Below are 72,089 nucleotides of genomic sequence, written 5' to 3' on the forward strand. Positions count from 1 at the left end.
AAGAAGAATTCAACGCATATTTGCGTAACGCTGATCTCGTGAGCTTCGAAAAAGAGAAGTGCAGTCAGTATCATGATCTCACTATCTCCTTTGTGAGGAGGTTTGAATTTTCAACTTCATGTAATTTTCCAACTGTCCTGTTTGATCTTTATGATAAATCTTATACCATGGACTTAGAGTATTTTACCACTGCATGCAAACTTCCACAATGGGGTAGTATAAGGGATCCTCGCAAATCTGAATTTAGAGATTTTCTTGCTAATATAACTGTGGGAGAATCTAGAGATATTACACAAGCTACCATAGGGAGCATTCACTTTCCTGCTATACATTATTTTGCTCTCTTCATAGGTAGATGCATAAATGGTAAAGATGAGTCATGTCACATGTGTGTCCCCGATCTTAGTATTCTTAGGAGTGCTGTGTTAGGAGACAAATCATATAATTTGGGAGCCATTGTTGCACGTAGGTTGCATCTTAATAGACGTAATGGAGATTTCTTTGGTGGAATTTATGCAACCCGCATAGCTAATTTTCTTGGTATAGATGTGCGCAAAGATGATATTGAATTACCTCCTACCTATCTAGATTTTCATGCTATGGTTCACCACCAGTTTCTCGAGAGGAACGAATCACCTCTCCAGTATCGACTAATCTTTGACAGACGCCGTGCTGTCCATATTACTCTCCCTGCTCCTGCTTTCTTTGATTATCAGGCAAGAGGAGGATATACTATTACCAGAGAGGAGGCAGATGAGTACGAGAGGAGAGAGGGGGCTGCTCGTCGCCATGCTGCAGCTCAACACGCGATAGCTGCTGCATCACAGTACGACCCCAACAACTATTATTACGGATATCAGCCAGGCCAGCCGTGGCCATAGACCGACTTAGGCCAAAAGCCTAAGCTTGGGGGAGTACGTATTTCCCACCGACATTACATTCATGTTCACACACTCATTGCTAGATGTCGGTGCTCATACTTTTTCATTGTATCATCCATGCTAGTTTATTTTCCCTTTTATGCTTTCTTCTTGTGTGTTTAATAAACCTTAAGGAAAACAAAAAAATTAGTTGTAGCTTTTAATTAATTTATCTTCCATGCTTGTAGTAGTAATTAAAAAGAAAATCCAAAAATATTTCATGTTCTTCTTTTGCTTGTTGGGAGCTTTCCCGTGTAAATAGTTTTATTTATTTTCTTTTCTTTGGGGGTCGATAGGAGAAGACCATTATTAAATTGTTGAAGTGGCTCTTATATACATTATTGTTGATCTGGCAAAAGAGCCCATATTGCCTTGTCTTCCCCTGTTTATTGAATGCTTGCAGATTTCAGCTTAGTCCAATGCACGTGCACTAACATTATTATTCACACTATTTGGTCGTGCAAGTGAAAGACAATTATGATGATATATGATGGACTGGCTGAGATGAGAAAAGCTGGTATGAACTTGACCTCTTTTGTTTTTGTAAATATGATTAGTTCATCATTCTTGATTCGGCCTATTATGAATAAACATATTTGCAATGACAATTAGAGATCATAGTTTCTTGTGCCATGCTTGATTAGCTATGAGTTATAATGGTTTACCTTGCATGCCAACATGCTATTGAGATGATTATGATGTGGTATGATAGGGTGGTATCCTCCTCTGAATGATTTAAGTGACTTGACTTGGCACATGTTCACGCATGTAGTTGAAACAAAATCAACATAGCCTTCACGGTATTTATGTTCATGGTGGATTATATCCTACTCATGCTTGCATTCAGTGTTGATTAATTTTAATGCATGTTCATGACTGTTGTCGCTCTCTAGCTGGTCGCTTCCCAGTCTTTTGCTAGCCTTCACCTTTACTAAGCGGGAATACTGCTTGTGCATCCAAATCCCTTAAACCCCAAAGTTATTCCACATGAGTCCACTATACCTACCTATATACAGTATATACCTATCGTTCCAAGTGTATTTGTATGTGCCATACTCTAAACCTTCAAATAAATATCCTGTTTTGTATGCTCGAATAGCTCATGTATCAACTAGGGCTGTCTGTATCTTCCATGTTAGGCGGGTTATTCTCAAGAGGAGTGGACTCCGCTCCTCACTCACAAGATAAATGGCTGGTCACCGGGATGCCCAGTCCCATGCTTTATGCAAACTAAATCAAAATAATTACAAACAAAACTCCCCCTGGGACTCTTGTTAGTTGGAGGCACTCGTTGTTTCTAGCAAGCCATGGATTGATGCTTGTGGTGGAAGGGGGAGCATAAACTTTACCATTCTGTTTGGGAACCGCCTATAATGTGTGTAGCATGGAAGATATCGCCATCTCTTGGTTGTTATGTTGACAATGAAAGTATACCACTCAAAATATTATTCACCTCTGTTTCAAAACCGAGCTCTGGCACCTCTACAAATCCCTGCTTCCCTCTGCGAAGGGCCTATCTATTTACTTTTATGCTGAGTCATCATCCTCTTATTAAAAAGCACTAGTTGGAGAGCACTGCTGTCATTTGCATTCATTATTGTTAGTTTACATTGAGTATGACTTGACTGGATCTCTTTTACCAGGAATTACAATGTCTAGTCAGTCCTTGGTCTTTAAAGGTGCTCTGCATTTATGTTTTGCGGTCTCAGAAAGGGCTAGCGAGATACCACCTTGTTATATCATATTATGATTGTTTTGAGAAAGTGTTGTCATCCAAGTTTTATTATTATGGCTCGCTAGTTGATTATGCCATTGATATGAGTAACTTGAGAGCTATGCGTTATTGCGAACGTGGTTAGTTATAATCTTTGCTGAAAACTTGAATGTTGGCTTTACATATTTACAACAACAAGATCAAACAGAGTTTGTAAAAGTTTTTCTTTATCACTTTCAGTTTGTCAACTGAATTGCTTGAGGACAAGCAAAGGTTTAAGATTGGGGAAGTTGATACGTCTCCAACGTATCTACTTTTCCAAACACTTTTGCCCTTGTTTTGGACTCTAACTTGCATGATTTGAATGGAACTAACCCGGACTAACGTTGTTTTCAGCAGAATTGCTATGGTGTTATTTATGGGCAGAAACAAACGTTCTCGGAATGACCTGAAACTTCATGGAGCAACTTTTCAGAAATAATAAAAAATCCTCAGAAAAGATGAAGGCCAGGGGCCCACCACCTGTCCACGAGGGTAGGACAAAATATGTCATGCAAGTTCTTTTCCATAAGCATGTATGACTATATTTGGAATATATGCCTACATTACATTGATGAACTGGAGCTAGTTCTGTGTCACCCTAGGTTATGACTGTTACATGATGAACCGCATCCGGCATAATTCTCCATCACCGATCCATTGCCTACGAGCTTTCCATATATTGTTCTTCACTTATTTACTTTTCCGTTGTTATTGCTATCATCACTACAAAATACCAAAAACACAACTTTTACTACTGTTACCTTTTGCTACCGTTACCACTACTATCATATTACCTTGCTACTAAATACTTTGCTGCAGATATTAAGTTTCCAGGTGTGGTTGAATTGACAACTCAGCTGCTAATACTTGAGAATATTCTTTGGCTCCCCTTGTGTCGAATCAATAAGTTTGGGTTGAATACTCTACCCTCGAAAACTGTTGCGATCCCCTATACTTGTGGGTTATAATTGGGCCAGATCCTTTTTCCCACCTGGATCAAAGTGTGAATCAGTGGATAACAATCTTTGTGAGTCTTTCAACAATGCTATCATTGAGTCCCGGTTTTACCCCATAATATCACAACAAGAAATGATTAGGAAGAAAGTCTTTGCTAGAATTCAGGACCAGAGAAGTAAAAGTGTGAAGTGGCATGACATAGTTTGCCTAACATTATGAAGAAAATGCATGCCAACATTAAGATGACTGAGTACTGTGATGTGCTCTGGAATGGGAAGGATGGATTTGAGGTAAAGAACTTAAGAGGCAGAGGAAAGAGATACACAGTAAACCTTGCCAACAAGACATGCTCATGTGGGTATCTTCAACTGGCAGGCCTTCCTTGCTGCCATGCCATATGTGACATATACAAGAGTGGCCAGAAAATAGAAGATTGCATTGACCCATGCTACTACATTGATACTTTCAAGAAAATATATGAGCACTGCCTCCAACCTGTGGAAGGTGAAGAAAACTGGCCAGTTTTTCAGAACCCTAGGCCAGTGGCACCTGGATATGTTGCAATGCCTGGAGCTAGAAAAAAACAATGATAGGAGAAGAGAAGAGGGGGAAGCACCCAAGGGAAAGAAGTTGAGCAAGCATGGAATTCAAATCACCTGTGGATGTTGTGGAGTTCAGGGACACAACAAAGGATCTTGTAAACCGAATCCAAATAGGAACACAAAAACCAAAGCATATCTTAGGAAGAGAGGGAAAAAACAGAGTGCCACTGAGGTACATAATGCAATTGCATAATAATGTAAATGCATTTAATTAGTTGCACTGCTTGCAGCAATATGCACTTATTTTTTTGTTCTTTCTATTTGCAGCAAGCAGAGGCTAATGCCTCCAAAGCCAGCGCAGCTACTGCTAGATCTTCTGCACCAGCTGGAAATTCAGGTTATGCTCCTCCTTCTAGCTCCCAGCCAAGAACATCAAGCTTCAAACCACCTAGAGTTGCAAGACACACAACTGGAAATGATGCACCTGGAGGGAGTGCAAATGTTGGCAGAGGCAGAGGAGCAAAGAGAGGGAGAGGCACAACTGCAAATGATGCACCTAGAGGGAGTACATCTGCTGGCAGAGGCAGAGGAGCAAAGAGAGGGAGAGCCACAGGGGGCTTCTCAACTTATTTCAATGCTTCTGGGAACTACTGAAGTTCTGGGAAAGTACTAAAAAGTACTGAAGTGATGTTATTTTGTATATGTTTGGTCCTTTGAACTAGTTATAATTTGCTTTGGTAGTACTGAACTAGTGAACTGATGTATTTTGGATGTTTGTGTCCATCTGAACTTGTTACCATGTGCTATGCTAAGTACTTGTTATTATGTGCTATGGTTTCTCGCAAAAATATCATATATGTGTGTGGCTGTCCAAAATGAAGTGCAAATATTTCATGTTGTTCTTCTTGCTATACTGTCAACAATACATCTTGTTGCTGAAAAAATGACACTTCAAACCTGATACATTGCATATTGCAAAATAGCTAACTGGATTTCATTTCAGAGAAATGGCAGTCTTTGCAAACTGAATATTAGTACAATTCATGACATCCATTACACATTTTGTCAAGTTCTAGGATTTAAATTCATTACATTGCTGCCTCACAACCACATAAACTAAGATAATATCATCCCTACAGATAAACCTGAGAGAAAGAGCATGATGTCATAGAATAACATCATCTTTTTACTAATACATTTCTTACAAACTAATGCTCCAACGCTTGCCACTGTATATCCTTCATTTTTCTTCTGCAGTTCCACACTCATAGCACCATCATCTCCATCACCTAATGCAGCTACAAAATCCTCTAGATTCCATACCCTATCTCGAAGATCTCCCAGCAATCCACGAAGAAATGGAGATGTAGGAAGGTCATGCCACTGGATGAAACCGTGTTGTTCAATTAACATAATTTCTTTTAGACATAAAGCAACAAACAGAACACCAAGCAGAGGAAGATGCAAAATGTCGAATCAAACTTACCTGAGCTTCAACGCATGCATAATATCTCTGCCCAGGGTTCGTCAGACTCCATGATATCCACCACGGCGCCTTCCGCCCGCAGCGCTCGCAGAAAAACGCCGGCTCATAGTCCATGGGCTGCTCCCGATAGGGCACCGGCGACCTAACTGCAGCCACTCTCCGTCGAGTCCCTCCGCCGCATGAACGGGAGGAAGCAATCGACGACGACAACGACATCACCCCCGCCGTCGTGAAATCGCCACCCGCGCTCTCTCCGTCGCAAGAACCCTAGGTTCGATCCCCACTAGCATCGGATATAAAAAGAAAGGAGTGCCCCAGCACACGTGGCATCATTAATTTCTAATCCCACCCTTGAACCATGCCACATCAGCAAATCCTGCCTTCAACCCAGCTTAAGAGAGATAACAACCGGGATCAGAGAGGTTATGGTACGGACTTCCGGGATTTGGACGTGGGGGTTCATTTGCGACGGTGTCTGCAACCATAAGATTTATTTCAGACTTCACTCTACCTGGACAGCGGAGATGGGCGCCATATATATGCATGTCGATAGTTGCTGAGTTGGGCGGCAGTGTTATGTTCGTCACTCGTCAGGTACCTCTGCCTGCGTAACACAATATTTTGCAAGAAGAAAAAAAAGAATTGCCATCTTTATTTGGAAAAACAAGATAATTCCCATGGCAGTCGCTGCGTCATTGTTTTTTTTGTTTGAGTTGTTTGGATTGCATACCACATGTGTCATGTGGTTCGCTGCATCATTGTTTAGGCTTAAGAAGAGGAATAGTCTATATCTTGCGAGCCGTTACATTTCCCCAGGAAAACAGGAGGCAAACAGGAGAGGCCCCCTTTGCGATTTACCGGCGCTGCCGCCGGCGGGAGGGAGGGGGAACCTCAGACCTGGGCGGTCGGTGGGTTCTTGGTAGGGTTAGGAGGCGGCGGCGTGTCTGAATAAGTCTCCCCTGGCTCCTTAACCGATAGGACGGGGCTCTTGCCTTCGTCGAGGAGACAGTGGGGTGGGGATCCTCGGATCTCGTCGAGATCGCGGGCTATGGTGTGTGGAGGTCGACTGTCACTGGCCGGGTTGGACCTCAGGTTGGTGGTGGTTGTTGAGACGCAGTTTCTTCTTCCTCCTCGTCAATATGATTTTCTACTAATGTTCTTCCTCTTTCTTTGTGTTGTTGCTGTTGCATGCTTTGCCCAGGCGGGTGGCCCGGCCGCGGCGCCAGGACCAGATCTTAGTTCGCTTCCATTTGGAAGGGGCACATGTAGCGATACTCAAAGTAATAGATGGCGAAGGCTGGTACTGGTGTGTTGGATGCACATGTATGTCATTGTCTTTTCGGCGTTAGGGTGAAGAAAAAGGGGAGCAATGTGGCTTTGTTTAGGTTTTTCCTGAAACACTTTGGCTTTTCTTCGAGATACTTCCGGTTCTGTCTCGAAAACACTTTCAATGTTCTTGGAACTTTTTCAACGAATTACACTCAACGCTCCTACACTTCTAATTCTCAACAAATCAGTTACCCTTAAGCATGTGCCCCCGCATGTTCGGTAAAGTGTGGACATGAACCCGAAACTTCTTCCAGTTCAGTGACCAACAACGGAACCATGGACATCCATATTGACCCCTACACCCACACGAGTAAATATCGAGTGAACCCGTCGTTCCCATATGATATGATATTCCTTTTGCTTCATGATACTTTACAAAAATCGAGGTGAGATGTATCGGCATCACGTGAACCAACTTAATCACTATGCCAGTTTCCTCGTTATCGGTTTTGTTCTCTTTTCTCGTTCATGTGTTTCGGCATCCCAGTAAACAAGTCATACTATGTCTAGCCAGACGATGATGGATACCATCACACAAAGAGGGCCGTGAGAATATCTCTTCATCGTTGAAGGAGCAAATCCCAGTATCAAGCTATCTAGTTCTTTGTCATACTTTTATGATAAACCTATAAGTTGTCGTTGTGATCACCCTGTTATGGTTGATGTTTGACGAACCCCAAAATGCACCATCTGGGATGAAGAAACTCGATACTCTCATGGTCAATGAATCGTGTATACGTTAACATCTCTGTGTTGTATACTATAAACTTGTGACGAAAGGAACTCTTAGTATAATATTCAATTTGGGTCAGTTCAAGACAAGTCTACTTCTAATATTGTATCATCAAAGTTTCTAGCATCCTCGTTACACTAACTTATGCTCATGATCAAGAAAAAGGAAACCATCTGCAACAAATTGAGCTGACTAGGAATATATTAACTGATTATTATTCCACACATGCCCATGATCAGGAAATAATAATTGTTATTGTTGTCTATAGATCATAGTTCCTTCATCTAGAGGATTCCAAACCTCTCTCAGTACCTTCCTTGATGGCCAAGGATCTTGCAGGATTAAACTGGGATAAAATTGGTGAATAATCACAAAAGTTAAAGCCAAATCAGTAGCCATGATTGGGCTATACGAGCACCGGTAAGAGCATTTGTGCTCGTACCACGCACCATCTCCCCCTCTAGAAACTGTGTACGGTGTTTTATATTTTGGTCGTCATTCCCTTATATGAATTCTAATTTTGGCGTTCTTGGAATTGTTGGATTCCTATTATTGACCCCGATACACTCCTGACATCGGGTCTTCCGTTTTGGCTTCTTGGGAAACATGAATTTGCAAAACTCGATGAAAGGCATGTATCTGGTGATTGCACTTCTCCAGTTTGGCCACAACTTATTTCCTTTCATCGTGCTAAGTCCATGGGAGCTTAATTACACCTACAAAGACAAAAAATAAGGGGAAAACTAATAAAAACCAATTTTTGAAAAAAAATCAGGCCATTCAGCGATTTATTTGTTGATTTAGCACTAATCGGGGGTGACTGATAAGATTATGCGATATCGTTAGTATCAATACCTAACCCGCAGCCGATCGAGACGCTAATGATAAGTGATATCTTGACCATTGATTACTAAAATTGTGCAGTGACCTCAGAAAAGTGCATGAAAAATAAATATTATGCAAAATGGACATGAAAAAGGCTAGATGGACATTGAACATTTTTTATATGCAGGTTGAACATTTTTTAGCTATCCGTTGAACATTTTCCAAGCACACATTGAAATATACATATTTAACATTTTGCTAAATGCGCATTGAAATTTTTTTAAACATGTGGTGAACAATTTCTGAACACACATTGAACATTTTTTTGTAAATTCCATTAACAATTTGGAAAAGCATGTGAAATATTTTTTAAGTGTTACACACATTTTTAAATGTGGCAAACTTTATTTTTGAATGGTACAGAATTTTAAAATTACGCAAACAAAATTTTGCATTGTATCAACAATTTCCAATATGTCACAATTTTTTTTTGAAATTTTTGAATGAAATGATTTTTTTACAAATTATGCAATCAATTTTGTTATATTGCATTAACATTTTTAATGTATTGTTAGCTTTATTAAAATTTGGTAAATTGATTTTCCTAAATATATTAAAATGTTTCAAGTTATAAAAAATAAAAAAGATTGGCAACAAGCGAACGAGAAAAATATGAATAAAGACAACATTTTCGTGGGTCAGGCCAGGAGACCTTGCTGTCGACGACGTCCGCAGGCGTAGGCCTGAAGGCAAGGGCAAATTCGCCGGCCCAATCTCCCGAGCTCACTTGAGCGATTTTTTCCCCTAAAAAAAAACTTGAGCGACTTTTTTCCCTTTTATGAAAAACTGGTTGTTGGATGTTTTTCTACCGATTTTTTTCTTTCTTTTCTTTTTCTGATAAATCTCCGACCGTGTTTTAATATTTTTTCGTGTGTATTAAAAGAAATACCAACCTTACATTGAAAAATTAGTTTATATTAAGAAAAATCACAATATGTTTCAAATTATGCAATCAATTGCCAGTGAACACAGCCGGGCATGGTGGGATGGGTAGGGCTCAAACACCCGAGTTTCCACTTGGCTTTGAACTGGCCCCCTACTCACACATGGACTCCGAATTACCACCGGCCCTGGCCCTGCTAGGCTCAGAGGAAGGAGGTACAGGCAAAACCAAGGGACAGATGGCACCTGGCATGGAAAGCATGAAGGAGGATGGTCAAGGACAGGGATTCGGCATGGAGAAAGAGCAGGAGAAGCAGCAAGTGGTCGCTGCGCACAGACAAGAGAGCCAGTTTCAACAAGGTATCAATTTTGACCCGAAGACTGCAGCAGCAAAACTGGCCATAAGATCAGGGAAGAACGGACATGGAAAGAAGAAGCATGGGGGAAATCCCAAGAGTAACACCTCGGTGCTTGGGAAGAGAGGTGAACGCATGATTGAGGGGGGAACCCCGACAGAGATGGACTACACCACTGGGGAGTCTAATTACCATAAGAAAAAACGAGGTGCAGATGGGCAGTTGAACAGGGAAGAGGCAGGGCAAGGGGAAGTATTGGCAGCGACCGGGCCAGGGGCTCCCGGTGAACTGGCGGACGCGACTGCACGCGTCCGTCAGGAGCCATGAAGCTCCTCAGCTGGAACTGCCGGGGTTTGGGATAGCCTCGGACAGTTCAGGAGCTAGTGTGCTTGGTAAGCACGCATCGTCCTTCTATCGTCCTCCTCTCAGAAACTAGGCAGAATAAAGAGAGGGTACGTAGTCTCGGATGGAGAGTAGGTTTTAAAAATTGCATGCTTCATGATGGAAAAGGGAAAGGGGGTGGAATTGCTCTGTACTGGGATGACTCGGTTGAAATGAAGAAATTATCAGTTGGCCCACGTTATATTGATGTGTTAATATGGAATAATCCGAGTGAGATGTGGTGGAGGGGAACTTTTGTGTATGGGGAGCCGAGGGTACAAGACAGGAGGCACATGTGGAATCTCCTGAAAAGAATTAAACACCACTCAAGTACCCCATGGCTAGTAATCGGGGATTTTAATGAGACGCTCTGGCAAAGTGAACATTTTTCAGTCTGTAAGAGATCAGAGAAGCAGATGGTAGACTTTAGAGAAGTGTTGGGCTGGTGTAACTTGCTCGATCTGGGATACCGGGGTCCGGGATGGACTTATGATAGCAAGCAGGAGGGAAGGAAAAATGTAAAGGCAAGGCTTGACCGTGGTGTGGCTACTCCATGTTGGAGCAATAGGTTTCAGAATGCGCAGGTAGAGCATATCTGATCCACCAGGTTGGACCACCTGCCATTGCTCCTTCAGTTTTTATAGAAGTTAGAATACAAGAAGAAGAAAGAATTCAGGTATGAAGCACTCTGGGAGAGAGAGGAGTCCCTACAACCTATGATAGAAGAGAGCTAGAATAGCTTGAGGCCGGCGACAAGTTTACAGGATATACAGGAGAAGCTACGTATAATGCAGCAAAGATTGGGGAAGTGGAGTTCAGAGAAAATCAGGTCCATTACCCAACAAACCAGCAAACTCAGGAATCAGCTGCGCACATTGATGCACAGACCGGCATGTGCAGCAAATGACACAGAGATAAGAAAGGTTACTAAGGAACTTGATGAACTATTACTAAGGGAAGAGATACTATGGAGACAACGGTCAAGGGCTACATATTTACGGGAAGGAGACAGGAACACGAAATGGTTTCACCATTAGGCGACGTGGAGAAGGAAACATAATAGCATCACAAAATTGATGAATGAGAAAGGGGAATGGATAGAGCAAAAAACGGATCTTCATAAAATGGCGACAAATTTTTTCAAGGTGCTCTACGCCGAAGACAAGAATGTAAAACCGTAGGAAGTCTTGGGTCTGTTCAGTGAGATTGTGAGTCAGGGGATGAATGAGGAACTGGAGAAGGAATACACAGAGAAAGAGATCAGTGACGCCTTGTTCCAAATAGGCCCCCTAAAAGCCCCTGGACCAGACGGTTTTCATGCTAGGTTTTACCAAAGGAACTGGGGGTGCTAAAAAATGAGGTGTGCTTGCGGTAAAGAGATTCTTTGTAGAAGGCACAATGCCGGAGGGACTGAACGACACAGTCATAGTGTTAATTCCCAAAGGCAACGATCCCAAAAATCTAAAGGATTTTCGGCCGACCAGTCTGTGCAACGTAATTTATAAGGTGATCTCAAAGTGTCTGGTCAACCGTTTGAGACCACTATTGGATGAGCTTATCTCGGAGACTCAAAGCGCCTTCATCCCAGGGAGAATGATTACGGATAATGCTTTGATAGCCTTCGAGTGCTTCCATAAGATCAGCCACAGTAAGGTCCCACAAAACACACATTATGCCTACAAGCTCGACCTCGCCAAAGCTTATGACCGAGTAGATTGGAACTTCCTAGAGGGGGTGTTGGTTAAGTACGGGATCAGTAAGAAGTGGATAACATGGATCATGGCATGCGTCCGATCGGTCAGATACACAGTGAAGTTTAACGGAGAGCTATTGGAGCGTTTTAAACCGACGAGAGGCTTAAGGCAGGGGGACCCATTGAGCCCATATCTATTCCTGTTTGTAGCGGAAGTCTTGACATGCATAATGCGAAAAGAAACAGAAGAAGGATCCATCACGCCAATCAAGGTCGCACGGGGGAGCCCAGGCATCTCAAACCCGCTCTTCGCGGATGATAGTATGTTGTTCTTTCATGCATCCGTAGAGCAAGCAAAGGTGATCCAGAGTGCTCTGGACAGATTTCAAAGTGGTACAGGGCAACTCCTAAGCATAAGCAAATGCTCAGTACCATTCTCTGAGAGGTGCCCAAGTAACATTCATACTGAGGTCAAGAACATTTTGTTGGTGGAAACCTCTACGTTTGAAAGCAAATACCTGGGGCTACCAACGCCGGAGGGGAGAATGAAGGATGAGAACTTTCAACCCATCATGGAAAGGTTCATGAAGAGGTGCAGCAATCGAAATGGCAGACATATGTCCTTTGCTGCGAAAGAAGTATACGTCAAATCAATAGTGCAAGCATTACCGACCTTCACCATGGGCGTGTTTAAAATGTTAGTTGGTTTCTGTGAGAAATATGAAAGATTAATAAGAGAATTCTGGTGGGGAGAAGAGGAGGGCCAGCGCAAAGTTCATTGGATGTCGTGGGACAAAATAACGAAACCAAAGAGAGGAGGAGGCATTGGGTTTAGGGATATGCACTTGTTTAACCAAGCACTGCTAGCCAGGCAAGGATGGAGACTGATCCAAACCCCTGATAGTTTGTGTGCTAGGGTTCTGAAATCGAAATATTATTTGAACGGAGAGCTGATAGATACGGTGTTTGCCGCTGATGCATCACAGTCTTGGAGAGGCATCGAATTTGGCCTTGAGCTGCTTAAGAAAGGGCTGATATGGCGGGTAGGAGATGGGAGGAGTATCCAAGTACAGAGGGACCAATGGATTCCGAGAAGAGAGGGCCTCAGAGCAGCCAACTTTACATGCAGATCTCGAATCCGGTGGGTGAACCAACTCATAGATCCGATATCAAAACAGTGGGACCAGGAGCTTATCCAGCGTATATTTAACCATTTTGATGCCTCTGAAATCCTCAAGATCAGAATACCAGAAGGGGAGGTGGCTGAATGCATTGCATGGCACTATGAGAAGTCATGTGTGTTTACGGTCGGGAGTGCTTACAAGCTAGCGACAAAGCTCAAGGGAATCGGACCTCAAAGTTCAAGCTCAATAGCTGAGATAGATGATCGCATCAGTTGGGACCTCGTATGGAAAGCAGGTATACCGGAGAAGATTAAAATATTCGCCTGGAGGGTAGCGACTAATACATTAGCAACCAAGATGAACAAATGCAAACGTACGCTTGCCATTGATAATACCTGTAACATTTGTGGTAACGCAGAGGAGAACGAATATCACGCAGTGGTGGAATGCACCAAGAGCAGAGCACTTCGGCAGGAAATGAGAGCCAAATGGGCTCTGCCAAGAGAGGAGTTTTTCCGCTACACTGGGACAGACTGGCTCCAAAGCCTGTTAAATTCATGTGATGGAGTGACACGGAACAGAGTTCTTCACCTGTTGTGCCGGGCATGGTACCTGCGCGACAACATAGTCCACGGAAGTGGCAAAGAGCATATATCGAGATCGGCCGCTTTTCTAGTTCAGTATGAGCAGGAGATTAATGCATCCCAAGATAAACTAAAACCTGGGAGCGCATTTGGATGCCAAACTTTGTTTGGGGACCAAGGGATTCAGTTGCCAATGCCTGTGTCGACAAGCTGGTTGCCACCGTCGGAGGGTGTTACTAAATTAAACACCGATGCGGCATTTGAGGCCGCCTCCGGAGCAAGTGCATGTGGAGCCATTGCTAGAAATGCCTAGGGTTTGATCCACTTCTCAATGGGATGCAAGCTAGATAATTGCTCGTCGGTGGAAGAGGCAGAGGGGGTTTCGCTACTGCATGGCCTTCAGGAACTAGCTAAGATCTACAGGGGTCCGATCCAGGTAGAGGTGGACTGCTCGTCATTGGTCCCTGCGCTATCCCGAGGGTCCATGAATAGATCAAGCCTTTTCCCAATCATTGCTGAAATCCGATCAGTCCTGGCTGGATTCAGAGGCGTAGAAATTGGATGGATTAGTAGGACTGCAAACAAAGCAGGACAATGTCTTGCAGCACGCGTGAGGACCCATGACGATTTTATTTTCTTTGGCTATGCTCCGAGTGAGCTACAGGATATTTTGTCAAACGAATGTAGTCCGGCTGTGTAACCCATTTGGGTTTTTCTCAAAAAAAATCACAGTATGTTAAAAAGGGTCACATACATTATAAAAATTCAGCACATGTAGAAAAAGAAGTTCACCGTACACTTATTTTTTTCAGTGAATATTAATAATATAAAAAATACCACTAAAAATATCAAATAATAGAAAGAAAAATAATGAAAGGAAAACCAGAAAGAAAAATTGAAAGCAAAAAACCAGAAGCAAATAAAAAAGAAACATCAGGTAGTAGGCACCCAACTCACTCGCCTGCGGGTGTTACCTCCACTAGTTGACACCTACGATGCGTCAATTACGATTCGCCGTTGATCTGTGCACGACCTGGATCGTGGCCATTGTTCGTTATGGAGTAGGCGTTTCGGAGGGGAGGGGAGTGGGGAGCCCAGTCCCATTTTCTGTAACTAGGCCTAAATTTTTGCCAGTATTGAGGTAGACAACAAGTTTTGATGCATTGGGCATTCCCTTGACAGGCCTATTCGAGCCATGCACGAAATTTAGACCAGTCAACTGTTGAGTGTGGATAGTGGTAGCCACGAGAAGGAAGAGGGATGTCGTCGGCGCATCATCAACTTGATCAAACATCGTGCAAGTTTGTTCAATTGTACTCCCTCCGTTCTCAAATATAAATCTTTTTAGAGATTCAAATGTGGACTACATACAAAGCAAAATGGATGAATGCGCACTCTAAAATATGTCAATATGCATCCGTATATAGTTTTTACTGAAATCTCTAAAAAAACTTATATTTAGAAATGGAGGGAGTAGTTATAAATTTGAATGTCGTGCATCAAATATGGATGCAGATAAGCTAGCTAGGTTTTCCAATTCTCTTGCTCAAGGGAGACATGTTTGGTCGCTCCATCCCCATGATCCTCTTTATATACCATGACATGTGAACTATGATCAATAGTAAAACTTAGCGTTTCCCCTAGAAAAAAGGAATGTCGTCGGCGTCCGGTACCCCACTCTTCTTCTGTCTATCTGTCTATTAAAGAAAGACAGGAAAACATGCCGTCCGGGATAGCTTTAGCTGATTATATAGCTGTAAAGAAAAGCCACTCTGTCTAATCTGAAAACAAAGGAAAGCCACTGATATCGCGCCATAGTGGCGAGCACATCCCCGCATTTCTTCCGCATTTCTTCCGTCCGCACTCTGTTCGGAATTACTTGTCGCAAAAATGGATGTATCTAGATGTATTTTAGTTCTAGATACATCCATATTCAAGACAAATAATTCCGAATGGAGGGAGTAGTTAACTAGTACTCTCTTCATTCAAAAAAACTTGTCCCAAACTTGTTTTTTAAATGAGTGTATCTAATATCAAATTAGTGCTAGATACATCTATTTAAAAAATAAGCTTTTCCGAACGGAGGAAGTATCACAAACAAATCCTGGTTGATTAACCAAGTCCAGGTGTCCGTGCCGGCCGGCCAGACACCGCTCCTATAATCCAGCAGCACGACGTCGCTTTTTTCCTCCTTTTTTCTTCCAAAGCACGACGTGGCTAGTGGCTACCATCGTGGCACGGACACGCACCGAATCAGACAAGAAGATTGACAGGGGCAGGTGATCGCCCGGCCCGCGGGGCCCCAGCCCAACCCCTCCACTGCACTGCTGTATTGGGATCGGAGACTGTCGGCCCGCCGGTCCATGTGGTGCTGCCCGGACGGGCGCGGCATCGCGGTCACCTTCTCTGGCCCTGCCGCTCGCCTTCCCCGAGCCTCCTCCTCTCCTCCACGCGTGCGTGCATAAAAAGCCCTCCGCACCGCGACTCACGGCGCCTGCTCCCCGCGCGCACCAGCACATCCAGCTCCCCGAATCGCGCCGGGACGCACACGGGCAGACACACGAACCGGACCGGACGAAATGGCGACGCTCTCCGTCCCCGCCGCCGTCCCGGCCGTCGCCGAGGACTGCGAGCAGCTGCGCAAGGCGTTCGCGGGGTGGGGCACCAATGAGCGCCTCATCGTCTCCATCCTGGCGCACCGCGACGCCGCGCAGCGCCGCGCCATCCGCCGCGCCTACGCCGAGGCCTACGGCGAGGAGCTGCTCCGCGCCATCGGCGACGAGATCCACGGCAAGTTCGAGGTAAACATCTTATACTCCTACTGGGTCTCTTTCTCGCCTGATCCGGCTGACGACGGTCGTGTTCTCCTGCAGAGGGCGGTGATCCAGTGGACGCTGGACCCGGCGGAGCGGGACGCGGAGCTGGCCAACGAGGAGGCCAAGAAGTGGCAGCCGGGGGGCCGCGCGCTCGTCGAGATCGCCTGCGCGCGCACCCCCGCGCAGCTCTTCGCCGCCAAGCAGGCCTACCACGACCGCTTCAAGCGCTCGCTCGAGGAGGACGTCGCCGCGCACGTCACCGGCGACTTCCGCAAGGTCAGTCGGTCACACGCACCTCTCCTCTCTTCGATCCATCGTCCGCGCTCCAGAAAACGCGGATCTCGATCCGTCCAAATGCGTATCTCTGCCCAAATCTACAAAATCTCACAGACATCATGACAGAACGGCGAAATGCCAATGATATCCTTCCCAGCTCCCGGTCCGTTAATATGTGAATCTTCGATCATTATCATGCGACGTAACTTGATCATGTTATATGCTTTGTTATATATTCACGAAATGTTTTTCTTTCCTGTTACATCCCACACTTTTGGTGTCATGATTAGACAGCACTTAGGGACACTTTACACTCTGTTATTCTTCAGTTAAGCTATCATGATGTACTATCTCCTGTTTTCCCGACGTGATACTTATCCAGATCTAATAAGACGATTCCAATTCTGAGATACTCCTCCTTAATTGCTGCTAATGAACACCAACAGTCCCTAATTAAGGTAATGATATTTCTTCATCTCAGCTTTTGGTGCCTCTTGTAAGCGCATACCGCTACGATGGCCCGGAGGTGAACACATCGTTGGCACACTCTGAAGCCAAATTACTCAACGGAAAGATCAACGAGAAGGCCTACAGCGATGATGAGGTCGTCAGGATTCTCACCACAAGGAGCAAGGCTCAGCTACTTGCAACATTCAACAGCTACAATGATCAGTTCAGTCACCCCATCACCAAGGTAAAATTACAACTATTCACCTCCTTGCTTACTCGCAGTTTCCTTTTTTTTTTCCATTCGAAGACAAATACACATCTTACTACTAGAACACTTATCTATGTTGCGCGTTTGAGTTGAACTATGTCATATAGTACTAATGATGAAATTGGGTAGGCACTGGTAAAAGAAATCTGATTCAACTGATCTATTGCGTTCATTAAGACACTTATACTGCTCAAAATTATCGAAAACCAAATGATTATACGTCGATAGAAGAGTAGTTCTTTACACTTGTTTCAGGAGACATTGTTTTGTTGTTCATACTGATGTATTTTGCTGATCACTAACAGGACCTCAAGGAAGACCCAAAGAACGAGTTCCTGTCAACCCTCAGGGCGATCATAAGGTGTTTCACCTGTCCTGACAGATACTTTGAGAAGGTCGTCCGGTTGGCCCTTGGAGGCGTCGGCACAGACGAGGACACCCTTACGAGGGTCATAACCACTCGCGCTGAGGTGGACCTGAAGGTGATAAAGGAGGCGTACCAGAAGAGGAACAGCGTCCCGCTGGAGAAGGCTGTTTCCAAGGAAACAAGCAGAGACTATGAAGATATGATGCTTGCACTTCTGGGGGCAGAGTACTGAGGCATGTGCCTGATCTACCATATGCTTGATGATGGGGGAATAAGAGTGCATAAAACTGTCGAGTGTGTTGTTTTTCATGGATGATTATAAGTTAGCCTGCATGGCAGTACTCGTCCGATGAATTATATCATTTCGTCATTTGAGCTGCAGAAATATCATTAGTGTTTTTTGAAGTTTACTCCAGATTCAGAATAACCATTTGCATTGGTGTTATTTTTCGTAGGATGCTCACGTCTATACAGAATAATCATTTGTTTCTACTGGTATAATTTATGATTACAATTGCTAGCTGAAGTAGCTAGATGGGAGTGGAATGACCTTGGCCAATTTAAATGGTATCCCAAACTATAAAATCAGATATCATACCCCTGAACCCCTAAAACCCAACTGGCTGATTATACCCCCTCCTTTCCTAAATATAAGTCTTTCTAGAGATTCCAATTGTGACTACATACGGAGCAAAATGAATGAATGTACACTCTAAAATATGTCTATAAATGCCTATGTAGTTTTTATTGAAATCTCTAAAAAGACTTATATTTAGGAACGGAGGAAGTAGATAGTAGGGGTGCACACAGATGGAGAAATATTGCTAATCTCTCCTATCCTCCGCATAATGCTCATCTCACCCTATTTTGCATTTTCTTCTTCTAAAAGCCAAGTCTTGCACATGCAGTGCTGAATACCCATTCCGAGAACACGGTTTCCTGATCACCATTTTCGTTTCCAGGGATCTAAACCTACGTTCTTTTATCCAACTATTATTAATGAGCTACCTGAAGACATCACAAAGGATAGTAATCCCTTCACATCAGGGAACAGTGAGCAGCTATGTAGTATGTACCTTATGAAATACTGCCTCCATTCACAAATTATTTTTTTTGAATCAGATGTATATAGACACGTTTTACTGTGTTTGTTTACCCATTTCAGTCCGTATTTAGTCCATATTGAAATATAAAAGAATATCTATATTAGTGAACGGAGGGAGTATATCTTTACACCGGTGAACTGCTCGTGTCAGGAGTAACTATGATTTTTTGTCAACATAATTAGGCCTAGTATTTTGCAAATGCATGGCCTGATGGAGAGGCCCAGTCTCAGTCTAGACAACACTCGCCCTGCTGTTGCAAGAAAAGGCTTAGCAACAGAGTATGTACGGTACAGTAGTCTTTTTTTCTGATCAGATGAAAACAGAACGAGATTCTCAAAAAAGAAAGAGAAAAGATGAAAACAGAACGAGATCTCTGACCCAGTGATTACAAGTCAGGGGCTACAGTAGTCCTAACCCTCGGATGATTTCTAGCGATTGGATCTACAATGGGCTAGCCAGATTGGGCGCTAAAGTGCATTCTATAATTCACGACACAGTAGCAGCCTCAAGTTAGCGCAATGAGAAAACAAGAGAACAAAAATGTGTACTGACACTCTTTGCCACATGTAGTGTGTGGCGCAATGGAGCTCAGACTCACATGAGCTCTTTATAGAATATCAAAAGTGTGTTTGCAACAATGTCGAAGGGAATGGAAATATTCGAACATCAAGTATCACTGCTCCATGTATGGAAGTGACAATATCGGACCTTCACAATGCCGCATGCCGACGATGATGCCGCTGACTTCTCCTCCGAGCTCGCAGGTCTCTTTTCCTGAGGATAGTAGCTGTGCGCTCAGGCGGTTTATCATTCTCCATGTCGCTGTCTGGAGAACCCAGTATACAGGCCAGTGGGTCCTCCATGAGGTTCCCAAATGATCCCTACAAACATGAAGAGAAGAATGATGTTGCTTTGATTTGCTTCGGTAGTATGGATGCAAAAAAGGCATAAACTTTTGCAAGCAAAAGGATGCATAGATTTCCCTCCATAAAACAAGGATGCCTCTTTATGTTCTGAGTTCTTAAAACCCGCAAGATCAGTTGTAAGTCGCATTTTTTACCGTTGTCTGGACAGACATTGTTTTGTCCTTATCCACTGAGTTGTTTGCTTCAATCTCCTTCATCCTTTCCAGATAGGTGCTGTCAACATACGAGTAACGTTGGCGCCACCGGAAAAGTAATCTATCCTGGTATTGATCAGTGTAGAGATTCTCGGCAAAGAAATGCTTTTTTACAGCTTCAACTGATAATTTTTCATCACTATGCTTAGTAAGTATTCTGCAAGTGAAACGAGCAGTTAGCTAGTACACTTGACACAGATTTTTTTTAGCTAATAGCTATTATGATTTAGCAAACCACACATATTAGCGAGCTCCATTTTCAAGCGCTCAAAGGGCTCCTCTTCACGGCCCAATATGTATAGGCTAGTTGCATGCAATGATTCATAATATATCATCTTCCCTGCAGTCAAACCAACACCTGGAATATTGCTCCATCAGATTAGCATCTCACTAAAAAAAAGTTTAATGCAAGCACAAGACCAAATACGACTCAATTCATCGAATAATTTTGAAGGTCGTGCCCAAGGTTTATTTCCCTAGACCTGTTTTCTGCCAGGCCAGGAGAAATATGCTAGCAGCTAGCAGGTTCAGTTTAATCTAAATTTTGAAAGACCATCTACTGCTGCAAGTATCTAACAGACTACATGCTTCCTCAATTACGCCAAGTTGTTTTTACAGTAAACATATAGTGTACTTAAATGAACAAAACTGAGCATGGCTATTGTTCCACAGTAGCCAACATGTGCCCTTCCAATTGAATTTTGGAATATAAATAATGAAAGCAACCTTGCAGAAGTTCAATAACTAGTACATATCGTTAACGTGCCCTAAAAATTGTTTCTAATTCCCAGGCGAGCGCTAACTGGATATCGATTCAATTTTAACAATTCAAAGGAATGAAAAAACAATTATGTAACACTAGTTCTCAGCTAAATTGGCTGGAAAGTTGTATTGGCCTTGGAACAGGACATCTTTAATAACTTGGAAATATAAAGCTTGCATATGCATTTGCATGCCACTATTAATATACAAGGGCCAGTACCAGGTTCATAGTCTTACCAGCAGAAAAACCAAGCCTGAATAGTCGAGGCATAGGTTGACCCCCAACAATTTTATGTACTGCAAAAGAAGAAAATATATAAGCATGTGTGGTACCAACAGTAAACCTCTCCAAGGAAGCTCGACAGTTATGCAACTTTATTTTATACAAGAACCCATCATAGAGATAAATATTCCAGAAACTAAACAACAATGGTATATATGTGAAGGAGACAAGGTGTGGCGGGAAAACGTAAAAAGGAATATCAACATCCTTCATGAGTTGTTTAATGGGAACACATGATAATAGCATAAGAAAAACAGTGTGTACTGGTTATGAGAAAGGGGGAAATGATGATCTTCCCATTTGAACAGACACCATTCCTCGGAGGATACGCGGTCCTTTGGAAGGTTGGAAGAGGTCAAGAGGCTATTATTTCTTCGAAGAGAGAACTGCCATAGACATCAAGAAGGGACTGCCCTGGACTGGCTCTTGCATAGACATCAAGAAGGGACTCGGAACAGACAGTGCTCTAATTTGGTTCTAATAGCCGCAATTCACATCCTTTTAAAACACACGCAAATTTAAGCACCATTCTGTTAAGTGGATTCATAGCACAATTGTAAAGTATGAAGCAGCAATTTGATAGCAAATGGCATCACAGATCCACGAGAGAGTCACCTTGGCCAGAAGCGAACGCTCCAACGAGACTGACCACCGCAGAGGTCGCGGTGTAGCTCAGGTTCGAGAACAGCATGCAGGCCCGGAGCAGCGCGTCCTCCGTCTGGGTCACGTTGCCCTGAAGCAGCAGCAGCAGCAGCACACCCAGACCCACAAGATCAATAGGCCATCACCTCGAAGAAAAAAACAACAGTTGGGGCGGGGGGCGCCCATTGCGAACCTTGGCCCGGATGGAGACCTCCAGCTCCCGCATCGCCTCTCCCTTCTGCAATCAGAGAGAGAGAAGAAACGCCCGTCATTCCTACGGCGACCGGCGCCGAGAAGGAGGAAAGGAGACCTTGAAAGGAGCAGGAAGGGAATTTATGGGGAAGATCCGGCGAACCTTGCCCATCACTTGCCCCCACATGCCCTTCAACGTCGTCGCCATCTCCGCGCCGCGCGGCGCCTTTTTGCTCTAGGGGTCCGGGAAGGAAGACGGGAAGAGGAACCGAGGAAGAAGAAGCATATTGGGATTTAATTAGGACTAAAAAAACTAATCTACACGGGCCGAGGTTATTGGATCGCAGTTGTTGTTGGAGGATTTCGAGCCTTCGAGAGGGGTTCTTCGGCCGGCCCGTAAATTCTGATAGTTTTTTTTTTTCCTTTTTAGAGAAAAAAAAAACGCCCCCCCCCCCCCCCTAAAAAAAGAGAAAAAAAACGCTGTTAGCTGGGAAAAGTATCCTTCTCAAAAAAAATTGGAAATAGTATCCGGTGCACCTATAATTACTCCCAAGAAAATTTTCATGTATCTTTTTTTTGCAGGGACACACATCATGTATCTGCATCACACAAGATTTCAAATCTAAATGTACCAGACAACTCCAGAAACAGAAAAGAGAAATCTGGCACTGGATAGTGTCTATCTCGTGCCCTTTTTTATTCAAAAGATTCCAGAGGATTTTTTGGAGGTTATGATCCTTACAATTTTTCTCTACGAGGAGCATTTGTTTCGTAAGATTGCAAAGACAGAATTCATCTGCACTAAATTTTATTGGAACCATTCATCCATTCCAACATCTTATGGCCTTTTTTATTTGCATGATTACAAATCGCATGAATGAAAAAACACCATTGCAATGTTGTGCATATTTGTTTTTTACATGTTTTTTTTCCTAAATTGGTTGTACCTCGGGAAAAGGGACTCGTTCAATGAAGTTTGAGTGGGCAATTTTCTTCTGTGAAATCTAGTGCAAAAGGAATCATCATAGACATATATTGATTAGATCTTACAAATCAAACAACCCATGTAGGAAAATTACAATGGATTCCTATCCTCCAATTTTTCTATTAAAATCTTGAAGCGATCAAATATAATTTATTCGAGATGTGACACTCGTTCATGCTAAAAAAATGAGTGCCTCATTGTTGATCAGGAAGTTAGGTTTTAACCTGAAAGTTGGCCAAAAAAATCTCACATCATGCTAAATATTGTTGAACGCATCTCGATAAGAAATTACTCCCTCTGATTGGAAAAAAAGTCACAACTTTGAACTAAGGTTCGTCAGCCTTAGTTCAAAAAATGCGACACTTTTTTTTATCGAGAGAGTGTTAGAGTACATAAGCAAACATGGGGAAGCTACACCTAGGTTGGTTTAGCCAAAGCCCCACCCTCACTCTAATCATGCCTTTTGAGGATTCATGTGTATCAAAAGATTGTCCGATTATGTTGTTGATTCGACCAATACATTGTCAATAGTAGATCCTCTTTTAGGTTGGTTCTGTTTAATTTCTCCCTTTTACACCCCCAATAAATATAAAGTCAACCTACACAAATGATACATCGGTCGACTCTTAGTCTTACCACATACGATGATTTGCTAGTGTGGAGGGGAGAGGAGGAGAGATGTCAATAGAAATAGTTGTTGGTTAACAGTTGAACTAAGAGTCAAAGGAGTCAATCTGAATTACAATTTGTTCCCGTAGAGGTTATCTCATATATTCTCTCGTGTCATCCTTTTTATTATTATCTCCGTTCGGAAATTTGAACTAAAATCACGTTAGTTATTCCCAAACGGAGAGAGTATTAACTTCGGATGACACGTAGAGTTATAAGAGTCAAATACTAAATTCTCGTACATTTAATAATTCGTTGCGTGGGTATCTCTGCGTATATCATGCAATTCCCACCAGCAAACAACGGGGCGCTAAGATCGATCATATGGAAGCCCTGGGCGCCGGGGAAGATGAAGCTCTTCTCTTGGCTACTGCATCTCAACCGGCTGTGGTGCAATGACCGGCTGCAGCATCGCAGCTGGGAAATGGGTATTTCTGCCAGCCCTGTTTAAGGAACCTCGAGTCTTCCTACCATCTGTTTTGGGAGTGCACATTGTCCTTGCAAGTTTGGACTCAGGCGTCGACCTGGAAGGGCGCAACTGGGAGGCTGCGGGCTGCACCACAACCAGGGTTCAGGATCTCATCCGCCGCGCGGCGCCGGGACAGGAGAGAAAAGCCATCAAATCAATCATCATCCTAATCACTTGGGAAATCCGGCAAGAACGAAGTGGATGCACTTTCAGGGGAAAGATGGCCTGCACGGCTGATATCCTTGGCAGAATCAGGGCTAATTTGGATTTGTGGCGTCTGGCAGGGACTAAGAGCCCAGAGCATCCCTTCTGGGACCAAATTGGGAAATAGAGGCAGTCGTTTCTTAGTGGTGTTGTTGTATCTTTTTCTTTCCTCCATATGATCACTTGATCAAACAATGTTTTCCGCTCTCTTCTGCTAAATCAATGAATGCCAGCAGCATGCTGGATCTTTCAAAGAAAACATTTAATAATTTGTTTACCGCTCGGGATTTCATCCTCACCTCCTAAATTTGAAAAGACGCAGCACTATATGTGACCATTCCCATGATCACATGGCAAGCCCTTGTCTGGCCAAACTAGCCTTCGGTCTTACAATGATGTCTAACATGTTCAAAGAAAGTGTACTGTACTCTGTAGAGGACCAGATGGTACTTTGCTCCACATAGATCCTTATGTACTTGATAGGTTGCTCCCATGAATATTTGATCAATTTGCTATGTCTAATTTGGTTTGTTCAATATGGTGCAGCTTTTCTCTGCTGTAAATTGCTGGCTTAAGTGCATGCTGCTTGACCCTTATAACCAGACGGACCATCCAGAATGCAAGTCAAGGCCAGATAGTGGTCTTTCTGCGATTACAGAGTTGGACCCTGGTTATATAACAGGTAAACTCTATACCTTAGATATTTTCTAGTACTGGTTTCATATTATGTAGCACTTGATCATCTGTAGTGTGATCTTCTATTATCTTTGACATTCCATTACTTTCACAAACTTTGAGCAAAAGTGACCAAAATTATGAACAGCTATGGCATCCGATGATGTTGTAATTACTGGGTTGCCCAGTTGTAGTTACTAGTCAGGAATGGATCATATTCTTAATTCTGTTCTAAGCTTTACATTGCATAATATTTTTGATTTGCTTGCCTCATTCTCTCACAATACTTATCTTAGTGCAATGGAGAAAAACACGATCATCCATGGGTGTAACTGTTCTTGTTCAATCTAATGAAGAGCAGACGATACAGTTGACTGTTCTCAACCATTTGAAAAGAACCCATGTATTTTGTTCCTTGAATGGATGGCAACCTCCTATATTTACTTTCATTGACATAACATTCCATGGTATGAGAGAGACCCAGGCCCAACAAAAAAGATGTCCAACTAAAGCCCATGTAGAATAAGAGTAAACAGTTGGGTTTAGTTCCACCTTGCTAGTTCGGAGGGAGCTATACCAAACATATAAACCAAAATGTCAAACGTATATTAACCCTGGATTAACCCTTTTGCACAAGTGAGGAATAAAGTGTAACCGGGGTAGTGTGACAGTGTGGTTCATCCGAAGTGGGCAGGTCTAAGCATATTTAGGCTGGAATGCTACACATTTTTCCTAAGTTAGGAATTCCCCATGTTATTCCTAAAAAGAAGAAAGAAAGTATTGCCCACATTTATAATTTTCATGTTTGTTAGTATATTATCAAACCGTCCATTCTTTGTTCATGGAAAAGATAGAAAGAGCAATGTTCGATTTTTAAATGTACTCATGTGGTATTATTGACAAGGTTTCAGGTCCTCTTTCTTCAATATGGAAAGAATGGGTCAAATGGTGTGTAGACTTTGGTATTGAAGCTAATGCTATCATCGCTGTTCCATACGATTGGAGGCTACCCCCATCGATGCTTGAGGAGAGGGATCTGTACTTTCATAAATTAAAGTTAGTAAACTTAACTCATGTTGTCATATAGCAATCAATTCTCTCACTCTCAGTTCATTTTCTGGATTTCGTTTTTGTTTTAGAACACATGGCTGACAGACTGATAGTCATATATACCGTTAATGACGTTGACACCTTGCACATCTCAGCTCACCGGTAAACATTGACAAGAACACTTCTAATTTATCTAATTTAGGATGCTTACTTAATTGGCATCATGTCCATAAGTGCTGAGCATACTTCTGACGTCCGACGTGCTGCCTCATTTCAGAAATATATGACGTTTTTAAAACTTGCTGACAAACTGTGTTGATATATAAAACAGCTATTTAGATTGTCAGCTGAAAATGGTAGCACTAGATTTATCATGGAAGAAATTTCATTGATCATAGTATAGAATTTAAATTATCTTCACTGATGTATCCATATAAGAAGTAACTTTTAAAGACTGCATGTTGGATACCGTACTGATGTCCAAAATGTCATAAATTCATGAATATAGGGAATAGCTGTTTGCAATAACCGGCAAGAATAATGCAATGCTAGCTATCCTTAGAAGCTTCCATTCCTAAGTGATAAGCTTTCTTATGCCAATTTTTACTTAATCATGTCCCAGTTAAGTTGTTACAGAATGATTAGTTTTATGTTAGCACATACGTTATTTGTGATACAGTGACAAAAAGAAACAATTTATGAGCATTTCTGTACAATAGAAGGGTACTCACTGTTATATGTTGAGAGAGCTTGGTGTGTGATGCTTATGAGTCCTTTCTTGTGCAGATTAACTTTTGAAATTGCATTGAAACTTCGAGGAGGGCCATCTTTGGTTTTTGCTCATTCCATGGGAAACAATGTATTCCGGTACTTTTTGGAATGGTTGAAACTGGAAATTGCCCCAAAGCACTATATCCAATGGCTCGACAAACATATACATGCATACTTTGCAGTTGGTATGTTAACCAGAAATCTTAATTCATTGCCATAACTGTTTCTTTTCTTCACGCTTTCTGTTTTCTCTTTCTTTCAGGTGCCCCTCTTCTCGGATCTACTGAATCAGTCAGAGCCACTCTCTCTGGGACAACGTCTGGACTTCCAATCACTGAGGTTAGTTTTCTCTATGTATTTTATTCTATTGCCATAACTTGCCCTCTTTCAGTTACCGGTGGTTGCTGTTATATGTTTTGGGTTTCTACTTCATCCATTGGATTTACAAAGGCATGTGCGTTGTAAGATGTAAATTTTCTCTTACCAACAATTACTCCAAAAACAGACTTAGTGACACAACAATATTAACATTAGATATGTATTGAAAACACTTCCATGTGACCATGATATTGAAGTCATTAACAATATATTGTAAGAGAAATTAATGGTCAAACTTCAACTTTGGAGATCACAGTCAAGTCAAACAGTGCTTTTGAATTATGTTTTCAAGCACTTAATATATATGTTGCCTTGTCCTTCTGGTCTATCTTTTGATTTGTAGGCTTCAAAATATGGTCCTAGATATTCACTGGTGGCCTGATAGTATGTGCTGTGATTTTGTGAAGCATATATTTTATTGTGTTTTAAATTGTATAATTAAGAAGTCCAGTTGTGTCCAGAATCTATACTTGTCAGCATTGTGAACTATTGTGCATAGCTTGCCAAAAAATTCAATAGCATTATATGTCATATTGTTTACATGATTCCCATTCCTACCTTTACCATCTAAACTTCTATATTGGTTTCAGGGGACAGCCCGATTGATGTTCAATTCATTTGCTGCTTCTTTATGGCTCTTGCCATTCTCAAAATACTGCAAAGCTGATAATGTATACTGGAAGCATTTTTTTGAGGGAAAGGCCCACATCAACAGACAACAATGCGATGAGATGGAGTATAGTTCTGACAACTCTGGATGGCCCACAACCCTCGTCACTATCGAGGTTCCTACAGTTCGAGGTTCTTTATAAAGTCACTTCTGTTGTTGCAGATATTTATGTTTTTCCCCACTAAGCAGTTGCACTCCTTTTTGTCTTTACTGTTTCTCCCTTTCAGGTACGGATGCTTATCCATCCATTATGGACATAACAGAGGACATAACATCCAACATGGAGTGTGGAAAGCCAACACTCTTATCATTTTCTGCCAGAGAAGTTTCAGATGGTACTTTGTTCAAAACTATGCTGGATTATGACCCACAGAGCAAAGCCCTTATCCATCAGCTGGAGAAGTAAGTTTTAGTTTTGTGTTGTGCAGTGCTACTATACCGTAATTCAGTCTCTTCAAGAAAAAATGATGTTCATGCTTGATATTTTATTTTCAAAGAAGGTTGCTTGATATACTAACTAGTCAACCACCAAATAGAGTCTAGCTTATAACCAAAAGTAGTATATAAGACCTTGTATTTTGGTCCCTGTTGATCTCAGGTACTACCAGGGTGACCCAGTTCTCAATCCTCTCACGCCCTGGGAGAGACCCCCAATAAAGAATGTATTCTGCATATATGGCATTGATACAAAGACTGAGGTATAGTTGTGGATTCTTCTTTAGTTGTAAAAATTGTTACCCGTCGCTCATGGGTTTTCATCAAGCAGGTAGGATACTATTTTGCACCAAGTGGCAAACCATATCCAGATAATTGGATAATAACTGATGTGATTTATGAGTTTGAACAGTCCCTACTGTCAAGGCAGGTATCACTGATCTTTATTTCAAAAGTTCCGGTGCTCATCTCAGTCAAGTACCAGATGTCTATGTTTCCACATGTCTTTTTCCGTGAATTGGTTTTCCTAGATGAGTGTTTGTTTGACTACAACTTGACTTGTTTCATCTAGAGGGCCAAATGGGCCCTTCTGCAGTTTTAGCTGTTTCTGACATAGAATTGCACATTTGATGATATCATTGCTACTTTGAGATATTTGTGAAGAACTGACGATATTTTAGTTTGCTTTATATTATTGACATCTATTCTGTGTTTTTATTTCTTATGAAACGTTGGGCACACTGGAGATAGAATTTGCATGCAATAGTTATTTTTTAAAGAAACTGGTAGTTTTCAGAGGTCGAATAGCACGTTTTCCTGCTTTAGTAATTAGTACTTCAGTGTCACTTATTCACTGTTAATAGCTTTTCATGCCTTTTATTTTTAACTCTTTGAGTTTCTTAGCTGTTACAAACATTCCAAGGTTTTAATTTTGGTCTTCAGAAATATTTATCTGCGCCACTTTGTAATATTATTTTTCCTTACCAGATCAGGTCATTCTTTTTCTGGAAAGCCTAACAATTCCAGTGGAGATGGAACAGTATGTATTACCAAATGCTTTTCCTACATAAAATTGATCTCATTTGGTTGAACAAATAAAATTACTCTACATTAGCAACTGAATAGCTGTTTCATGACAGGTATCCTACAACTCCCTGTCATTGTGCAAGGAATGGCTTGGGCCAAAAGTGAACATAACAAGGACTCCACAGGTATTCTACTTTCTGCCTGCTGGTATTGTTCTAAACGTGCAAACTGAAGGCCTTGGCTGTCAATATCCATGTTTTGGCTATTCAAACTGTTGTGACTATTTTCTTGTGGTATATCAGAGTGTTAATTTTCCCTTCCTAGTAAGCCCTTCGTGTTCTTTTTGCAGGCAGAACATGATGGGTCTGATTTACAAACAAGAATGAATGCTGAGCACTATCATGGTGAGGATCTATTTCCCAACATGACGAGGGCTCCACATGTAAAGTACATAACGTACTATGAGGATGCTGAAAGTATTCCAGGATGGAGAACAGCAGTCTGGGAGCTTGACAAAGGTGCAAAACTGCAATTTCTTTCCCTCATTTATTTTAAGATTTGGTTATAGTACTTCTCCTGGTACCTACTACCATGTTTTGCTACGAGGGGCTACTTTGGAAGTTTTATGCTGTCACATACTCCCTCCATCCCAAAATAAGTGACTCAACTTTGCACTAACTTTGTAATGTTTACACTTTGAGTCAGGAGTATCTGCATGTGAGTGTGGTGTTCCCATATTTTCCAGAACTTGCATCCAATCCTCTCCCATACACATACAAAAATAAACCCCTCGTTTGAACGAAACACTACTGCTGATGTTCTTTGTGAGATGACACAAGTTTTTCTTATTTTAACAGCAAATCACAGGAATATTGTTAGGATGCCAGTGGTCATGCGTGAGTTATGGCTTGAAATGTGGCATGACATGCACCCTTATTCAAAATCAAAATTCGTGACAAAAGGTTTGCTTCTTTTGTCTCTTGGAATACCAAGTTCAATTTAACTTGTCAGTACTTAACAGAAGTTAAACAGCGTTCCGAGGTCCATTGAGACACGAAGATTGCCACTGGGACTATGCAAAAGCTCGGTGCGCCTTTCCAGAATTCTGTGAATACAGGTCTTTGACCCAGTTTTCTTTGCTTGCCAGTTACACTGTTTTCATCTTCGGTAACAATGGAATTTTCCTGTCACTGTAACTTAGGTACACGTTTGGTGACGTGCATCTAGGAATGAGCTGCAGGCTGAAATATTCATCAACTATGCTCCTTCGGCAGTATCTCTGAAGTATGTGGCTTTGGTGGCGTAATTATCATTTTACTCTCTTTGTTGAAAACTGCTCCTGACATGCTTTACTTGCCTATTGCAGACCATTGCTTGTTTGGTTGACTGAGTAACTCTTGATTATCACGTCCAGTGAATCATACCGGGCGTTCCTCTTTCGCTTGGCGATGGCCAGGACAAGTCAGGGGCTTAGGCCCCATCCAAAACAGGTGAAATCATGCTGTTGTCTTGTGGCTACTTTGGAGTATTTTTTTTGAAACAAGTTTTTTTTAATCTTTGGAGTTGACGTATTCTGATTGACGTGCCCCATTTTCGTAACTAATTTATGTCTGTGGTAATGATATTTTCAGGATTTTGCGGTGTTGCTTGTAACACCAAAACCTTCAGCCACGTGGGAGCCACTCGTAGCAGAATTGACTTGATCGTGTTGAAGTTTTGCCATGTGATCACACTGATGTGTACAGTAGACGATGGTTTGGCTGTTTGGGCAGCCAATTGCTGACAGTAAGAGTCCAAGAAGGTACTCCGTACTTCCATAGTACTCCCTCTATGAATATCCAGGGCTTATTTTGATTGGTTAAGACAAGGTTTGAGCAAAAATGGCCCCATCAGTATGTTATCTATCTGACGCAAAACTAGTGCCATTGGACATGTAAATTTTCATTAGCCAATCGAGAAATGCCAGGTCAGCTCCGATTTGCCCCCCTGGAGATCTTATGGCTACCGCTAAACATGTATTGGCTGTTGAATTGGTAAGACGCATGCTGGGTGCTTCCATGGAGCCATGTGTGGTTTATTTCTTATGAGTCGATTCTCGTGCGGTTATTTTCTTGGTTTGCATGGTTGCGCCTGCTACCACGTGACTATAAAGAGCTGCCTCGCCGTGCCATTTTCTCCCGTGGAAAGTTAATTCTCGTGCCTTTGTTGTCAATAAAGAAAACCGATTTCATCGTCGGGGAAACCAGAGCAGGGACGTGGCAGCAGCGGCTTCAATATTGTACTGGATCAACCATCTCCGTAGCCTAGCAATGAACTACTCCAGCAGTGGACTCGAAGAACCCAGCACGATGGTCAAGTCCGCCGCAGTAGAATATAGAAGTGCTTCCAGTAAAAAGGCAATCTAATGGCGGCTGGTAACCTGGTACATTCATTCATTCATCCCATGACGAAAAAAATCAACCCTCCTTTTTCACGGCCTAGCTTGTCAACCGTCACGATAGAGCAAGACACGAGATGGAAGTCTTGGTCTTGCAAGACTTTGTGGTCGATCGCTACACATCCCATAGCTTGGTACGCACGGCTCCTGCATGGTGTCGCTACCAGGTTCACATCAAAAGATGGCAGGGAGCTGGGTGGCATGCTGGGCGCTGGACAGGTGAATGCAGCCTCTTTCGCACACTTTCTTTTCAGGATTTTGTACTCTTTCTCTTTGGACCAAATGTCCGCATGGTTTACTTGATCGGGCTCTCCGGTCCATCTCCCACTATATAGTTGTCAACCGTCACCATTTCAGATAATAATAATAACTGTCAACCGTCGCATGATTCTCCCCGTGTCACCGGCTGTTACTTTTCTGTATCTTTGTTCCCTAGTTCTTCCAGTATTGTCACTCGTGACGGTAAAAACATGTCATCACTGGTGACGGTTAGGGATGCAGAGCGGCGCCTTCTGCCCCCTAGTCAAAATAAATCTAGTTAGAGATTATCGGCTTGCTCAGATTTAGTTCAGTTTGAACTAATCTTCAGCTTTTTTTTGAGGGTTTAGCCAAACTTTATTCATCAAACGCCACATGGAGTTGGATACGGTTCGGATCATGGGGTTGGTCAAACCAAACATGGCGCCCCTGACCGAGATTAAGTACATATTTGACTAAACTATGTGCTTCAAAGTTGACAACACGACTTTCGTAAATGAAAGAACAAGTAAAAGTTGAAGCTTGAAGCTTTATCTCCTTGATAATGGCCCCGTAGTCTTCCATGGCTCCCTCGTTGATGTCGCCGATGGTTTGTTTAGAATCAGAAGAAATGACAAGTTGATGGACGTTCAGGTCCGAAGCAAGAGTGAGAGCCTCTCTACATGCGATGACCTCCAAAGTAGCAGGGTCGTGGAGACCGTGGATTGACAGGGCTGAGCTCCCCAATTAGTTCCCGCCGCTATCCCGGCAGACTGCTACTGCCACTCCTCTTCGACCCGCTCGAACCCCGGCATCGACGTGTATCTTGTAGTGGCCATGTGGTAGGGCTTTTGGCCTTCTTGCTATAGTAGTGCGGGCAGCTGGGTTGGCCCGAACCTCTCTTCCTCCTTCCTGAATCATCTCTAGCTCCTGAATAAATCGGACCACAAAAGAGTGTATAGCATGGGGGCTTTGGAAAACACCCTCATGGATGGCCTTTCTCCTAGCCGCCCAGATTGCCCATAGCGTGACCGCAAGTTTTACGAACAACGATGTTGTAATGACTGCATATGTGTGAATAACCATTGTTTCGCATTGGGTTCAGAGGTGGCTGCTATTTGCTATCCGAGTTCTTCATCAACTAGTGCCCACGTACACCTTGACATGGTGCAATCTACTAGAGAATGCTTCCATGAATCTGGCACACCACATATTTCGCACGCACTGGAGTTCGACATGTGCCTGTTGTTGGAAATATGCCCTAGAGGCAATAATAAAATGGTTATTATTATATTTCCTTGTTCATGATAATTGTCTATTGTTCATGCTATAATTGTGTTATCCGGAAATCGTAATACATGTGTGAATACATAGACCACAACATGTCCCTAGTGAGCCTCTAGTTGACTGACTCGTTGATCAATAGATGGTTATGGTTTCCTGACCATGGACATTGGATGTCATTGATAACGGGATCACATCATTAGGAGAATGATGTGATGGACAAGACCCAATCCCAAGCATAGCGCAAGATCGTGTAGTTCGTCTGCTAAAACTTTTCTAATGTCAAGTATCTTTTCCTTAGACCATGAGATTGTGCAACTCCCGGATACTGTAGGAATACTTTGGGTGTGCCAAACGTCACAACGTAACTGGGTGACTATAAAGGTGCACTACGGGTATCTTCAAAAGTGTCTGTTGGGTTGGCATGAATCGAGACTGGGATTTGTCACTCCGTATGACGGAGAGGTATCTCTGGGCCCACTCGGTAAGACATCATCGTAATGAGCTCAATGTGACTAAGGGTTGGTCACGGGATGATGCTTACGGAATGAGTAAAGTGACTTGCCGGTAACAAGATTGAACGAGGTATTGGGATACCGACGATCGAATCTTGGGCAAGTAATGTACCGATTGATAAAGGGAATTGTATACGGGATTGCTTGAATCCTCGACATTGTGGTTCATCCGATGAGATCATCGTGGAACATGTGGGAGCCAACATGGGTATCCAGATCCCGCTGTTGGTTATTGGCCGCAGAGTTGTCTCGGTCATGTTTGCATGGTTCCCGAACCCGTAGGGTCTACACACTTAAGGTTCGATGATGCTAGAGTTATTAGGAAGACTTGTATGTGATTACCGAATGTTGTTCAGAGTCCCGGATGAGATCCCGGACGTCACGAGGAGTTCCGGAATGGTCCGGAGGTGAAGATTTATATATAGGAAGTTGTCATACGGTCACCGGAAAGGTTCGGTGGCATATCGGTATTGTACCGGGGCCACCGAAGGGGTTCCGGGGGTCCACCGGGAGGGGCCACCTCTCTAGGAGGGCCTCATGTGCCGTAGAGGAAAGGGAACCAGCCCCAAGTGGGCTGGGCGCATCCCCCCTTGGGCCCATGCGCCTAGGGTTGGGGGGGGGGACCCTAGAGGGGGCGCCCCCCTTGCTTGGGGTGCAAGCCACCCCCTTGGCCGCCGCCGCCCTCTAGATCTCATCTAGAGGGGGCCGGCCCCCTTCCTCCTTCCCCTATAAATAGAGGGGCAAGGGGAGGGCTGCACACCACATCAAAGGCGCAGCCCCTCCCCTCCCCAACACCTCGCCTCCTCCGTTAAGAACTTGGCGAAGCCCTGCCAGAGTACTGCCGCTCCACTACCACCACGCCGTCGTGCTGCTGTTGGAACTCTCTTCCTCAACCTCTCCCTCCTCCTTGCTGGATCAAGGCGTGGGAGACGTATCCATTCCGTACGTGTGTTGAACGCGAAGGTGCCGTCCGTTCGACGCTAGGATCATCGGTGATTTGGATCACGACGAGTACGACTCCATCAACCCCGTTCTCTTGAACGCTTCCGCTCGCGATCTACAAGGGTATGTAGATGCACTCCTCTCCCTCTCGTTGCTAGATGACTTTATAGATTGATCTTGGTGATGCGTAGAAAATTTTAAATTTCTGCTACGATCCCCAACAGTGGCATCATGAACTAGGTTTATGCGTAGTTTCTATGCACGAGTAGAACACAAGTTTTTGTGGGCGTCGATTTTGTCAATTTACTTGTCGTTACTAGTCTTATCTTGATTCGGCGGCATCGTGGGATGAAGCGGCCCAGACTGACCTTACACGTACGCTTACGTGAGACTGGTTCCACCGACTGACATGCACTAGTTGCATAAGGTGGCTAGCGGGTGTCCGTCTCTCCCACTTTAGTCGGATCGGATTCGATGAAAAGGGTCCTTATGAAGGGTAAATAGAAATTGGCATATCACGTTGTGGTTTTGGCGTAGGTAAGAAACGTTCTTCCTAAAAACCTATAGCAGCCACGTAAAACTTGCAACAACAATTAGAGGACGTCTAACTTGTTTTTGTAGCATATGCCGTGTGATGTGATATGGCCAAAAGGATGTGATGAATGATATATGTGATGTATGAGATTGATCATGTTCTTGTAATAGGAATCACAACTTGCATGTCGATGAGTATGACAACCGGCAGGAGCCATAGGAGTTGTCTTAATTTATTTATGACCTGCATGTCAACATAAACGTCATGTAATTACTTTACTTTATCGCTAACCGTTAGCCATAGTAGTAGAAGTAATAGTTGGCGAGACAACTTCATGAAGACACGATGATGGAGATCATGATGATGGAGGTCATGGTGTCATGCCGGTGACGATGATGATCATGGTGCCCCGAAGATGGAGATCAAAAGGAGCAAAATGATATTGGCCATATCATGTCACTATTTGATTGCATGTGATGTTTATCATGTTTTACATCTTATTTGCTTAGAACGACGTTAGCATAAATAAGATAATCCCTCGCAATAATTTCAAGAAAGTGTTCCCCCTAACTGTGCACCGTTGCTAAGGTCCGTTGTTCCGAAGCACCACGTGATGATCGGGTGTGATAGGTTCTAACGTTCGCATACAACGGGTGCAATCCAGATTTACACACGCAATACACTTAGGTTGACTTGACGAGCCTAGCATGTACAGACATGGCCTCGGAACACGGAAGACCGAAAGGTCGAACATGAGTCGTATAGAAGATACGATCAACATGAAAATGTTCACCGATGATGACTAGTCCGTCTCACGTGATGATCGGACACGGCCTAGTTGACTCGGATCATGTATCACTCAGATGACTAGAGGGATGTCTATCTGAGTGGGAGTTCATTAAATAATTTGATTAGATGAACTTAATTATCATGAACATAGTCTAAAAATCTTTGCAATATGTCTTGTAGATCAAATGGCACACGCTAATGTTGCCCTCAACTTCAACGCGTTCCTAGAGAAAACCAAGCTGAAAGACGATGGCAGCAACTACACGGACTGGGTCCGTAACCTAATGATTATCCTCATAGCTGCCAGGAAAGCATATGTCCTTGATGCACCACTAGGTGAAGCACCTGTTTTCCCTGCAGAACAAGACGTTATGAACGCTTGGCAGACGCGTAGTGATGATTACTCCCTGGTTCAGTGCGGCATGCTTTACAGCTTAGAAGCGGGGCTCCAAAAGCATTTTGAGAAACACGGAGCATATGAGATGTTCCAAGAGCTGAAAATGGTTTTCCAAGCTCATGCCCGGGTCGAGAGATATGAAGTCTCCAACAAGTTCTATAGTTGTAAGATGGAGGAGAATAGTTCCGTCAGCGAGTACATACTCAAAATGTCTGGGTTGCACAACCGCTTGTCTCAGCTGGGAGTTAATCTCCCGGATGATGCGGTCGTTGACAGAATCCTTCAGTCGCTCCCACCTAGCTACAAGAGCTTTGTCATGAACTTCAATATGCAGGGGATGGAAAAGACCATTCCCGAGGTATATTCAATGCTGAAATCAGCGGAGGTGAAAATCAAAAAGGAACATCAAGTGTTGATGGTGAATAAAACCACTAAGTTCAAGAAAGGCAAGGGTAAAAAGAACTTCAAGAAGGACGACAAGGGAGTTGCCGCGCCCGGTAAGCAAGCTGCCGGGAAGAAGCCAAAGAATGGACCCAAGCCTGAGACTGAGTGCTTTTATTGCAAGGGAAACGGTCACTGGAAGCGGAACTGCCCCAAGCACTTAGCGGATATGAAGGCCGGCAATACCAAAGATATATGTGATATACATGTTATTGATGTGTACCTAACCAGCGCTCGTAGTAGCTCCTGGGTATTTGATACCAGTGCAGTTGCTCATATTTGTAACTCAAAATAGGAACTGCGGAATAAACGGAGACTGGCGAAGGATGAGGTGACGATGCACGTCGGGAATGGTTCCAAGGTCGATGTGATCGCCGTCGACACGCTACCTCTACATTTACCTACGGGATTAGTTTTAAACCTCAATAATTGTTATTTAGTACCAGCTTTGAGCATGAACATTGTATCTGGATCTCGTTTAATGCGAGATGGCTACTCATTTAAATCTGAGAATAATGGTTGTTCTATTTATATGAGAGACATGTTTTATGGTCATGCCCCGCTGGTCAATGGTTTATTCTTATTTAATATCGAACGTGATGTTACACATATTCATAGTGTGAATGCCAAAAGGTGTAAGGTTGATAATGATAGTCCCACATACTTGTGGCACTGCCGCCTTGGTCACATTGGTGTCAAACGCATGAAGAAACTCCATGCAGATGGACTTTTGGAGTCTCTTGATTATGAATCATTTGACACGTGCGAACCATACCTCATGGGAAAAATGACCAAGACTCCGTTCTCCGGAACAATGGAGCGAGCAACCAACTTATTGGAAATCATACATACTGATGTGTGCGGTCCAATGAGTGTAGAGGCTCGCGGTGGCTATCATTATGTTCTCACCCTCACTGATGACTTGAGTAGATATGGGTATGTCTACTTAATGAAACACAAGTCTGAGACCTTTGAAAAGTTCAAGGAATTTCAGAGTGAGGTTGAGAATCAACGTGACAGGAAAATCAAGTTCTTACGATCAGATCGTGGGGGAGAATATTTGAGTCACGAATTTGGCACGCACTTAAGGAAATGTGGAATAGTTTCACAACTCACGCCGCCTGGAACACCACAACGTAATGGCGTGTCCGAATGTCGTAATCGCACCCTATTAGATATGGTGCGATCTATGATGTCTTTTATCGATCTACCGCTATCATTTTGGGGTTATGCTGCAGAGACTGCCGCATTCACTTTAAATAGGGCTCCGTCGAAATCTGCTAAGACGATACCGTATGAATTGTGGTTTGGTAAGAAACCTAAGCTGTCGTTTCTGAAAGTTTGGGGATGCGATGCTTATGTCAAGAAACTTCAACCTGAAAAGCTCGAACCCAAATCAGAAAAATGCGTCTTCATAGGATACCCTAAAGAAACTATTGGGTATACCTTCTACCTCAGATCCGAAGGCAAGATCTTTGTTGCCAAGAATGGATCCTTTCTAGAGAAAGAGTTTCTCTCGAAAGAAGTAAGTGGGAGGAAAGTAGAACTTGATGAAGTATTGCCTCTTGAACCGGAGAGTGGCGCAGCTCAAGAAAATGTTTCTGAGGTGCCTGCACCAACTAGAGAGGAAGTTAATGATGATGATCATGAAACTTCAGATCAAGTTGCTACTGAACTTCGTAGGTCCACAAGGACACGTTCCGCACCAGAGTGGTACGGTAACCCTGTCCTGGAAATCATGTTGTTAGACAATGGTGAACCTTCGAACTATGAAGAAGCAATGGCGGGCCCAGATTCTGACAAATGGCTAGAAGCCATGAAATCCGAGATAGGATCCATGTATGAAAACGAAGCATGGACTTTGACTGACTTGCCCGATGATCGGCGAGCCATAGAAAATAAACGGATCTTTAAGAAGAAGACAGACGCGGATGGTAATGTGACCATCTATAAGGCTCGGCTTGTCGCGAAGGGTTATCAACAAGTTCAAGGGGTTGACTACGATGAGACTTTCTCACCCGTAGCGAAGCTGAAGTCCGTCCGAATCATGTTAGCAATTGCCGCATTCTATGATTATGAGATATGGCAAATGGACGTCAAAACGACATTCCTTAATGGTTTCCTTAAGGAAGAATTGTATATGATGCAGCCGGAAGGTTTTGTTGATCCTAAGAATGCTGACAAGGTGTGCAAGCTCCAACGGTCAATCTATGGGCTGGTGCAAGCATCTCGGAGTTGGAACATTCGATTTGATGAGATGATCAAAGCGTTTGGGTTTACGCAGACTTATGGAGAAGCCTGTGTTTAGAAGAAAGTGAGTGGGAGCTCTGTAGCATTTCTCATATTATATGTGGATGACATACTATTGATGGGAAATGATATAGAATTCTTGGAAAGCATAAAGGCCTACTTGAACAAGTGTTTTTCAATGAAGGACCTTGGAGAAGCTGCTTATATATTAGGCATCAAGATCTATAGAGATAGATCGAGACGCCTCATTGGTCTTTCACAAAGTACGTACCTTGACAAGATATTGAAGAAGTTCAATATGGATCAGTCCAAGAAGGGGTTCTTGCCTGTATTGCAAGGTATGAGATTGAGCACGGCTCAATGCCCGACCACGACAGAAGATAGAGAAAATATGAGTGTCGTCCCCTATGCCTCGGCCATAGGGTCTATCATGTATGCCATGCTGTGTACCAGACTTGATGTAAACCTTGTCGTAAGTTTGGTAGGAAGGTACCAAAGTAATCCCGGCATGGAACACTTGACAGCGGTCAAGAATATCCTGAAGTACCTGAAGAGGAGTAAGGATATGTTTCTTGTTTATGGAGGTGACGAAGAGCTCGTCGTAAAGGGTGACGTCGATGCTAGCGTCGACACAGATCTGGATGACTCTAAGTCACAAACCGGATACATGTATATTTTGAATGATGGGGCAGTCAGCTGGTGCAGTTGCAAGCAAAGCGTCGTGGCGGGATCTACATGTGAAGCGGAGTACATGGCAGCCTCGGAGGCAGCACAAGAAGCAATCTGGATAAATGAGTTCATTACCGACCTAGGAGTTATTCCCAATGCGTCGGGCCCGATGACTCTCTTCTGTGACAACACTGGAGCTATTGCTCTTGCCAAGGAGCCCAGGTTTCACAGGAAGACCAGGCATATCAAGCGTCGCTTCAACTCGATTCGTGAAAATGTTCAAAATGGAGACATAGATATTTGTAAAGTGCATACGGACCTGAATGTCGCAGATCCGTTGACTAAACCTCTTCCTCGAGCAAAACATGATCAACACCAGAACTCTATGGGTGTGCGATTCATCACAATGTAACTATATTATTGACTCTAGTGCAAGTGGGAGACTGTTGGAAATATGCCATAGAGGCAATAATAAAATGGTTATTATTATATTTCCTTGTTCATGATAATTGTCTATTGTTCATGCTATAATTGTGTTATCCGGAAATCGTAATACATGTGTGAATACATAGACCACAACATGTCCCTAGTGAGCCTCTAGTTGACTGGCTCATTGATCAATAGATGGTTACGGTTTCCTGACCATGGACATTAGATGTCATTGATAACAGGATCACATCATTAGGAGAATGATGTGATGGACAAGACCCAATTCCAAGCATAGCGCAAGATCGTGTAGTTCGTCTGCTAAAGCTTTTCTAATGTCAAATATCTTTTCCTTAGACCATGAGATTGTGCAACTCCCGGATACTGTAGGAATACTTTGGGTGTGCCAAACATCACAACGTAACTGGGTGACTATAAAGGTGCACTACGGGTATCTCTGAAAGTGTCTGTTGGGTTGGCACGAATCGAGACTGGGATTTGTCACTCCGTATGACGGAGAGGTATCTCTGGGCCCACTCGGTAAGACATCATCGTAATGAGCTCAGTGTGACTAAGGGTTGGTCACGGGATGATGTGTTACGGAATGAGTAAAGTGACTTGCCGGTAACGAGATTGAATGAGGTATTGGGATACCGACGATCGAATCTCGGGCAAGTGACGTACCGATTGACAAAGGGAATTGTATACGGGATTGCTTGAATCCTCGACATCGTGGTTCATCCGATGAGATCATCGTGGAACATGTGGGAGCCAACATGGGTATCCAGATCCCGCTGTTGGTTATTGGCCGGAGAGTTGTCTCGGTCATGTCTGCATGGTTCCCGAACCCATAGGGTCTACACACTTAAGGTTCGATGACACTAGGGATATTAGGAAGACTTGTATGTGATTACCGAATGTTGTTCGGAGTCCCGGATGAGATCCCGAACGTCACGAGGAGTTCCGGAATGGTCCAGAGGTGAAGATTTATATATAGGAAGTTGTCATACGGTCACCGGAAATGTTCGGGCGCATATCGGTATTGTACCGGGGCCACCGGAGGGGTTTCGGGGGTCCACCGGGAGGGGCCACCTCTCTCGGAGGGCCTCATGTGCCGTAGAGGAAAGGGAACCAGCCCCAAGTGGGTTGGGCGCATCCCTCCCTTGGTCCCATGCGCCTAGGGTTGGGGGGGGGGGGGAATGAAGGAAATATGCCTTAGAGGCAATAATAAAGTTATTATTTATTTCCTTATATCATGATAAATGTTTATTATTCATGCTAGAATTGTATTAATCGGAAACATAATACATGTGTGAATACATAGACAAACAGAGTGTCACTAGTATGCCTCTACTTGACTAGCTCGTTGATCAAAGATAGTTATGTTTCCTAACCATAGACATGTTGGAAATATGCCCTAGAGGCAATAATAAAATGATTATTATATTTCCTTGTTCATGATAATTGTCTATTATTCATGCTATAATTGTATTATCCGGAAATCGTAATACATGTGTGAATACATAGACCACAATGTGTCCCTAGTGAGCCTCTAGTTGACTAGCTCGTTGATCAACAGATAGTCATGGTTTCCTGGCTATGGACATGGGGATGTCATTGATAACGGGATCACATCATTAGGAGAATGATGTGATGGACAAGACCCAAACCTAAGCATAGCACAAAGATCGTGTAGTTCGTTTGCTGTAGCTTTTCTGGATGTCAAGTATCATTTCCTTAGACCATGAGATTGTGCAACTCCCGGATACCGTATGAGTGCCTTGGGTGTGCCAAACGTCACAACGTAACTGGGTGACTATAAAGGTACATTACAGGTATCTCCGAAAGTGTCTGTTGGGTTGGCACGAATCGAGACTGGGATTTGTCACTCCGTATGACGGAGAGGTATCTCTGGGCCCACTCGGTAATGCATCATCATAATGAGCTCAATGTGATCAAGTGGTTGATCACGTGATCATGCATTACAGTACGAGTAAAGTGACTTGCCGGTAATGAGACTGAACGAGGTATTGGGATACCAACGATCGAGTCTCGGGCAAGTAACGTACCGATTGACAAAGGGAATTGAGTACGGGATTGATTAGGTCCTCGACATCGTCGTTCATCTGATGAGATCATCGAGGAGCATGTGGGAGCCAACATGGGTATCCAGATCCCGCTGTTGGTTATTGACCAGAGAGTCGTCTCGGTCATGTCTGCTTGTCTCCCGAACCCGTAGGGTCTACACACTTAAGGTTCGGTGATGCTAGGGTTGTATAGATATGAGTATGTAGTAATCTGAAAGTTGTTCGGAGTCCCGGATGAGATCCTGGACGTCACGAGGAGTTCCGGAATGGTCCGGAGGTGAAGAATTATATATAGGAAGTGTTGTTTCGGCCATCGGGAAAGTTTCGGGGTCACCGGTATTGTATCGGGACCACCGGATGGGTCCCGGGGGTCCATCGGGTGGGGCCACCCATCCCGGAGGGCCCCATGGGCTGAAGTGGGGAGGGGAACCAGCCCTTAGTGGGCTGGTGCGCCCCCCTTGGGCCCCCCATGCGCCTAGGGTTGGGAACCCTAGGGGAGGGGGCGCCTCCACTTGCCTTGGGGGCTACTCCACCCCCTTGGCTGCCGCCCCCCTAGGAGATCCCATCTCCTAGGGCCGGCGCGCCCCCCTAGGGGGCCTATATAAAGGGGGGGGAGGGAAGCCGCACCTCAAGCCTTGGCGCCTCCCTCTCCCCTGCTACACCTCTCCCTCTCACAGAAGCTCAGCGAAGCCCTGCTGCGTTCACTGCTGCATCCACCACCACGCCGTCGTGCTGCTGGATCTTCATCAACCTCTCCTTCCCCCTTGCTTGATCAAGAAGGAGGAGATGTCATCCGCTCCATACGTGTGTTGAATGCGGAGGTGCCGTCCGTTCGGCACTTGGTCATCGGTGATTCGAATCACGGCGAGTACGACTCCATCATCCCCGTTCTCTTGAACGCTTCCGCTCGTGATCTACAAGGGTATGTAGATGCAATCTCCTCTCGTTGCTAGTTGACTCCATAGATTGATCTTGGTGAAATGTAGGAATTTTTTTTGTTTTCTGCAACGTTCCCCAACAGTGGCATCATGAGCTAGGTCTATGCGTAGTTACTATGCACGAGTAGAACACAAAGTAGTTGTGGGCGTCGATATTGTCAATTTGCTTGCCGTTACTAGTCTTATCTTGATTCGGCGGCATCGTGGGATGAAGCGGCCCGGACCAACCTTACACGTACGCTTACGTGAGACCGGTTCCACCGATTGACATGCACTAGTTGCATAAGGTGGCTGGCGGGTGTCTGTCTCTCCCACTTTAGTCGGATCGGATTCGATGAACAGGGTCCTTATGAAGGGTAAATAGAAATTGGCAATTCACGTTGTGGTTTTGGCGTAGGTAAGAAACGTTCTTGCTAGAAACCTATAGCAGCCACATAAAAACTTGCAACAACAATTAGAGGATGTGTAACTTGTTTTTGCAGGAAGTGTCTCGTGATGTGATATGGCCAAAAGTTGTGATGAATGATGAATGATATATGTGATGTATGAGATTGATCATGTTCTTGTAATAGGAATCACGACTTGCATGTCGATGAGTATGACAACCGGCAGGAGCCATAGGAGTTGTCTTTATTTATTTATGACCTGCGTGTCAACATAAACGTCATGTAATTACTTTACTTTATTGCTAAAACGTTAGCCATAGTAGTAGAAGTAATAGTTGGCGAGCAACTTCATGGAGACACGATGATGGAGATCATGATGATGGAGATCATGGTGTCATGCCGGTGACAAGATGATCATGGAGCCCCAAGATGGAGATCAAAGGAGCCATATGATATTGGCCATATCATGTCACTATTATTTGAATGCATGTGATGTTTATCATGTTTTTGCATCTTGTTTACTTAGAACGACGGTAGTAAATAATATGATCCCTCATAATAATTTCAAGAAAGTGTTCCCCCTAACTGTGCGCCGTTGCGACAGTTCGTTGTTTCGAAGCACCACGTGATGATCGGGTGTGATAGATTCCAACGTTCACATACAACGAGTGTAAGACAGATTTACACACGCAATACACTTAGGTTGACTTGACGAGCCTAGCATGTACAGACATGGCCTCCGAACACAGAAGACCGAAAGGTCGAGCATGACTCGTATAGAATATACGATCAACATGAAGATGTTCACCGATGTTGACTAGTCCGTCTCATGTGATGATCGGACACGGCCTAGTCAACTCGGATCATGTTATACTTAGATGACTGAAGGGATGTCTATCTAAGTGGGAGTTCATTGAATAATTTGATTAGATGAACTTAATTATCATGAACTTAGTCTAAAATCTTTACAATATGTCTTGTAGATCAAATGGCCAACGTTTTCCTCAACTTCAACGCGTTCCTAGAGAAAACCAAGCTGAAAGACGATGGCAGCAACTATACGGACTGGGTCCGGAACCTGAGGATCATCCTCATAGCTGCCAAGAAAGATTATGTCCTACAAGCACCGCTAGGTGACGCACCCGTCCCACAGAACCAAGACGTTATGAACGCTTGGCAGACACGTGTTGATGATTACTCCCTCGTTCAGTGCGGCATGCTTTATAGCTTAGAACCGGGGCTCCAAAAGCGTTTTGAGCGGCACGGAGCATATGAGATGTTCGAAGAGCTGAAAATGGTTTTCCAAGCTCATGCCCGGGTTGACAGATATGAAGTCTCCGACAAGTTCTTCAGCTGTAAGATGGAGGAAAATAGTTCTGTCAGTGAGCACATACTCACAATGTCTGGGTTACATAACCGCTTGACTCAGCTGGGAGTTAATCTCCCGGATGACGCAGTCATTGACAGAATCCTTCAGTCGCTTCCACCAAGCTACAAGAGCTTTGTGATGAACTTCAATATGCAGGGGATGGAAAAGACCATGCCTGAATTATTTGCAATGCTGAAATCAGCAGAGGTAGAAGTCAAAAAGGAACATCAAGTGTTGATGGTGAATAAAACTACTAAGTTCAAGAAAGGCAAGGGTAAGAAGAACTTCAAGAAGGACGGCAAGGGAGTTGCCGCGCCCGGTAAGCAAGCTACCGGGAAGAAGCCAAAGAATGGACCCAAGCCCGAGACCGAGTGTTTTTATTGCAAGGGAAGTGGTCACTGGAAGCGGAACTGCCCCAAATACTTAGCGGACAAGAAGGCCGGCATCACGAAAGGTATATGTGATATACATGTAATTGATGTGTACCTTACCAGAACTCGTAGTAGCTCCTGGGTATTTGATACCAGTGCGGTTGCTCACATTTGTAACTCAAAGCAGGAGCTGTGGAATAAGCAGAGACTGGCGAAGGACGAGGTGACGATGCGCGTCAGGAATGGTTCCAAGGTCGATGTGATCGCCGTCGGCACGCTACCTCTACATTTACCTACGGGATTAGTTTTAAACCTCAATAATTGTTATTTAGTGCCAGCTTTGAGCATGAACATTGTATCAGGATCTCGTTTAATACGAGATGGTTACTCATTTAAATCCGAGAATAATGGTTGTTCTATTTATATGAGAGATATGTTTTATGGTCATGCTCCGATGGTGAATGGTTTATTCTTAATGAATCTCGAGCGTAATGCTACACATGTTCATAGTGTGAATACCAAAAGATGTAAGGTTGATAATGATAGTCCCACATACTTGTGGCACTGCCGCCTTGGTCACATAGGTGTCAAACGCATGAAGAAGCTCCATGCAGATGGACTTTTAGAGTCTCTTGATTATGAATCATTTGACACGTGTGAACCATGCCTCATGGGTAAAATGACCAAGACTCCGTTCTCAGGAACAATGGAGCGAGCAACCAACTTATTGGAAATCATACATACTGATGTGTGCGGTCCAATGAGCGTTGAGGCTCGCGGTGGCTATCGTTATGTTCTCACCCTCACTGATGACTTGAGTAGATATGGGTATGTCTACTTAATGAAACATAAGTCTGAGACCTTTGAAAAGTTCAAGGAATTTCAGAGTGAGGTTGAGAATCAACGTGACAGGAAAATCAAGTTCTTGCGATCAGATCGTGGGGGAGAATACTTGAGTCACGAATTTGGCACACACTTAAGAAAATGTGGAATAGTTTCACAACTCACGCCGTCTAGAACACCTCAGCATAATGGTGTGTCCGAACGTCGTAATCGCACTCTATTAGATATGGTGCGATCTATGATGTCTCTTACCGGTTTACCGCTATCATTTTGGGGCTATGCTTTAGAGACTGCCGCATTCACTTTAAATAGGGCTCCGTCGAAATCCGTTGAGAGGACACCATATGAATTATGGTTTGGGAAGAAACCTAAGCTGTCATTTCTAAAAGTTTGGGGATGCGATGCTTATGTCAAGTAACTTCAACCAGAAAAGCTCGAACCCAAGTTGGAAAAATGTGTCTTCATAGGATACCCTAAAGAAACTATTGGGTATACCTTCTACCTCAGATCTGAAGGCAAGATCTTTGTTGCCAAGAATGGATCCTTTCTAGAGAAGGAGTTTCTCTCGAAAGAAGTAAGTGGGAGGAAAGTAGAGCTTGATGAAGTACTACCTCTTGAAGCAGAGAGTAGCGCAGCTCAGGAAAATGTTCCTGTGGTGCCTTCACCAATTAGAGAGGAAGTTAATGATGATGATCAAGATACTTCGGATCAAGCTCCTATTGAACTTCGAAGGTCCACAAGGACACGTTCCGCACCAGAGTGTTACGGCAACTCTGTCTTGGAAATCATGTTGTTAGACAACGGTGAACCTTCGAACTATGAAGAAGCGATGGCGGGCCCGAATTCCGACAAATGGCTGGAAGCCATGAAATCCGAGATAGGATCCATGTATGAAAACGAAGTATGGACTTTGACTGACTTGCCCGATGATCGGCGAGCCATAGAAAATAAATGGATCTTTAAGAAGAAGACAAACGCGGATGGTAATGTGACCATCTATAAAGCTCGGCTTGTCGCTAAGGGTTATCGACAAGTTCAAGGGGTTGACTACGATGAGACTTTCTCACCTGTAGCGAAGCTGAAGTCCGTCTGAATCATGTTAGCAATTGCTGCATTCTATGATTATGAGATATGGAAAATGGACGTCAAAATGGCATTCCTTAATGGTTTCCTTAAGGAAGAATTGTATATGATGCAGCCGGAAGGTTATGTCGATCCTAAGAATGCTGACAAGGTGTGCAAGCTCCAACGCTCGATTTATGGGCTGGTGCAAGCATCTCGGAGTTGGAACATTCGCTTTGATGAGATGATCAAAGCGTTTGGGTTTATGCAGACTTATGGAGAAGCCCTCATTTACAAGAAAGTGAGTGGGAGCTCTGTAGCATTTCTCATATTATATGTAGATGACATACTTTTGATGGGAAATGATATAGAACTTTTGGACAACATTAAGGCCTACTTGAATAAGAGTTTTTCAATGAAGGACCTTAGAGAAGCAGCTTCACCGAGGTCTTTCATTAAAAAACTCTTATTCAAGTATCCCTTTATGCTATCCAGAAATTCTATATCATTTCCAATCAGTAATATGTCATCCACATATAATATCAGAAATGCTACAGAGCTCCCACTCACTTTCTTGTAAATACAGGCTTCTCCGAAAGTCTGTATAAACCCAAATGCTTTGATCACACTATCAAAGCATTTATTCCAACTCCGAGAGGCTTGCACCAGTCCATAAATGGATCGCTGGAGCTTGCACACTTTGTTAGCTCCCTTTGGATCGACAAAACCTTCCGGTTGCATCATATACAATTTTTCTTCCAGAAATCCATTCAGGAATGCAGTTTTGACATCCATCTGCCAAATTTCATAATCATAAAATGCGGCAATTGCTAACATGATTCGGACAGACTTAAGCATCGCTATGGGTGAGAAGGTCTCATCGTAGTCAACCCCTTGAACTTGTCGAAAACCTTTTGCGACAAGTCGAGCTTTGTAGACAGTAATATTACCGTCAGCGTCAGTCTTCTTCTTGAAGATCCATTTATTCTCAATTGCTTGCCGATCATCGGGCAAGTCAACCAAAGTCCATACTTTGTTCTCATACATGGATCCCATGTCAGATTTCATGGCTTCAAGCCATTTTGCGGAATCTGGGCTCACCATCGCTTCTTCATAGTTCGTAGGTTCATCATGATCTAGCAGCATGATTTCCAGAACGGGATTTCCGTACCACTCTGGCGCGGTTCTTACTCTGGTTGATCTACGAGGTTCAGTAGTATCTTGTCCTGAAGTTTCATAATCATTATCATTAGCTTCCTCACTAATTGGTGTAGGTGTCGCAGAAACAGTTTTCTGTGATGTACTACTTTCCAATAAGGGAGCAGGTACAGTTACCTCATCAAGTTCTACTTTCCTCCCACTCACATCTTTCGAGAGAAACTCCTTCTCCAGAAAGTTTCCGAATTTAGCAACAAAAGTCTTGCCTTCGGATCTGTGATAGAAGGTGTATCCAATAGTTTCCTTTGGATATCCTATGAAGACGCATTTCTCCGATTTATGTTCGAGCTTATCAGGTTGAAGCTTTTTCACATAAGCATCGCAGCCCCAAACTTTCAGAAACGACAACTTTGGTTTCATGCCAAACCGTAGTTCATAAGGCGTCGTCTCAATGGATTTTGATGGTGCCCTATTCAACGTGAATGCGGCCGTCTCTAAAGCATAACCCCAAAACGATAGTGGTAAATCAGTAAGAGACATCATAGATCGCACCATATCTAGTAAAGTACGATTACGACGTTCGGACACACCGTTACGCTGTGGTGTTCCAGGTGGCGTGAGTTGCGAAACTATTCCGCATTGCTTCAAATGAACACCAAACTCGTAACTCAAATATTCTCCTCCACGATCAGATCGTAGAAACTTTATTTTCTTGTTATGATGATTTTCAACTTCACTCTGAAATTCTTTGAACTTTTCAAATGTTTCAGACTTATGTTTCATTAAGTAGATATATCCATATCTGCTTAAGTCATCTGTGAAGGTGAGAAAATAACGATATCCGCCACGAGCCTCAATATTCATCGGACCACATACATCTGTATGTATGATTTCCAACAAATCTGTTGCTCTCTCCATAGTACCGGAGAACGGTGTTTTAGTCATCTTGCCCATGAGGCACGATTCGCAAGTACCAAGTGATTCATAATCAAGTGGTTCCAAAAGTCCATCAGTATGGAGTTTCTTCATGCGTTTTACACCGATATGACCTAAACGGCAGTGCCACAAATAAGTTGCACCATCATTATCAACTCTGCATCTTTTGGCTTCAACATTATGAATATGTGTATCACTACTATCGAGATTCAATAAGAATAGACCACTCTTCAAGGGTGCATGACCATAAAAGATATTACTCATATAAATAGAACAACCATTATTCTCTGATTTAAATGAATAACCGTCTCGCATTAAACAAGATCCAGATATAATGTTCATGCTCAACGCTGGCACCAAATAACAATTATTTAGGTCTAATACTAATCTCGAAGGTAGATGTAGAGGTAGCGTGCCGACCGCGATCACATCGACTTTGGAACCGTTTCCCACGTGCATCGTCACCTCGTCCTTAGCCAATCTTCGCTTAATCCATAGTCCCTGTTTCGAGTTGCAAATATTAGCAACAGAACCAGTATCAAATACCCAGGTGCTACTGTGAGCATTAGTAAGGTACACATCAATAACATGTATATCGCATATACCTTTGTTCACCTTGCCATCCTTCTTATCCGCCAAATACTTGGGGCAGTTCCGCTTCCAGTGACCAGTCTGCTTGCAGTAGAAGCACTCAGTTTCATGCTTAGGTCCAGACTTGGGTTTCTTCTCTTGAGCAGCAACTTGCTTGCCGTTCTTCTTGAAGTTCCCCTTCTTCTTCCCTTTGCCCTTTTTCTTGAAACTAGTGGTCTTGTTGACCATCAACACTTGATGCTCCTTTTTGATTTCTACCTCCGCAGCTTTCAGCATTGCGAAGAGCTCGGGAATAGTTTTATTCATCCCTTGCATATTATAGTTCATCACGAAGCTCTTGTAGCTTGGTGGCAGTGATTGTAGAATTCTGTCAATGACGCAATCATCTGGAAGATTAACTCCCATCTGAATCAAGTGATTATTATACCCAGACATTTTGAGTATATGCTCACTGACAGAACTGTTCTCCTCCATCTTGCAGCTATAGAACTTATTGGAGACTTCATATCTCTCAATCCGGGCATTTGCTTGAAATGTTAACTTCAACTCCTGGAACATCTCATATGCTCCATGACGTTCAAAACGTCGTTGAAGTCCCGATTCTAAGCCGTAAAGCATGGCACACTAAACTATCGAGTAGTCATCAGCTTTGCTCTGCCAGACGTTCATAACATCTAGTGTTGCTCCAGCAGCAGGCCTGGCACCCAGCGGTGCTTCCAGGACGTAATTCTTCTGTGCAGCAATGAGGATAATCCTCAAGTTACGGACCCAGTCCGTGTAATTGCTACCATCATCTTTCAACTTTGCTTTCTCAAGGAACGCATTAAAATTCAACGGAACAACAGCACGGGCCATCTATCCACAATCAAACATACATAAGCAAGATACTATCAGGTACTAAGTTCATGATAAATTTAAGTTCAATTAATCAAATTACTTTAAAGAACTCCCACTTAGATAGACATCCCTCTAATCCTCTAAGTGATCACGTGATCCAAATCAACTAAACCATGTCCGATCATCACGTGAGATGGAGTAGTTTCATTGGTGAATATCGCTATGTTGATCATATCTACTATATGATTCACGCTCGACCTTTCGGTCTCCGTGTTCCGAGGCCATATCTGCATATGCTTGGCTCGTCAAGTATAACCTGAGTATTCCGCGTGTGCAACTGTTTTGCACCCGTTGTATTTGAACGTAGAGCCTATCACACCCGATCATCACGTGGTGTCTCAGCACGAAGAACTTTCGCAACGGTGCATACTCAGGGAGAACACTTCTTGATAATTTTAGTGAGAGATCATCTTATAATGCTACCGTCAATCAAAGCAAGATAAGCTGCGTAAAAGATAAACATCACATGCAATCAATATAAGTGATATGATATGGCCATCATCATCTTGTGCCTGTGATCTCCATCTCCGAAGCACCGTCATGATCACCATCGTCACCGGCGCGACACCTTGATATCCATCGTAGCATTGTTGTCGTCTCGCCAATCTTATGCTTCCACGACTATCGCCACCGCTTAGTGATAAAGTAAAGCATTATAGCGTGATTGCATTGCATACAATAAAGTGACAACCATATGGCTCCTGCCAGTTGCCGATAACTCGGTTACAAAACATGATCATCTCATACAATAAAATTTAGCATCATGTCTTGACCATATCACATCACAACATGCCCTGCAAAAACAAGTTAGACGTCCTCTACTTTGTTTGTTGCAAGTTTTACGTGGCTGCTACGGGCTTAAGCAAGAACCAATCTTACCTACGCATCAAAACCACAACGATAGTTTGTCAAGTTGGTGCTGTTTTAACCTTCATAAGGACCGGGCGTAGCCACACTCAGTTCAACTAAAGTTGGAGAAACTATCACCCGCAAGCCACCTATGTGCAATGCACGTCGGGAGAACTGGTCTCGCGTAAGCGTACGCGTAATGTCGGTCCGGGCCGCTTCGTCCAACAATACCGCCGAACCAAAGTATGACATGCTGGTAAGCAGTATGACTTATATCGCCCACAACTCACTTGTGTTCTACTCGTGCATATAACATCAACACATAAAACCGAGGCTCTGATGCCACTGTTGGGGAACGTAGTAATTTCAAAAAAATTCCTACGCACACGCAAGATCATGGTGATGCATAGCAACGAGAGGGGAGAGTGTTTTCTACGTACCCTCTTAGACCGAAGCGGAAGCGTTGACGCAACATAGAGGAAGTAGTCGTACGTCTTCCCGGTCCAACCGATCCAAGCACCGTTACTCCGGCACCTCCGAGTTCTTGCCACACGTACAACTCGATGACGCACCCCAGGCTCCGATCCAGCAAAGCTTCGGGGAGGAGTTTCGTCAGCACGACGGCGTGGTGACGATCTTGATGTTCAACTGTCACAGGGCTTCGCCTAAGCACCACTACAATATGATCGAGGTGTAATATCGTGGAGGGGGGCACCGCACACGGCTAAGGAACGATCATGAAGATCAACTTGTGTGTTCTAGGGTGCCCCCCTGCCCCCGTATATAAAGGAGCAAGGGGGAGGCCGGCCGGCCCTTGGTGCGCCAAGGAGAGGGGGGGGAGTCCTTCTCCTAGTGGGAGTAGGACTCCCCTTTCCTAGTCCAACTAGGAATAGGGAGGGGGAAGGAAAGAGAGGGAGAGGGAGAGGGAAAGGGGGCCGCGCCCCCCTCCTAGTCCTATTCAGACTCCCCATGAGGGGGGCGCGCCACCTCCTGGGCTGCTGCCCTCTCTCTCCCCTCAGGCCCAATAAGGCCCATTACTTCCCCGGGGGGGTTCCGATAACCCCTCCGGCACTCCGGTTTTATCCGAAATCACCCGGAACAATTCCGTTGTCCGAATATAGTCGTCCAATATATCGATCTTTATGTCTCGACCATTTCGAGACTCCTCGTCATGTCCGTGATCACATCCGGGACTCTGAACATCCTTCGGTACATCAAAATACACAAACTCATATTGAAACTGTCATCGTAACTTTAAGCGTGCGGACCCTACGGTTCGAGAACAATGTAGACATGACCGAGATACGTCTCCGGTCAATAACCAATAGTGGGACCTGGATGCCCATATTGGCTCCTACATATTCTACGAAGATCTTTATCGGTCAGACCGCATAACAACATACGTTGTTCCCTTTGTCATCGGTATGTTACTCGCCCGAGATTCGATCGTCGGTATCGAATACCTAGTTCAATCTCGTTATCGGCAAGTCTCTTTACTCGTTCCGTAATACATCATCTCACAACTAACACATTAGTTGTAATGCTTGCAAGGCTTATGTGATGTGCATTACCGAGAGGGCCCAGAGATACCTCTCCGACATTCGGAGTGACAAATCCTAATCTCGAAATACACCAACCCAACAAGTACCTTTGGAGACACCTGTAGAGCACCTTTATGATCACCCAGTTACGTTGTGATGTTTGGTAGCACACAAAGTGTTCCTCCGGAACACGGGAGTTACATAATCTCATAGTCATAGGAACATGTATAAGTCATGAAGAAAGCAATAGCAACATACTAAACGATCGGGTGCTAAGCTAATGGAATGGGTCATGTCAATCAGATCATTCAACTAATGATGTGACCTCGTTAATCAAATAACAACTCTTTGTTCATGGTTAGGAAACATAACCATCTTTGATTAACGAGCTAGTCAAGTAGAGGCATACTAGTGACACTTTGTTTGTCTATGTATTCACACATGTATTATGTTTCCGGTTAATACAATTCTAGCATGAATAATAAACATTTATCATGATATAAGGAAATAAATAATAACTTTATTATTGCCTCTAGGGCATATTTCCTTCAGAATGGTGGGGCAGTAAGCTGGTGCAGTTGCAAGCAAAGCGTTGTGGCGGGATCTACGTGTGAAGCGGAGTACATGGTAGCCTCAGAGGCAGCACATGAAGCAGTCTGGGTGAAGGAGTTCATTACCGACCTAGGAGTCATACCCAATGCGTCGGGCCCGATGACTCTCTTCTGTGACAACACTGGAGCTATTGCCCTTGCCAAGGAGCCCAGGTTTCACAGGAAGACCAGGCATATCAAGCGTCGCTTCAACTCCATTCGTGAAAGTGTTCAAAATGGAGACATAGAGATCTGTAAAGTGCATATGGACCTGAATGTAGCAGATCCGTTGACTAAACCTCTCCCTAGAGAAAAACATGATCAACACCAGAATTCCATGGGTGTTCGATTCATCACAATGTAACTAGATGATTGACTCTAGTGCAAGTGGGAGACTGTTGGAAATATGCCCTAGAGGCAATAATAAAATGATTATTATATTTCCTTGTTCATGATAATTGTCTATTATTCATGCTATAATTGTATTATCCGGAAATCGTAATACATGTGTGAATACATAGACCACAATGTGTCCCTAGTGAGCCTCTAGTTGACTAGCTCATTGATCAACAGATAGTCATGGTTTCCTGGCTATGGACATGGGGATGTCATTGATAACGGGATCACATCATTAGGAGAATGATGTGATGGACAAGACCCAAACCTAAGCATAGCACAAAGATTGTGTAGTTCGTTTGCTGTAGCTTTTCTGGATGTCAAGTATCATTTCCTTAGACCATGAGATTGTGCAACTCCCGGATACCGTAGGAGTGCCTTGGGTGTGCCAAACGTCACAACGTAACTGGGTGACTATAAAGGTACATTATAGGTATCTCCGAAAGTGTCTGTTGGGTTGGCACGAATCGAGACTGGGATTTGTCACTCCGTATGACGGAGAGGTATCTCTGGGCCCACTCGGTAATGCATCATCATAATGAGCTCAATGTGATCAAGTGGTTGATCACGGGATCTTGCATTACGGTACGAGTAAAGTGACTTGCCGGTAATGAGACTGAACGAGGTATTGGGATACCGACGATCGAGTCTCGGGCAAGTAATGTACCGATTGACAAAGGGAATTGAGTACGGGATTGATTAGGTCCTCGACATCGTGGTTCATCCGATGAGATCATCGAGGAGCATGTGGGAGCCAACATGGGTATCCAGATCCCGCTGTTGGTTATTGACCAGAGAGTCGTCTCGGTCATGTCTGCTTGTCTCCCGAACCCGTAGGGTCTACACACTTAAGGTTCGGTGTTGCTAGGGTTGTATGGATATGAGTATGTAGTAATATGAAAGTTGTTCGGAGTCCCGGATGAGATCCTGGACGTCACGAGGAGTTCCGGAATGGTCCGGAGGTGAAGAATTATATATAGGAAGTGTTGTTTCGGCCATCGGGAAAGTTTCGGGGTCATCGGTATTGTATCGGGACCACCGGATGGGTCCCGAGGGTCCATCGGGTGGGGCCACCCATCCCAGAGGGCCCCATGGGCTGAAGTGGGGAGGGGAACCAGCCCTTAGTGGGCTGGTGTGCCCCCCTTGGGCCCCCCATGCGCCTAGGGTTGGGAACCCTAGGGGAGGGGGCGCCTCCACTTGCCTTGGGGGCTACTCCACCCCCTTGGCCGCCGCCCCCCTAGGAGATTCCATCTCCTAGGGCCGGCGCACCCCCCTAGGGGGCCTATATAAAGGGGGGGGGAGGGAGGGCAGCCGCACCTCAAGCCTTGGCGCCTCCCTCTCCCCTGCTACACCTCTCCCTCTCGCAGAAGCTCGACGAAGCCCTGCTGCGTTCACTGCTGCATCCACCACCACGCCGTCGTGCTGCTGGATCTTCATCAACCTCTCCTTCCCCCTTGCTGGATCAAGAAGGAGGAGACGTCATCCGCTCCGTACGTGTGTTGAACGCGGAGGTGCCGTCCGTTCGGCACTTGGTCATCGGTGATTTGAATCACGGCGAGTACGACTCCGTCATCCACGTTCTCTTGAACACTTCCGCTCGCGATCTACAAGGGTATGTAGATGCAATCTCCTCTTGTTGCTAGTTGACTCCATAGATTGATCTTGGTGAAACGTAGGATTTTTTTTCGTTTTCTGCAACGTTCCCCAACAAGACATGAGTTGTCATTTGATTAACGGGATCACATCATTAGGAGAATGATGTGATTGACTTGACCCATTCCGTTAGCATAGCACTTGATCGTTTAGTTTGTTGCTATTGCTTTCTTCATGACTTATACATGTTCCTATGGCTATGAGATTTTGCAACTCCCGTTTACCAGAGGAACACTTTATGTGCTACCAAACGTCACAACGTAACTAGGTGATTATAAAGGTGCTCTACAGGTGTCTCCAAAGGTACTTGGTTGGGTTGGCGTATTTCGAGATTAGGATTTGTCACTCCGATTGTCGGAGAGGTATCTCTGGGCCCACTCGGTAATGCACATCACTATAAGCCTTGCAAGCATTGCAACTAATGAGTTAGTTGCGGGATGATGTATTACGGAACGAGTAAAGAGACTTGCCGGTAACGAGATTGAACTAGGTATTGAGATACCGACGATCGAATCTCAGGCAAGTAACATACCGATGACAAAGGGAACAACATATGTTGTTATGCGGTCTGACCGATAAAGATCTTCGTAGAATATGTGGGAGCCAATATGAGCATCCAGGTTCCGCTATTGGTTATTGACCGAAGACGTGTCTCGGTCATGTATACATAGTTGTCGAACCCGTAGGTCCGCACGCTTAAAGTTCGATGACGGTTATATTATGAGTTTATGTGTTTTTATGTACCGAAGGAGTTCGGAGTCCCGGATGAGATCAGGGACATGACGAGGAGTCTCGAAATGGTCGAGACGTAAAGATCGATATATTGGACGACTATATTCAGACATCGGAAAGGTTCCGAGTGATTCGGGTATTTTCGGGAGTACCGGGGAGTTACGGGAATTCGTATTGGGCCTTAATGGGCCATACGGGAAAGGAGAGAAAGGCCTCAAAGGGTGGCCGCACCCCTCCCCATGGGCTGGTCCGAATTGGACTAGGGAGGGGGGAGGGCCCTTCCTTCCTTCTCCTTTTCCCTTCCCTTTCCTTCCCTCCTACTCCTACTACTTGGAAGGGTTCCTAGTTCTACTAGGAAAGGGAGGAATCCTACTCCCGGTGGGAGTAGGACTCCCCTAGGGCGCGCCATAGAGAGGGCCGGCCCCTCCCCTCCTCCACTCCTTTATATACGTGGCCAGGGGGCACCCCATAGACACAACAATTGATCTCTTGATCTCTTATCTGTGTGCGGTGCCCCCTCCACCATAATCCACCTTGGTCATATTGTAGCGGTGCTTAGGCGAAGCCCTGCATCGGTAGAACATCATCATCGTCACCACGCCGTCGTGCTGACGAAACTCTCCCTCAACACTCGGCTGGATCAGAGTTCGAGGGACGTCATCGAGTTGAACGTGTGCAGAACTCGGAGGTGCCATGTGTTCGATACCTGATCGGTCGGATCGTGAAGACGTATGACTACATCAACCGCGTTGTGCTAACGCTTCCGCTTTTGGTCTATGAGGATACGTGGACAACACTCTCCCCTCTCATTGTTGTGCATCACCATGATCTTGCGTGTCTGTAGGAATTTTTTTGAAATTGCTACGTTACCCAACAGTGGCATCCGAGTCAGGTTTTATGCGTAGATGTCATATGCACGAGTAGAACACAAGTGAGTTGTGGGCTATATAAGTCATATTGCTTACCAGCATGTCATACTTTGGTTCGGCGGTATTGTTGGATGAAGCGGCCTAGACCGACATTACGCGTACGCTTACGCAAGACTGGTTCTACAGACGTGCTTTGCACACAGGTGGCTGGCGGGTGTCAGTTTCTCCAACTTTAGTTGAACCGAGTGTGGCTACGCCCGGTCCTTGCGAAGGTTAAAACAACACCAACTTGACAAACTATCATTGTGGTTTTGATGCATAGGTAAGAACGGTTCTTGCTAAGCCCGTAGCAGCCACGTAAAACTTGCAACAACAAAGTAGAGGACGTCTAACTTGTTTTTGCAGGGCATGTTGTGATGTGATATGGTCAAAACATGATGCTAAATTTTATATTATGAGATGATCATGTTTTGTAACCGAGTTATCGGCAACTGGCAGGAGCCATATGGTTGTCGCTTTATTGTATGCAATGCAATCGCCCTGTAATGCTTTACTTTATCACTAAGCGGTAGCGATAGTCGTAGAAGCATAAGATTGGCAAGACGACAATGATGCTATGATGGAGATCAAGGTGTCGCGCCGGTGATGCTGGTGATCATGATGGTGCTTCGGAGATGGAGATCACAAGCACAAGATGATGATGGCCATATCATATCACTTATATTGATTGCATGTGATGTTTATCTTTTATGCATCTTATCTTGCTTTGATTGACGGTAGCATTATAAGATGATCTCTCACTAAATTTCAAGGTAAAAGTGTTCTCCCTGAGTATGCACCATTGCCAAAGTTTGTCGTGCCTAGACACCACATGATGATCGGGTGTGATAAGCTCTACGTCCATCTACAACGGGTGCAAGCCAGTTTTGCACACACAGAATACTCAGGTTAAACTTGACGAGCCTAGCATATGCAGATATGGCCTCGGAACACTGAGACCGATAGGTCGAGCGTGAATCATATAGTAGATATGATCAACATAGTGATGTTCACCTGTAAGTGCATCTAGTGCCACCCCTAGTTGGTTTTGGAGTAATGACGACAAACCTAGTTGAGGGACTAATGTGTTTGTGAGAATTGCAGGATAACACAGGTAGAAGTCCCTCATTGATTCGATTTTCTTACCAGAGACGACCCCTAAAAATGTATGAAGACATTGAAGTCAAAGGTGGTATATGAAGATATTCACATTGAAGACTATGACAAGAGAAGACATCGCATGAAGCCTATGGAGCTCGAAGACTTAGATCTTTCGTAGTTCTTTTTATTCTTCTTTGTTGAGTCATAGGAACCACCGTACTGTTAAGTGGGGTCCAAGAGAACCAGTCAGAATGACTGAAGTGATGCTTAACCAAAACCTATGTCTTTGAGTGAAGACTATGAGAGTGAATCTTGTCCAGAGTCGGACAAGTTAGCTTTGCTTGTAGCCCAAGTAAAGTTGCCGTGTGAGTTTGAAATCTGACCATGGGAACACGTGTCAGTTCCTTAGTGACCCAGGGTCATTTCGGACAAATCAGGTCGGGTTGCCTAGTGGCTATAAATAGCCCACCCCCTACAACCAAAAATGGTTGGCTGCTCAGAGTTAGTGTACGGCTTTTGTCGTTTGAGAGCAACCCACCTCGAAGCCCTTGAGAGAGAATTCCTTGCGAGGATAAAGCCCTAACCACCCAGAGCCAAAGAGAATTAGGCATCACTTAAGTCTTCTTGTCTGTGTGATCTAAAGACTTATTACACTTGAGGACTGTGAATCCTCCAGCCGGTTAGGCGTCACGTTCTGAGCATCCAAGAGACATTGTGGATTGCCAGTGAACGAAGTCACTGAAGGTTTGGGAGTCTACCTTGAAGACTTACCAGAGTGATTGGGCGAGGTCTGTGTGACCTTAGCTCAAGGGGAATACGGTGAGGACTGGGTGTCCTGAGCTGCATGTTCAGGACTGGGTGTCCGGGACTGTGTGTCCTCAGGTTTAAATACCTAGCCGCCCTAACCAGACATACAGTTGTCACAGCAACTGGAACTAGTCCAACAAATCATTGTCTTCAATGAGTCACTGGTTTCATCCTTCCCTTCCCTCTACTTACTGCTACTCCTTGTGAAGTCATTGTATGATTGCACTATCTTTTGTCTTCACTGAGTGACTGCGTGTTCTGTTTGGCTTCATAATATCTTCCTACCTGATCCTTACTACATTGCTGCCATTAGTCATTGTGCTTTCACTCTATTGAATACTTGACTATGGCTTGCCTAGTGTAGTCTACCTTCCGCTGCAGGGTAATAGGTTTATTTCTGTCGTTTGTCTTCATAACTTCCATGTTTCGAAGACTTTCATAAAAATCACCTATTCACCCCCTCTAGTCGATATAACACACTTTCAATTGGTATGAGAGCAAGGTACTCCCTTGTTCTATGTGATTCGGTTTAACCATCTGGAGTTTTAGCTATGTCGACTGCAGGGATAATCAAAGTCTCCGCTGCGTGCCCCGTCTTTGATGGAACTGAATATCCCTACTGGAAGAATAAGATGCACATGCATCTTGAAGCCATTGACGTCGACCTATGGTATGTCGTCAAGAACGGCGTTCCCAAGGCTGGAGAAGGTGTCACTGCTGCTGACGTCAAGAAGTTCGTTTAACTGGACTCTACTGCCAAGAATATCATCTGTGGTCATCTGACCAAAGGACAGTATGGCCGCGTGAGTGCTTTGGAAACATCTAAGCTAGTCTGGGACTGGCTCTCCAAAGTCAACGAAGGCGTCTCAACCCAGAGAGATCAGAGAATTAGTGTCCTTCGCAACCTCTTCAACCGCTTCAAGAGAAATGACAATGAGAATGTTCAGCTCACATTTGATCGACTCACTGACATCACGAATGAGCTTCAAGCCCTTGGCGCTACTGAGATCACCAAGCATGAAGTCGTCAAGACACTACTGAGATCACTTGATAGTTCGTTTGACACCCTAGCCCTGATGATTCAAGAACGTCCTGATTTCAAGACACTCGATCCGTCTGACATACTTGAGAGGCTCAACACACATGAGTTTCAGCTTTCTGAGAAAAGAGATATCTACAGTCCAAACTATGGGCGAACTCGTGCCTTGAAGGCAAAAGCTGTCTCCTTATCTAAAGAAGAATCTGATAGCAGTTCTGATGATCCTGAAGACATTGGAAGGGAACTTGCTATGCTTGTGAAGAAGTTCCAAAAATTCACCAAGAAGAAAGGCTTCAGAAAGTCTTCCCGATCAAGCTCAAGGAATGATGAAGCTTCTGCTCATGACTACAAGAAGAAAACATGTCACAAGTGCAAGAAACCTGGCCACTTCATCTCTGAGTGTCCACAGTGGGACAATGAGAACAAAAAGAAGAAGAAGAGCAAGGAATATGACTCTGACAACAACAAGAAGAAGAAATACTCAAAGTCTTCTTCCAAGTCTTCTTCAAAGTCTTCATCACACAAGAAGAGCTCATCTGGCAAGGCACGTGCGTTTGTTGGCAAGGAAATGGATTCAGAGGAGGAATCCGCTTCTGAGGAGGCAGAGGTGGAGTCTGAGGAGGAGTCCGATTCTGGCGTCGCAAGTCTGGCTACAGCATATGTTGCCAAGTCCATCTTCAACACTGAAGACAATGACTTCATCATCGACACCGATGCAAATGACAAGGACTACTCCGCTTCTAGCTACTGCTTCATGGCACGCGGTGCCACGGTAAACACACGCACTACTCACTATCAAACATCTAGTGACGATGACTCTGATTGTGGTTCAAAACCCAGCTACAAAACACTTGCTAAAATTGCAACTGAACAATAGAAAACCATGGAACATATTCAAAAACTGTTAGACAAAAGCAATGATTTGTTAGGCGCTGAAATGACCCGATCTGAGTCCTTAATTGAAGACATAAAAAATCTTCATGTTAAGTATGAGGAACTTGAAAGTCGTCATGAAATGCTCTCAACAACTCATGAAAAGCTTTCCTATGATTATCTTCAAAGGAAGCAATATCTTGAGAAATTGAGAGCAGCTCATGAAGATCTTCAAAAGGAAAATGAGTCACTTCACGCCAAACAGATCAGTTCCGCTCAGGAAGGATTTGAACCACCATGTCTTAAATGCATTGAGCGTGATAATGCTACTACTGTTGCTGAATGTTCTACTGCTGCTACTATTGCAATATCTTCAACTGTTGATGTTGGAACTAACCCCTCTGCTGAGGATTCCACTGCTATTGCTGATGAGAATGCTAGGTTGAAGACATTGCTTGAAACAGGGATGTACAAAAGCCTTAAAGGGCATCAAACACTATGTGATGTCCTCAAAAAGCAGATCTTGAACCGAAACCCGAAGAAAGAGGGTGTTGGGTTTGTAAGGAAAATGAATGCTGATGGCTCTTACTGGAAACCTAAGCAGTACCCCAAAACCACATGGGTTGCTGCAAAGGAATCTTCAGCAGATCTATCCAATCTATCTGGCTTCTCTTGTGCAAATCCCATTGTCATTGATGAATCCTTTGATGCAAACTATAAACTGTTTAAGAATCAGAATGATGAAGTGTTTGCCAGGTACATTGGTACTAACTGCAGAAATGGACCGCCTATGAAGAAGATCTGGGTTCCGAAAAAGTGTCTGGAGAATCTTCCTGTGAATGTCATCATGACACCACATGTGAAGAAGACAAACCTCAGACCAAAGGCTTCATACAGACAGAGGACTCACCTGAGTCGCACTAACGCAAATGTTTTGCAGGGAAACCATACTCAGGCCTATGAATACGAGCGCGGTTCATCAAACCGCCATGTTCATAAGACCAAGAACTATTCTGCTTATTCTTATGAGTACTATTGTCCGCCTGCAAGACTTTTTGCTAGGGCTCCAAAGCCAAAGTTCTCAGATGCTGCACTTAGACTTATTGCTTCTAAGCCACCCTTGAAGATGTGGGTGGCTAAGAAAGCTTAACTCTCTTTTGCAGGGAAAGGTCTCCAGCAGAAAACCAATATCGTCTGACGCTATTGCTGGGGACCTTAAACATCTTGTAGGGCGCAAGATCAAATGCCCGAATGGTCTTACTATGTACTTCGTTCCTAAATCGCTTGCTACTCTCCCTATCAGTCCTAATCTGGATCTAAGCTTTCATAACCCACTGGTTCGTCAAATGTTTTTGCTTCACAATTCTCTTCGTGAAGCCTATCCCCCTAACTGCACTGTAGGGTACGACACCAGCGTCTTGAGAATGGAATATTGATAGTGGGTGTACCAACCACATGACTGGCAAAAGAAGCCTTCGTATGGACTCAACCTTACGTCCATCCAACAAGAGTCACATCACATTTGCTGACACTGGTAAAAGTAAGGTATTGGGTCTAGGTAGAGTTGCAATCTCAAAGGATCAACACATGGATAAAGTCATGCTTGTTGAATCCCTTGGCTTCAACTTAATGTCTGTCTCAATGCTTTGCGATTTGAACATGATCGTAATATTTGGAAAATATCGCTGCCTTGTACTAATGGAATCTGACAAGTCTCTAGTGTTTGAAGGGTATCAGAAAGATGATTTGTACGTGGTAGATTTTTCGGCAGGACCACAACTTGCCGTATGTCTTCTAGCAAAGGCTTCAGAATGCTGGCTCTGGGATCGGAGGCTAGGGCATGCTGGCATGAGGAACCTCCACACCCTTGCAAAGAAGAAGCATGTCATAGGCATCAAGGGCATCAAGTTCAAGAAAGATCACTTATGCGGTGCCTGTGAAGCAGGGAAGATGACGAGGGCCATACATCCCTCGAAGACAATCATGACAACCACTCGACCCTTCGAACTGCTCCACATGGATCTTTTCGGTCCCACTCATTACTCAACTCTTACTACTACTGCTTGCCTCTATGGCTTTGTTATTGTTGATGATTATTCTAGATATACTTGGGTGCACATAATCCTCTACAAGACTGAAATGCAGGATGTCTTCAGACGCTTCACCAATCAAGCAATGAACAACTATGGCGCCAAGATAAAGCACATCAGAAGTGACAATGGCACTGAATTCAAGAATACTGGCCTTGATACATATCTTGATATCTTGGGCATCACACATGAATTCTTAGCCCCATACACGCCACAGCAGAATGGCGTCGTCGAACGCAAGAACGGAACACTCATTGAGATGGCCCGAACGATGCTTGATGAATACAAGACTCCAAGAAAATTCTGGCCTGAAGCCATTGATACTGCATGCCATACAATCAATCGTGTTTATCTTCACAAGCTTCTGAACAAGACATCTTATGAGCTCCTTACTGGCAAGAAGCCAAATGTCAGTTACTTCAGAGTATTTGGTGCCAGGGGCTGGATCAAGGATCCACATCACACTTCAAAATTTGCACCAAAAGCACATGAGGGTTTTATGCTTGGATATGGAAAGGATTCGCACTCCTACAGAGTCTTCAATCTCTTTCATTATAAAGTGGTTGAAACAGTGGATGTGCGGTTTGATGATACTAACGGTTCACAAAGAGAGCACCTCCCAAATATGCTAGATGAAGTTCCATCCAGCGAATCAATCAAGCTTATGGGAACCGGAGAAATCATACCCTCTGAAGCTCAACCTGAAGAGGAACTTATCATCTCCGCACCTGATCAACCCGAAGACAATGCTCAGCCTGAAGACAATCCCACTAACAATGACAATGATCAGCAAGAGCAAAACCTTCGCCCTGTACATCCTCCTGTTGCCAATGAAGTGCAGATTGAGAGAATAATTGACAGCATCAATGCACTCGGTCCACTCACTCGATCAAGGGCAACTCAGCTGGCAAATTTCTGTGGGCACTTCGCATTCGTCTCAATAACAAAACCCAAGAAAGTTGAAGAAGCCTTCATGGAACCTGAATGGATTCAAGCTATGCAAGAAGAGCTTCAACAGTTTGAGCTGAATAATGTATGGGAACTGGTTAAGCGTCCTGATCCTCGGAAGCACAACATAATAGGCACCAAATGGATATACCGCAACAAGCAAGATGAGCATGGCCAAGTTGTCAGAAACAAAGCTCGTCTCTTTGCTCAAGGATATACTCAAGTGGAAGGCATTGACTTCGATGAAACATTTGCTCCCGTGGCTAGACTTGAAGCCATATGCATACTGCTGGCCTATGCCAATCATCACAACATACTTCTACATCAAATGGATGTGAAGAGCACCTTTCTCAATGGCAAGATTGAAGAAGAAGTGTATGTTGCACAACCGCCTAGCTTTGAAGATCCAAAACATCCTAACATGGTATACAAGCTCAACAAGGCACTGTATGGCCTCAAACAAGCCCCTCGGGCCTGGTATGACACACTCAAATACTTCCTGAAGAGCAAAGGCTTCATACCTAGTTCCCTAGACCCCACTCTCTTCACGAAGACATATGATGGTGAACTGTTTGTGTGCCAAATATATGTGGATGCCATTATCTTCGGATGCGCCAATCAGAAGTACAGTGAAGGGTTTGGATATATGATGCAAGAGCAATATCAGATGTCCATGATGGGAGAGCTGAAGTTCTTCCTCGGTCTCCAAATACGACAGCAACGCAACAACATCTTCATATCTCAAGAGAAGTATCTCAAAGATTGTCTGAAGAAGTTCGGTATGCAAGACTGCAAAGGCTTCACGACGCCAATGCCAGCCAATCATCATCTGGGTCCCGACGACAATGGTAAAGAGTTCGATCAAAAGGTATACCGCTCCATGATTGGTTCTTTTCTTTATATATGTGCATCTAGGCCAGATATTATGCTTAGTGTTTGCATGTGTGCTCGATTCCAAGCGACACCAAAGGAGTCGCATCACTTAGCTGTGAAGCGAATTCTTCGATATTTGGCTCACACCCCAACTCTAGGATTATGGTATCCAAAGGGCTCAGAGTTTGATCTGATTGGATTCTCGGATGCTGATTATACTAGTGACAAAGTAGATCACAAATCTACATCAGGCACATGTCACTTTCTAGGACGATCACTTGTATGTTGGTCTTTAAAGAAGCAGAACTGTGTATCTCTCTCCACTACTGAATCTAAATACATTGCTGCTGGATCTTGCTGCACTCAGCTTCTATGGATGAAGCAAACACTCAAGGACTATGGAATTCATCTGAAGCAAGTGCCACTCTACTGCGACAACGAAAGCGCCATCAAGATTGCCAACAACCCAGTCTAGCACTCGAAGACAAAGCACATTGAGATTCGTCATCACTTTCTCAGAGATCATGTTGTGAAGGAAGATATTGATATCATACACGTCAACACTGAAGAGCAATTAGCAGATATCTTCACCAAGCCCTTGGATGAGAAGAGATTTTGCAAGTTACGGTGTGAGCTAAATATCCTGGAATCCTCAAATGTCCTGTGATCAGGCACACATCCTAACAATTATGCATATTGATGACTTAGATGTGCAACACACGAAGTAAAGTATATCTTCAATCAATGAAGACATACATTCTAAGTGTAAATACATTAATGTGGAATTTGACTTCGGAGCGCCACGATAATTGTACGCCGTGTCTGGGTCTAATACTTTCTATACGGTGGGTAGTGCCACCACTAAATGTTCTGTTTGAAGTGTTTCACTCATGGCGTTACATTTGCTATGTCTTCACATTTGGTTTGGCTTCAATCTCAACATATCTTCATGATTATCTTGACTATGTTGATTATATATATATATATATATATATATATATATATATATATATACTAGTGTTCTGTCCTCTACAGCATTCACTTATAGCTATGTCTTCTTGTTGAATCTTTTGAACTAAGTGAATGTGATCGGACCCTAACCTCTCTATGCTTTCTATCTCAAACTCTATCTCTCCAAATCATATGCATTCTATTGAAACTGTCGAATGTCTTCTCTGTGTCCTTGTCAGCAGAAGATACAGAGACAACCATTAAGTCCGTTTTCAATGCTCATTCCTCCACCTGAAACCCGGAGAAGTGGGAACGACCACCCGACAATCCAGGCGTGCGTGGGACGTGGAACAAACCCCAATATGCTGCATGATGGACACGTGTTCATCAGATGCGAATCGCCAGGGGCACCTGTGTAATAACACAGTGCCGCCCCTGTACCTATAAATACACACCTCACAGCAGTCATTATCTCTTCTTCCACTCTCGCACGAAGCCTAGCACCACCGCTAGCCCTCGATGATGCCGGCGACGAAGCGCTTCGCTGCCGCAACCTCTCCGACGCCGTCTTCACGTCGACCGCGGACATCGCCTTCTCCGCCATCGCCGTAGGTGTCCTCTATCGCCAAGTTAGGGCACGGACGATCGAACTGCTTGACCTCCTCTTCCACTCCGTCTAGCAGTTCTCCATGGTAAATAAAACCTCCTTTTTACGGCCTCTTTGATCCTATAGCTTTATCACTTTCTACCACAAGCAGTTTTTATTCACACAAGTTGGATCTCTTTCACACTGCATCTCATAACATGCCTAGTATATTCACTTATGCTTCACAAAGTAGTTAGATTTCTCACTTGTACTGATCCGTGGATTCGTACAAATCTGGAACCAACTCCTTATCTATGAGTGAATGTCTTCGCACGATGAGGTCAATGTCTTCTAAACTGATTTATCTTCAAAATCTTCTGAGAATGCATATGACCTCTTCCCCTTCCCTCGCACCTTAATGCTGTCACAGGTACATGTCTGTGGGAGAATCCCTTGGTTCTCATAGTCTGCATTCATTTGCAGAATTCTTACAGCATCACATAAATTCTCCCGAAGCCAGTTCCTGTTTGTCCAGCAAGCGAAAACCTTTGAAGCCTCTGAACGTATTGAAGCCTTTCAGATTAAGGTTCATGGCTTCAGAAAAATCAGCAAGGAAGGGTGGCAGAACGCGTCGAGGAGAAACATCAAGAGATCTGCCCGATGACCTCCCAGAGCTGTACAAGACAGATCCTGAAGAGGATTACAATCAACGCAAGATGCGGATCCAATGGATTCGACGCTATTGGGCAGAACAGTGGTTCAAGTATAGATTTGTTACCAAGGAATATGCTGAAAAGAATGCCATCAAGCGACCATGGGGAGACATCCTCTACAAAAATCTTCAACCCAGGACTAGAGATGAAGCCATTGAACAAGGCTTCTATCCCTGCATGGTCTGTGGACCACAGCCTGCGGATGCTGACCCATCGTCCTTGCTATGGTGTCGTGACGACAATCTGTTTAAGCGTAACTTCCAGTTTGCCCAGAACTCAGCGAAGTAGAACAAGAAGACTTTGGGTTTAGATTTCAACCCTGGTCCCTCTGCTCCCCGTGCCGATGGAACTCGCGAAGCTGAACCCAATCTTATTGGGCCCTTCTACAATCTTGAAGGCCTCATCACTCACATTGTGGTTCAAGTGACAGCCGTGAACGAGCCTGCAGATGACGCTGAATCAGATGAAGCGCCTGCAGCACCGAAGCCAAAGAAGCTGAAGCAGCCAAAAGCTTCAAAGCCGGCCTCTGCACCAAAAATCTCAGAGGCGAAGCCACTAGCAACTGCACCTCCTGAAGACAGTGTGCAGTCTGAAGATTTGTCACGCATCTCCAAGCCCCAGAAAGTCAAGATGCCTCTGCCACACACCGGCCAAGAGCTAACAGCTGCTGCCATTCTGTGCAATGATGCCATTGATCTGTCAAGTGATGAAGATCTTGCAGATGACGCTCTTGAGAAACTCATCAAGAGCAAAGAAGAAGCAGAAATCTTCAATGATATGCCTCTCTTTGATGTAACAATCATCCACAACTTCATTGATGAGTGGTTTGACACACCAAACATCAGCTTCGAAGATCTGAAACTACCCATTGGCCTCAGTGTCGCCTTCCATGGCGCCATTGCTTCAGAGCTAGCCCTCGCTCAACGCATCGTCGAACTAAAGCAAAAGATTGACTATAAAAAGGCTTAGTTCAAGAAGCATATGGCCAAGCTCAGCGTGCAAGAGGTGAAAAACTTCAAGATTATGCTGCACGAGCTCAAAGAAGCCTTTCTCAAGAAACGCGTAGAAGCTCAGGGTTCTCGAGAGCGTATGAAGAGCCTGGCTGACAAGTGTGTGCAAGGCTACAATGAAGCTAAGAAGCGCAAGGCCCTTGGTCGTCCGGGCATTGATCCCAGGATGGCTGCTAAGCAGAAGAAGAAGCCCATGGTGGCCAAACCTCTCGCACCAAGGCAGGAAGCAGATCCCATTGTCTTCCCAACTAGAATGACTGGCTCGAAGCCAAAAGCCCGGTCAACCGCTTCAGAGCTGAAGAAGACAAGGACTGCTGAGGCTGAAGCTAGGAAGAGGAAACATTCTGAAGCCTCTCCTACTGCCCCCTCCAGGAAGAAGAGGAAGACCAAGAAAGAACGGGCTACTCCCACAGAGCCTTTGATTGTTGAACCCATTTCCATGGTTCGTCCTGACGCTGAACGCCAACTGACAATCCATGAGCCTGCTTTCACAGAGGCTCATGAAGCTGAAGACTTTCCAGCAGCTGATCCCATCACTGCTGACGACATTGGTCACCATGACCATGTAGAAGATGGTGCAATCCTTCCTCAGCCCGAGCATAGAGAACTCATCAGCATTGGTTGTCCTCTGACGCCAATTGCTCAGGATGCTTCATGGGCTGATCGCCCACAAGAGGAAGAAGACTTTGAGGCCCAGCCAACTCCAACTACACAGGCGTCGCCTGCGTTGCGCAGGCTTCGCAAAGGACCAAGGCCTCCAGTCTCTGCGTCTGAAGCTGAAGCTGATGAAGACATTCCGGCTGCATCAGCGGATGAAGAAGAAGTCCCACAAGCTGCTACTCCCCTGTCCCACCAAGAAGCGGTTCTCGAGGAAAACGTGGTTGTGACCGACCCTCCAGCTCGTCAAGTGGCGGTTGAAAATCTTGAGGCTGCCACCACCAACACCAATGAAGCCACTGACGCTGTCATGGCTGAAGCTAATGTGGAGCCCTCCCCAACCAAAGCACCAGAAGTCAGTGAAGCCACCGATCCCACTGCTTCTGTTCCCGCGCCTGCTGCCGGTCCTCAGTTCGACTATCATGTTGAGCACAGGCCTCAGGTACAGAAGCCAATCCCAAGATTGCCCAGGTTCCCAGGTCCTGCATCAGCACCTGGATCCTTCAATATCAATGGCTTCAGAGCAGACAACACATTCTTCAATAGCTCCAGGAACCCCTACTCAAGGGAAAGAATATCATCTGATCGGTTCTAGAGCTATCCGCAGCAAAGCTATTACTCCTGCATTCTTTACAATCAAGGTCGCATCTTCCCACACAAGCGTCTTGACATTGAAGCAATAGCTGGTCTGCCCTGTCTGGAAGAAGCTCTGGATTGCTTCAAAGAGGTTGGGTTGCTGCCGTTCGTCACTGACCAAGAGCATTGGAATGAAGAGTTGCTACTCCAATTCTATGCCACACTTCACATCCGCGGGTATAACAGAGATCCGAAGACTTGGGTCCTGGAGTGGATGACAGGAAACGTTCATCACGAAGCCAAAGCCTTTGACATCATTGAGCTCACTGGTCTACCCACTCCCGGCGATCTCTACGAATCTGGCTGTCAACTTCACAGTGAAGCTGTGGAGAGCATCTTTCAGAAGCCCGAACCTAACATGAGTCAGATGCTCAGTATGATGAAGCCATTACCCCAAGATGCTGCATATCCCAAAGAGTTCTTTGTTAAAGACCTAGAGTATCTGCCAAGGACTATTTATCACATTATAAGGCGAACTCTCTGGCCCATCAAAGGCCACTCTCCACATGCCAAGCTGGAAGGTGCAATGAAGACTTTGGTCTTCTATATTCTTCATGGAAAATGCTTCAATGCACAAGACTTCTTCATTCGCCAACTTGCTGCATCAGGTTTTGATCTGTTTGGCTTGAAGTTCTACGCCCCATGGGTAATGCGGCTGATCAAACTTCACTCCGCTATCTCATATTAGCCATCTGCTCGCAATCATCAGATTTTTCTGCCTGATGTGGGTATGTCTATTGAAGCCATCTATCCTGAGCCTGCCAAGGAACCTCTAAGTCTTCAGAATGCAGAGCATCAAAGTTTTTCTCAGAACATTGAAGGAATTGAAGCAGTCACTTGTGTGTATCCTTTGGCTGGCACTACACATGCACCGCATCCTGCTCTCACTGAAGCCACTGACAGTACAACTGCCCCACGACCCAAGAAGCACACTCGTGTTCTCAATGACCGAGAGCTTCTTGTGGCTCTTCATCAGAAACATGATAGGCATCATGACTGGCTTAAGCGTCAAATGCAAAGCCTCTTGGTGGATGTTAATCGCATTCGCAATCTTGCCACCAAGAATGCCTTTGGTGCTCATGAAACCTCTCGACGCACATGGAAAGGGCTGACGCTGATGTGTTCTGAAGATGATCTTCAAGAGGATGGCTTCTCTGAGCGCTTCAAGTTTGACTCCACACCTCCTCGAAGGGCAGTGCTGCGACGAACTCCATCTCTTGAAGACTCTGAGTTCTCTTCCTCTGCTGCAACTGTAAATGCCAGAGTGATCGAGGATGAAGACGATGCTACTTCACCGCCGCCTCCTTCAGCACGCTTCGACACTGCTCCAAGCTCTTCTGCACCGCCGAACACCACCAATGACCCTCTGCTTCACCTACTCTTCATGGGAACGAGTAGAGGCTCTATGTCTTCAAACCTTTTTGGTCCTTACTGACAAAAGGGGGAGAAGCATATGAGTTTAATAGTCTTCAAGCGGGTCCATATGGGCGGATGCTTCATATTTTTCTTCGTGTTTATAACTCTCGTTTTGATACATTTGGTTCTTTGAGTTGTAACACTTAAACTCGATGGTCGTCTGCTACCTATTTGCCATTTTGTGATGCGATGATAAATTCCGCATGTGCGACGATAAATTCCGCACTTAGATCATTTTGCAGACGTCCATTTTCCATTATGCATGTCATTATCTTCACATACCTTCACATGCATAGTGGATTGTCATCATAAGTTGAAGAGGATCTCCACAAGCACAACCTGCCATGTGCATTTGCATTCCAAAAGCAAACTACTTATATGCACATCTTCAGGGGGAGCCTTTGCAACTTATGAAGACAATTCCATATCCTTTACAATTTCACATATTATATTCCCCGTTGAAAACTTCAACTAGTTTGTCATCAATCACCAAAAAGGGGGAGATTGTAAGTGCATCTAGTGCCACCCCTAGTTGGTTTTGGAGTATTGACGACAAACCTAGTTGAGGGACTAATGTGTTTGTGAGAATTGCAGGATAACACAGGTAGAAGTCCCTCATTGATATGGTTTTCCTACCAAAGATGACCCCTAAAAATATATGAAGACATTGATGTCAAAGGTGGTATATGAAGATATTCACATTGAAGACTATGACAAGAGAAGACATCGCATGAAGCCTATGGAGCTCGAAGACTTAGATCTTTCGTAGTTCTTTTTCTTCTTCTTTGTTGAGTCATAGGAACCACCGTACTGTTAAGTGGGGTCCAAGAGAACCAGTCAGAATGACTGAAGTGATGCTTAACCAAAACCTATGTCTTCGAGTGAAGACTATGAGAGCGAATCTTGTCCAGAGTCGGA

General features: G+C 44.2%; 3 protein-coding genes across 6 annotated transcripts; 2 read left to right on the top strand and 1 right to left on the bottom strand.

Moving 5' to 3' along the window:
- Positions 1-16,043: 16,043 nt before the first annotated feature.
- Positions 16,044-18,210, top strand: LOC123128335 (annexin D7). The gene is made up of 4 exons (XM_044548309.1): positions 16,044-16,429; positions 16,502-16,720; positions 17,202-17,414; positions 17,744-18,210. Exons 1-4 carry the CDS (start codon positions 16,208-16,210, stop codon positions 18,035-18,037), a joined length of 948 nt encoding a protein of 315 aa, XP_044404244.1. The 5' UTR covers positions 16,044-16,207; the 3' UTR covers positions 18,038-18,210.
- A 1,233-nt stretch (positions 18,211-19,443) lies between these two features.
- LOC123128336 (uncharacterized) lies at positions 19,444-22,208 on the bottom strand. Its single transcript, XM_044548310.1, has 7 exons — positions 22,074-22,208; positions 21,912-21,956; positions 21,692-21,809; positions 21,031-21,090; positions 20,272-20,389; positions 19,972-20,188; positions 19,444-19,792 (listed from the first exon to the last, which is right to left on the bottom strand). The coding sequence occupies exons 1-7, from the start codon at positions 22,116-22,118 to the stop codon at positions 19,622-19,624; spliced, it is 774 nt and encodes a 257-aa protein (XP_044404245.1). The 5' UTR covers positions 22,119-22,208; the 3' UTR covers positions 19,444-19,621.
- Positions 22,209-24,759: 2,551 nt separating this feature from the next.
- LOC123128334 (phospholipid--sterol O-acyltransferase) lies at positions 24,760-31,319 on the top strand. 4 transcript variants are annotated; one of them, XM_044548305.1, is made up of 16 exons: positions 24,760-24,919; positions 25,824-25,968; positions 26,749-26,918; positions 26,996-27,072; positions 27,702-27,912; positions 28,009-28,183; positions 28,380-28,479; positions 28,548-28,642; positions 29,204-29,255; positions 29,356-29,427; positions 29,592-29,760; positions 30,100-30,204; positions 30,275-30,359; positions 30,444-30,526; positions 30,609-30,732; positions 30,874-31,319. In XM_044548305.1, exons 1-14 carry the CDS (start codon positions 24,775-24,777, stop codon positions 30,523-30,525), a joined length of 1,683 nt encoding a protein of 560 aa, XP_044404240.1. In that variant the 5' UTR covers positions 24,760-24,774; the 3' UTR covers position 30,526; positions 30,609-30,732; positions 30,874-31,319. The 4 variants fall into 4 exon arrangements, with proteins under 4 accessions (XP_044404240.1, XP_044404241.1, XP_044404243.1 ...); XM_044548306.1 differs by having other exon boundaries at positions 30,275-30,329; XM_044548308.1 differs by having other exon boundaries at positions 24,783-24,919; positions 25,817-25,968.
- Positions 31,320-72,089: the final 40,770 nt, after the last annotated feature.

This window comes from Triticum aestivum, chromosome 6A, assembly GCF_018294505.1.
Source record: "Triticum aestivum cultivar Chinese Spring chromosome 6A, IWGSC CS RefSeq v2.1, whole genome shotgun sequence".
NCBI lineage: Eukaryota > Viridiplantae > Streptophyta > Magnoliopsida > Poales > Poaceae > Triticum > Triticum aestivum.

What these genes read in the sequence shown, in the direction of transcription:
- LOC123128335 (XM_044548309.1), top strand. Translation starts at nt 16,208, where the DNA reads ATGGCGACGCTCTCCGTCCCCGCCGCCGTCCCGGCCGTCGCCGAGGAC. An exon ending in TCACCGGCGACTTCCGCAAG is followed by an intron (nt 16,721 to 17,201) that starts GTCAGTCGGTCA and finishes TCTTCATCTCAG; the next exon opens with CTTTTGGTGCCTCTTGTAAG. An exon ending in TCAGTCACCCCATCACCAAG is followed by an intron (nt 17,415 to 17,743) that starts GTAAAATTACAA and finishes GATCACTAACAG; the next exon opens with GACCTCAAGGAAGACCCAAA.
- LOC123128334 (XM_044548305.1), top strand. Translation starts at nt 24,775, where the DNA reads ATGGTGCAGCTTTTCTCTGCTGTAAATTGCTGGCTTAAGTGCATGCTG. An exon ending in ACATGCATACTTTGCAGTTG is followed by an intron (nt 26,919 to 26,995) that starts GTATGTTAACCA and finishes TCTTTCTTTCAG; the next exon opens with GTGCCCCTCTTCTCGGATCT. An exon ending in CTTATCCATCAGCTGGAGAA is followed by an intron (nt 28,184 to 28,379) that starts GTAAGTTTTAGT and finishes TGTTGATCTCAG; the next exon opens with GTACTACCAGGGTGACCCAG.
- LOC123128336 (XM_044548310.1), bottom strand. Translation starts at nt 22,118, where the DNA reads ATGGCGACGACGTTGAAGGGCATGTGGGGGCAAGTGATGGGCAAG. An exon ending in GGGGGCAAGTGATGGGCAAG is followed by an intron (nt 21,957 to 22,073) that starts GTTCGCCGGATC and finishes CTCTGATTGCAG; the next exon opens with AAGGGAGAGGCGATGCGGGA. An exon ending in AGGTCTCCATCCGGGCCAAG is followed by an intron (nt 21,810 to 21,911) that starts GTTCGCAATGGG and finishes CTGCTGCTTCAG; the next exon opens with GGCAACGTGACCCAGACGGA.